Here is a 72,089-nt window from a genome sequence, read left to right on the forward strand (position 1 = left end):
CCCACCTGGAAATGCTTTCTCCTCTGCTCTCTATGAGCCTCCTCCACAAAGCTCAGTTCCAGTTTTGCTTGTCTATTTTCTCTGCCATTTCCTTTGTCCTTATTCGAGCTATAAAGGACTTCCCAGTCCCCTGCTCATCCAACATTTTATAATACCTCCCAAGCTTCATCCTCAAACTGGTGCTGTGCCTTAGAGCCCTAGCTCCTTGCAGGCAGCTGTTGCCATACTCCATGCCGGTTATCAGCCTCCTCCTAATTTTTATCCCTAACATTTTCATACACCAGCTGATCCCATACTTGTTCTCATACCAACAGGATCTTTTAACTTGGATAGCTCTTCTCCCACCCCAATGTTCATGCCTCTGGTGTATTTACAGACAACAAAGCTATGCCCTCTCCTCCTTAGTTTTGCTAGACTAAACAAACCAAACTCTCTTGAATGTGGGTGAGAAATACATTCCAGAGACCTGCTGAACCTGGGACACTGATGGGAACGGCTCCTGGGGGGTCTGTTGAGGCCCGGCAATGCTTTTACTTTAAGTTCCTGGGAGCAGGGTACCTGTTTGACTGCCAGAACAGTTTAAATTCCTCCATGCCCATCCCCGGATGATTTCTCTGCTGTCTCCTGCTGGACAGTTCCCCCACTCCTGCCATGCTCGTCCTCCTCCAGCCCCAGGCTCGCTCTCAGACCTCCGACCGCCGAGAATGCTGCATCTGCTTACCATCCTGCACTGGATTTTTGGATGGCAAAGCTGTTCATGGGCATAGAAGCTGCATTTCTGTCTAGTTCAGTATCGCATGGGCAGGCAGGCTGCAGAGCTGCCTCTCCCTCCCTCCCTCCCTCCCTCCCTTCCTTCCTTCCTTCCTTCCTTCCTTCCTTCCTTCCTTCCTTCCTTCCTTCCTTCCTTCCTTCCTTCCTTCCTTCCTTCCTTCCTTCCTTCCTTCCTTCCTTCCTTCCTTCCTTCCTTCCTTCCTTCCTTCCTTCCTTCCTTCCTTCCTTCCTTCCTTCCTTCCTTCCTTCCTTCCTTCCTTCCTTCCTTCCCTCTTCCCTCCTTCCAGTTGCTGTGGCCATGGTAAAGCCTGGCGCAGCCCGTGTTTCACCCTTTCTGCTTTCTGAAGGAAAAGAGCTCTGTCATCAGTGGTGCTGGCCATTCCCTTGCACTTAGGAATGTATTCAACCAGCACACAGCAAATGCCTGTTTTCTGGGGGGTGGTTGTGCTGTTCTCATATTTGATAAGGGCATATTGAACTGTGCCTAAGTTTATCTCTATGCAATACCTTCCAGACCGAAGGAGTTTTTATTTAAACATTTTGAAAAGATAAAGTCAAGGGACAGGGAAGAAAACAGATGTACACTATAGGTGTCTTTCCCTGGGCTCAGAATAGCAGTGCAGATGAAAGGTCTAATTTTCCTTTTGCTCAGCCTGGTCAAGTCACTTGCCTAGCGGGTTTTGCTTTGCAAAAGGCACGTTCCAGCTCTCACAAAGGAGCGCGGATCTGGCCGTCTGGGTTTGCAGCAGGGCAGGCGTGTGGTGGAGAGTGTTTCAGTGCATTGGGGTTTTTAACCAGTGAAAGGATTGCCATCAGATCTTTAGCTGAAATACACCTCACTTGGGGGACCACTGGGCTCTGTGTAAAGACGAGGTTCCGGTCAGCTGCAGCTGCAGTGCTGTGGGCTCGGGTGCAGAGACCTGCCCAGCCGATGGCTGTCAGGAGCACAGAGGAGCAGCTGTGGTCAGCTTTCTCTTTTTGTGATTTCCCCTTTCTCATTATGACTTCTTGGTCAGGCTGCATCCCAGACCTGCAAGGCTCCTGTAGCAGCCTGCGGGCAGCAGCACACAGAGCAACACATTCATATCATGAAACCATATGGAGTGCTGCAATGTAACAGCCTTCCTGAGGGCTCCGAGTGTGTGTGTGTGTGTCTCTGTGCATATACATATGCCAGTGTTTCAAAAGTGCTTTAAGAGCAGAATGAGTGAGAAGAGTTCGGTGGGGAGTAAAGAACGGGAAGGTAACAGTGCAAATATAATGAGTTTCAAATCTAGGACCACCTTACCTCATTTTAAGAAAGCCTTGTGATCAGTGTATTTCAGCTGAAGCTTAATAGGTATTTGCAAAGAGTTATACTTAATTTTGTATACCACATTGTTCCTACAGAGCACCAAAAACACTTTACAGAAAGACAGCAGGCTATTGAATCAGGTTTGAAGTCTGCAGCTGTATCCTTGAGGCACTCTTTTTGGAGACAACCTTGGCCTAGGCTATTTTAAAGTGGCATGAAACTTGGATTGGTAATTTCTCTTCCCTAGCACAGAAGAGCTTTCTATAATAGAAGTCGAGCTGTACCTGAGAGAGACAGAGCTCTGCCAGGCAGCTGATCTACAGCTGTAGGATCCCTCAGACTGTGATCCTTCCTCTGAAATCAAGAACTGGGCACTTAGCCTAAGACTGTCCCAAGCAAGTTCGTTCTCGCCCACAGCCCAGGAGTAATGAAGACAAAGCCATACATGACAGATATTTGTTGCCCAAGTGAAAAGCACAGAAATAACATGATGAACAGGCTGGTGAGAGGCCAGGAGAGAATTAGACACCCTACACTGTTACATGTGCTGGGGACTGACATCCCTGTTGGTCATCCAGCAGCTGGAATCCAGGTTTCATTTGTGAATCAGGCAGCTTTCAGCAGTTTATGAAGAAGACTGTTTTGCTCACTAGATCTTCAGAGCCGGAAGCCAGAGTCCTTTGCTGCAATGGATTCTGCAATATAAACTCAATGGGTTTCTGACACCTGCATTGTGCAAAACATGGCAGTTTCAGTTCACAATGGCTTGGGCAATCACTTTCCATTGCCTTGCTTTTATGCCTGCTTTGAGTTTTGCTTTCAGTTTAGGGTTCAGACTCACCCAAATCTTTGAGGTGAAATGAGCTCAATAGAAAGTAGCATGAAAGAAGACACTACCCGGATTTCCTCCAGCCTGGGCCTATGTTCTCTAGAAATGCACATGAAACTTTGAAATTGGAGGTTGATTCATGTTTTTAATAACATTGTAAACAAAAATATGAAGCAAAACATTTGCTACCTTCCAACCCATGGTACAGGAATTGATTGAATGCATCCGTGAAGATCTTCAAAGCATCTTGGCTCCTTCACTCTAAAGCTCCCTCTGAATCCTCTGCATGGGCAGTATGACTGCTGTGACTTTTCCTCCTGAGTTGGAGTTGTTTCCCAGTTTCTGCTTTCAGTTTTCAGTGTACCAGCAAATCATCTCTTCCAGTTGGAAGCAGATATCACCCTGATAGCCTGAGGGGTGAAGTCTGAATTGAAGTCATAATTCAGCTGCTGTGTGATTTCCTTTTCTTCAGTATTAGTTTTGAGTGGTCCAGCAAACCTCACATTTTCTTGCAAGCTTTCCACCTCTTATCTGCTGCAGACAACTTTGGAGATCTAGCTTGATAAGTTTATATTCTTGCCCTTCACATTTTCTCCCTAGCCTCTCAGCTGCCTCTGACATGCTGTTGCCTGTATGCTTCTTCATGGAGTCCAGGCTGGAGTTCCAGGCAGGAGCTCATGTGATCCAACGATGTTGTGTACCTGGCTTTAGCATTACTGCTTCTTGACACATTCTGCTTTCTAGAAGCATATTCATACCCTGTGATTGTTACGTATATCCCTGTATCACAACAATGGGTGCCTAGCGTGATACAGTGGATGGATGACCTGCTGTGCTGACTCTACAGTTTTAAATGGTCTTTAGTAACTTTCAAGATAATTAAAATCCCTTCTGTGCAACCTTTCCATGTTCTGGGTCATAGAGATTCAAACAGAAGCCCACACACACCCGGGGCAGATTTCTTGTTTTAATACCTTCTCAGCCCAGTGAGACAGTTCTTCTGTACTGACTCAGAAGGAAAAGCACACTCTATTGAATCAGCATCACCACTTCCTTCCTTTGCAGTTCTACCATTCACACATTTACCCTGCTCTTCTTGAGAGAACCAGCGAGAGAGGAAGAAAGGCTAAAGAAGAGGTGCAGCGAAAATGTAACAAAAGAGATAAAGGGTAAAACACACTGGAGGGGGAAGGCAACCTTAATCCTCTGCAGCTGGTATCTGATCACCATGCTCTTTAATAGACAACGTAGCTTGGCTGGAATGGGTGTCGCTGAGCTTAGCATCCTCCCAGGAGCTGATGAAATACACCATGTCACATTGCCAGGGCACGAACAGTGGCTGTGGGGGCTGCTGTGGAGGAAGGGTCTTTGACCCAAGCTAAAGAGAGCAGCTGCTCTTACTAGGCTATGCCATCTGATGACTCTTGCACCAAACACAGCCGCTTCAGGATGTTTGTCATGGCCAGTCACAACACCACTGTCATGAATAACTGATTTCCCTTCCCTGTTGCAAAATCCCTGAGCAGCAAGATCCATCCACCAGCTCAGTTCTGCTGGCAGGATAATTGAAAGTTTTCCTTTTTTTCAAGGCCCACCATATTGTCATAGAGTCATGGAATCATTCATGTTTGGCTCTGCTGGCTGAGGGAGAGGTGCAATCCCACATGCCAAGGTACAGTGCAGGGGTGACAGGAGGGCTGAGCTCTCCACCACAGAATGGAGGTGTTGGCTGGTGCATTTTGGTGGCTAAGGGTCCAACTCTGTTGCTTCCCACTGCTTGCAGCCGGGAAATGTGCACGGCTTCAGCTGTGCTGGGAAATGGGGCTCTGTACTTCCAGATGTGCTTAGCGATGGTTGGTACAGGTCAAGCCTCCATGTCCCTGGTGCAGTCATTCAATGCTGGATTTCATGCAGCCCAGTGGAGAATGGACAAGAAAACACCAGACAAGTCTACAAAGCTTCACAAACCCTTGTTGGGAGGTTGCACCTTGCCTGGGACTTTTACAGAAGAAAATGAGTTTAAAACTGTAGGAATGACTTGGGCAAATGTCACTGACTGTCTTCACTCAGCTGCAAACTGATGGCGCAGGCACACATGCAATGTCTGTTATTAGCATCACTGGCCAGGAACCGTGTCAAAAGAGACATGGAAAGAAACCATCCACCCATTTCTCAGGCTAATAGCAGTGGTTGGGATTTACAGTGGTGGGCACAGCTGGATTTCAAGCAGTTACTGTGGGCCAGTTCTCGAGCAAGGCAGCTCTCTGCTCACTGAACAGTCATGCTGGTTTGAGTCCCTGCATGACACGAACGCAAAAGCAGACAGAGGAGGGTTTGCTTTCAAGCTAGAGACACAGTAGCAGGATTTGATTTTTAGTTTTGTTAATTCTTTATTATTTTGGCACCATTGTGATTTTGTTTTTACTTTTTTTTTTTCCTTTTTGACTAGACCTCACAGAATCGTGTGAACCAGGGAGCTCAAAAGCTGAGTGAAATTTTTGCCGTGGGCTTTCAACATGTAAGATGTGTTCGTGTGTGTGAGTATACATGTCTTCATGTGCACAGATGAGTCATTCTTATGCTTGCTCGTGCTATTTCCGGGAGGGGGAAGTGAGGTGGTTTAATCCAAGGTAGGGGAATGCAACACACAGACCTCCTGGCATGGAGGGGTGGCATGCATGGAGGGGTTTCTGGTTCAGTGGAGGTGGCTGGAAGGGGAACCTGATGCTGTTTTCCTAGTGGAAGGGTGGGCAAAACAACTCTGTGCCCCCAGTGCCTCAGTTGGTCAGAAAGTGGCAGGCATGTCTCATCTCCGCTGCTTCACTTTCTGTACGTCTGTGGGCAGAGGCAAGACTCAGAGAGGAAACCGCAAGTGGTCTGGGCTGTCGGGTCTCAGCAAACAGCAGAATGGGCTCCAGGTGCAGCCTGTTTGATTTCCAAAGAACCTGCTGCATTGCTGTCTGTCCCTCTCCTGAGAAAACATCACCTCCTGCATGTTTGCCAGGACATGCTGCCTTCCTCTACCCCATTTCCCCTTTTCCTTCTACCACCTTCTTGATTAGAGACTGACCTTTTTTTGTCTCCTTGTTGTCCCTTTTTATTAAACCTATTTGATGGCTGGCAGATTTAGGGCTGACAAAAAGGTGCATGCCCAATAAAAACTGACCCAGATTGTCACCCATGATTTGTACTGAACTCAAATGGGACCATTCCTGAGGCTCTCAGTTGTTTAATTCGGTGTAAGATGAATTATTTTTAATCATCTCACTCCTTCTGGATCCTGGCTAGAGAGAGTACTGTCTATATTATCATATATTAAAATGGGACTGAGGTTGAAAATACACATCAGCAAAGCAAACTGTTCCCAGGGTAATTTATGGCTTATCCTGTAGCAGAGAACAGTGAAAATCCTCCAGGAGGGTGTATCCTGCAGAGAAGGTGAGCCTGAGTCTGAAGGATCAGAGTGCAGATAGGATTTGGATAAACTCTTCAGGTCAAGATCCACTGATGCAAGCACTGTGGGAATCAGAGGAGGGAAATCAGGCCAGGATCTGACCCATCTCCTACAGCTGGGAGGGAAAAGAGTGGTCCTGCCAGTAGAGCCGGGGGTGGTGTGCCCTACTTCAGGCACCCACGTTGCACCCCTGGTTTTGTCGCACAAGCTCTCTGTGTGTGATGGGTGCCTCTGTGCTTTCTGCCTGTGAGTAGATTTTGTGTCTCCATGTTGCATGTCACCAGTGGAGGCTGCCCTGGCTCTCTAGCTGCCCTCCTCTTGCCCCAGAGCATCACCACTGTTACGGCATGAGCTGTACTTGGAAATGTTTGCTCAGTGTTCAGGGTAGATGTACCTTGATCTAGTAGTGATCAGAGATGTCTTGCTAATGTAGTAAGCCATGACTATGACTTTTCTGGTCTTTGTGAGGGTGAAGGGGAGGTTAATGCACGTGAGTGTGATAAGGACACTTGTGGTAGATGTTCTGAACAGCCAGAGAGCTTGGGCTGATGCAACTGCACAAGAGCAGGTAGTTGTGGATGCACAGTGTTCCTGCTCTGAGCCTAGGGCCATGGTAAGAAATGCATATGGCTGTGCATAAGGCCTTTGTTAAAATGACCTCACCCATATGTATACATTTTAATCATGTTACTGAATGCCTGCTGTGTTTATTTTTAATACAGCTCGTGTTTTGATGTCACAATTGTGATGATGTGGATCTAATAGTGGTGACTCTTCATCTTAGGCCTCAAATCCAGAGCTGAAAGTGAAAAGACACTTTGCATTACTTTAAAATACAAAAGAGAATGTCCCTGGGCAAATTAGGCCTTCATTTCCATTCTAGACTGTAGTCAGCTGTCTGCTGCCTGGAGTCAACAGTGTACAAGTTCCCTGGAGGTCACGCAGGGTCGCTTCTCCTGCTGCCTCCTGCAGCCAACCGATAGGTGACAGAAAGGCAAACAGACCTTTGGGGGAAGGTTCACTTATACCCTGAACTTCAGTTTAACCTCGAGGTAAAACACAGTCTTTGCCAGCTCTGACTTTCATTTGAGGTAGTATTAATGCTCTCTTTCTTGCATTAAATAGCTCCAAAAAATTCCCCAAGAGGAAGGCATATACCCTAATACCCAGGTCTAGCAGGGTTTTCCGTCAGACATTGGTGTTATCTATTATGGTATCAGTACCCACCAGTTTTTCATGGAGGAGAGGTGTAAAGAGAAAAGGTGTAAACTGAAAAATGATTAGCAGAGTCATTGGCAGCCAGTCTGCGTGATGGAGCCTCAGGAAGACCAGGGATGTCTGACTTCAGCCTTGCTTTCTCTCCTTAAATTGCAGCGTTGTCGCTGGGGCTGCAGAGAGCTTGCAGTTTTGTAATGCACGACATGTGCTGGTGGTAGGCAGGCAAGCCAGCGAGCCGAAGGCAAACTGCCAGCCTTCTCTTCACTTTGAACGCCCTTGGCCGTCCTGAGACTCATTCCAAAACATTTAAATTGCTTAAGTGTGCAGCGATGTGTTTTAATTAATGCAGAAGAAGGGGGCAGTAAAATACAGGTCCCTTCAGTACTAATTTGGCCTTGTGGTTGAGACACAGGTGCTAGAAAGCCGGGAGTGCCTGGATCTGCCTCTGCCTCATTGCAGCATGAGCAGTGCCATAGTTCTCCTCAGCCTCAGCGGGGCTGACAGCGCTGAGCTACCTTCACCAGGTGCCTGGGACACAGGGTACCGCAGGAAAAGTGAGTGTAGCACACAGGTATTCATGACATCTCGGTGCTCTGTCTAGGAAACGAGCTCTGCAAAATAAATAGCAGGTTTATTATTAAACAGCAGGACCTGGAGACTGAAGCCTTTCTTCGGCATGCTTTGTGAAAAGTTTAATAAATGGCAGAGTTTCCTCCAAAGTCCTCTCTCCAGCGCAGGGCAAGCAACAGCATCATTCAAAGAGGTTGCAGCTCCCGTTGCGCAGGTGAGGAACTCATCTGTCACAGCTCTGTGGTTTGTCCAGGAAGTGTGGCATAGAATTAGGGCTTCACACACACTGTCTGGAGGCTCACACTTGTGATCTATCCAAAGACCACCTTTCATCAAAAAACCTCCCCCCAAACAACCTATACATAGTCCTGGAGAAGGGATATTTCTGGGTTCATTATTTTCCCTATGAGCACAATTTGGAAAAGCAAAGTGAAAAACTTTCTGGGTCGTAATTAATGTAAAAGAGATCAGACTTTTTTTAAATTTTCAATGATACTACCTGGATTATTTGGGATTACATGTTCATTTAAGTGCTCCAACTTCAAGATCCACATCCTAACCGTGATTGTTTAACAGGGGGGGAATATCTTGTCTTGACCATGTGAATATATTGTCCACTGCAATGCCAGCGACACTTTCTTCTGAAACATACTGGTATTTTAAACAGTGGATCAGCCTGCAAACTGGTGAGAAGATCTGGTATTAGGTGATCTGGCCAGCCAATGACCCTACTGTGTTTGGAAATAGAAGGTCAAATTCTCAGACAGGCTGCAGTGGACTAGGACATTTTTGTGAGAGATTTGCCTTTAGAAAGCCACCCTAACTGGATTTTCTAAGCTCCTCAGATACGCAGAATTTGAATGGCAGCTATGAATGGCTTTGATTTTGTAGAAGTTTTATTGGGGAAATATAACCAGCACCTGCAATTACTCAGCATGAGTCTTACCAGAATGGTCAGTTCCTTAATTCAATGAGCATTAGAAAAGTGATTCATTTCAAAGTGGAACTTCGTTATATTGCTGCAGAGAGAAGAAATGACAGAGAGGAACAAAGAGAATGAGGAAATAGTTGTTTTAGGCTGAAAACAGAGCAATATGTTCCTGGAAGTACACTTTCAGCCCCTATGCAGGCCTCTGTCAAGCAAAGGGAGGAATCCCTGTATACAGTTGGCTGGTCTTTTCTTAATGAGGTTGGCCTGGCCTCATCATTCTGGGCCAAAGCTCTGCAAGGCTGTTAGGTACTGCCTAACACCACATGCCAGGCTGCTCTGTACTCTAGGGCCATACAAGGAACATTTTCTATGCATTTCCTGTTCCATGAAAGCACTAAGAAGTTAAATGCTTGCATACAAATGTAATAATAATGATTAATGCATTCCTGCCTAGGTTCTGGACATTCTTCTGGCCTAGTCTGTCCTTCTTCAAGACTATATATCCTTTGCTCATGCTGATGGGTATTCGGTCCTGCAGTATGACTGAAGCCAGCAGGAGATGAAAGTATTGCACCTCTTGCAAGATGAAATTGCATTCTTGACCAAGAATATGCCTTCCAGAGTAATAAAAGCAATGTAACAAGTAAGCCTGTACATGGAAGATCCAGCAGAGAAATGAGAAAGCATTCATTGCCTGGGAAAAAGACCTGGCAAAGCTTATGGTGGTGAAACCAAATGGAAATCTTGCAAACTTTCACCTAGAATAAATAATCCGAATCAGCTGGAAGCGCTTTCCATCACACTGGTTCCCAGAAATGGCATTCCATCATTTTCTTAACATAAGGCTGCCAAAATCTGTAGCGACATACTAGAATCCTGCTGATTAGCCAAGCTCTTGGCACACTTGTATGGCCAGAGATTTTTATTTATTGTTGTTTTTCTGGTAAGAATTGCTGGTAGATTAAAAATGGGAAGCAGGCAACACAAATACATATTTATTTGGGTGGAGGAGACTTTGGCTTTAGGGTAGAATAATGTGTTGTGTTACGTGGCAGCTTTCTGTCGGAGGACCTCAGACATGAAACACCATTATTAACCTCCCAGTATTGTCTGTGGCAAATGAAACATGCTCCATTTCTCAGATGGTCAAAAGCTGGCCAGAGATATTAGGCACCGAATGCTCTCAGATCCCCTTGAGTCAAGCCTGACTTGCTTCTCCATGGTTCTGAGGACCCCACTCCATGTTTTAATATTAGCTTTTGAAAGATGCCTGTGGCATGTGCAATTAAGTAGGCACTCTGGTTGAGGAGTTAGTGCCACACTAGGGTCAGAGCTCAGGAGCTCTGGCTTCCTTGCTTTGCTACTTGTCAGGTTCTGTTTGGAAGCAGGGACACCATCCTTCGGTGTTTGCACTTCAGAATTATCCTGCTGTAAGAAAATCCTCTATTTCTTTTCTTCACAAATGTCATCTTTCATTTCACGTCTGTTCTTCAAGCACTGTCTAACCCATCTGTTTTGATGTCTGTCTAGTTCTTGCTTCTTGCTGCTCTTAATGCACACAAACTAGGCACTGGAGCACCTCTTTCACCCACCTCATCTTTACCAGTTCTCCCACAGTGCCTACTTCTTCTTTTCACCCTTCACTACCTAAGCCAGCATCCTCCTCTTGTTCAAGGCAGCCTTTGTACACACTTTCTTTTTCTGTGAAACTCTAGCAACATAAGAAGAATGAGCTTAGAAAAAATTAAATAGCAATGACAAGGTTTTCCTCTCTCTCAGCTCTTTCTTCAGTGTGGCTTCCTTTGGGAACCCTGTTCATGATTTCTTGCCATTTGTGACAGTATCCCAGGAACCAAGCTGCAACATAGTACATCTGGGGCTAAGTTTGAACAGGAAGCCAGATGCAGACAAGCGTACTGGAGTGGAGGGGAAGGAAACTGGGAAAGTTCAGACATAACTGGACATCCAGCAAGGCCTTGCAAGGCCAACTGGCAGCCCTATCTTCCAGGGGGCTGTCTGAAAGCAGAGATTTGTCTGAATCAGAAACTTCCATCCAAACACGCATGAACTTTGAGAAGGGTCAGGTCCAGATTGGTTCCAGCTGGACTCCAGACTCTGATAAGAGAGTTCCTCCCCTGGGCCTCGAGAGCATCTGTATACTCGGGCAGCCCATAGACTGACCTCTCCTTTCCAGGGTCTCCAGGATTTTTTACCCAGTTACTAGGTCATGAGCTTGCAGGAGGAGACCAACCCGCTTGGGATTGTTTGTTTCACTGTCCAGGGACATTTTTCTTTCTTCAGGGAGCTCTGCAAAGCAATTTTTCAGGACAGAGGAGATTCAGCATGACTCAATGGTGTTTAAGAAACAGGGGAGACAAATGAGGAGATCCTAGAGGTACTTCCTTTTTAAATAGCTCAGAGATTAGTAATGCTTTGCCATACCTGTAAATAGTTCACGCACAGACATGAATGCCAACAAGTGCTCTGGAAAGCTGCACCTCACTACCCCTTGTTTTCAAAGTGCATTTGTGATTTTTCAGCAACCACCTACTGAAGCCAAGAGAAAATAAAAAGATCCCTGACCTTTCACTGCTCTGATTTCCTAATAATTTGGACACCTTTAATCCTTGCCTCAATCTGGAGGGCATGGTTGTGTAACACAGCCACAGTCCAGGAAGGGCCTGGCACCAGAGAAATGCTGGACCTGGAACATCCTCCATGTGCAAAAAAAGCAGGAGCGGTGCAAAGAGGAAAGCATGTTCTGGTGCTCACAACAGCATTAACTGTATTTCTGCGGTGTTTGGGGAATCAGAATGCATAGAGGGTTTTTGCTTGTTGACAAAATGGCCATGAAGAGTGGTCAGACAAGTTGGGCAGTGAACGCATGCACATTAATATTTGCTGTCACTGAGGTTGCAAAACAAAGCAGACAGATCATTTCAGGACTTGGCCTCCTTATCTCCACCTACCACAGCCTATAAAGTTGCATAAGAAAACAGGACTTAATAGGAAGAAGTCTGAGTTGGAAACCTGAAGAGAAATGAAGCAGATGCAGCAACACTGAATGGCAAAGCTCCCCCAGAATGGGATTTTATGGTAATAGCAAAATAGTTCTGAACTTGTCTCAAACAGTGACTGCAGGTCCTACCCAACTTAGGCCAGAAAGAAGTTAAAATTAAGGAGGCTTCCTTTGTGGTTTGTTGTATGCTCTGTGATTATGGACATTCAAAAAGCTCATTCTACCAAAAGAGTCAAGGATGTGCACCCTACTGGAAAACTTCCTTGTTTCATGCATGTAATTCCAGTATGCAAAAACTTAATGACTGAGAAAAAGAGGAAGGTGTTCCTCTTGTGGTTTAGTGGTGACAAAAGGGTTAATCATCTCCCAATGCTCCCGACAGGGCCACACTAAATGCCATTTAAGTTCCAACATTCTCCTAGGCTGCAAGAGCAGTGGGACAACCCCTGCAGAAACAGGGTCCCCGCAGAAACCCAGTGTGCAGAGGAAGGGACAAAGTGGCTCCAAAGTGCTTTCGATCTGTTGGAAACCCTGACTTTCTTAAGAAAAAAAAAAAACCCAAAGATTTTTTTGTTTGGGAAACATGAGCATCTGTTTAGTGACTTCTCAATGCAGGGGACAAGCAACTCACTGGTGTCTTGCCAGGTAAGCAGCGAACAACATTAGGTCATTGCAAACAGTTCTCCTTGGGCTCCATCTGTCAGATAAGCACCGGATCACTGGCAAGATGTTTGTAGTGACAAACTCTCCTTTAGTTAAAAGAAACCAAATGTGAAGCTCGTTAAGAAGAGAACCTGAGATGCCCTCCCTAGACCAGCAGCAGCTGGTTTGCTGCCATCGATTAATCTCTCATTTGCCCAGGTCAAAATGAGCTGCATGAAGAAGAAATGTCTCTGTCATGACATGTCAGACCCGTGGAGCCAACTGAATCCCAAGTGCAGAATCTGTTAGGGGCCACAGGGGTGGTTCTGACTCCAAATTATCCACAGCTGATTATGTGTGAGTGACTGTATGCAGTTTAGCCATTCTCTGCAGCCTTCTCCAGGCTCAGCCTGCAGGAGACAAGCATGTGTTACAGTCTCACCTTTACCAGCTTTGGAGCAGGCCCTACTTAGTGGCCATTCAAATACAGTGCTGTCAAGGAAGAAGTGCTGCACCTAATAGTGGTGTAGATTAAGATGAGATTAAAAGAAAAGCTGTGGTTCAGAGGAATGGTGCCATGGAAAACATCAAGGAAGAAGAGATGGAATGTGCAGTCATTAGCAAATTGCTTTATTTATGGCTATTGAACAATGCTGTTTTGCCAAATCTTGAATGTAATGGGTGCCATGGATTTCTTCATTAAAATAATATTATTGAATTGTTATTTGTTGCAATTTTCAGTGCCTGTCCCCTCAGCTATTTTTACTTTTGCTCTGTGTATGATCCTGTAGAAACAGACCCATCTGTGGGGAGAAAGCATGTTTCTACTTATGCTTTTCAAATAGCATGGCTGATTTTCTCTGTGTTCACTCCTCTCCTCCATTTTGCTTTTGTGCCTCACCTTGCAGGCTGCAGAGCAGTGGCTACAGACCCTTTCCATGCCAATTATTAATGTTAAGCTGACAAGCTTTAAGCAAGGATTTTCAGGTATCTTTACAAAGCTCATGTTGGCTGCTAGGTGTTCCCAGAAGGCTGCAGATCCTGGAATCTTCCACTCTGGCAATGTGCCCAGCCCATTGCAACTGCGACCTTACCAAGATCTCAGTAGTGGGATTTTGCAGCTGTTCAGAGGTCTCCAGACACCATAGCAAATGGTTTCTGCTCTCCAAGTCAGCCAGTTGCTGCTTCAGATGACACATACCCCAACCCTTTCAAGGTTTTCCCACTGTTTCTTGTCAGATCCACCTTCTGAGTTGGTATCTTTTGAGATGGAGATGGAGCAATGAGTGGAGGTTGGCGATCGTGTCACTTTATAGTTTGCTAATGCTAAGGTTTTTGGCAGCTCATCTTCAAGAAAGGCACGTGGAGATGGCAGGATGGGGGAGAACTGAGATATCCAGAGCTGATGATCAGATCAGCAACTAGGTCTGCACATCGGCTGTATCATACAGAAATCACATCAGCCCTCTTCTCTCTAATGAAATCAGTTATGGGATGCTGTGTGGATCTAAATTGTATTCAAGTAGTTTTATGCTTCACAGGCTGCTGGATCACTGTGGTAGCTGTGCAAAGCTGACAGTGGCTGCAGAAGAACAGAAGCAGCTCACCCCTGAGCCTTGTTTCCTCAAACAGTGCTCTCCTCTAATGCACATTTGTGTGCTGGAGCACTCTAGAGCAACCCTAGAGCTCAGACTCTGGCTTCTCCAGTTGTATCAAGTCATCAAGATTCACAGGCTTTCTCTTTCTTCTGACCAGACATGGTCATAGTGAGAGCACCAGTCCTCCCTAAAGCAAGGTAGACATTGCTTTTCAGTGACACGTCCATCATCAATCCCTACAGGAAGTTTTTTCAGCTTTGAAGCTCGCAAGTACATCACATAAGGTACAACTCTGTGTTGTTGTTTTGCATAACACTTGCCAGCCTGTTTGAACGTAGCCCTGGGCTCTTTCAATTCTCCTTCAGGTCTCTTTGGCCTGGGGACAAATCACTCCTGAGAACTGCAGTATCAGCCTCGTGTGCTGCTCAGTTAAAGCAAGCAACTGCAGGGTGGTTACAGTCAGGTTCATTAGTGGGTTTCACATATTGCATGAAGCAAGACCAAGAGGTTTTCATTTGCTTGCTTTTCTTCTGTGCTCGCGCACACACACACCCCCCGCCTTAATTTGGAGCACTCAGGGAGTAATGTGGCTGCCAAAGCAAGCTGAAACAGGCAGCACTTGGGACAACCAGGGCAGGGGGGAGTGCTGCTAAACCTCAGCAGTTATGACACTGCCCTGACACCATCCCGCACCCATCCGTTTGTAGTCCTTTCTTTTGCTCCAAGACCTCATGAAATGAAGAGCACAAGGGTAGAGAAGGCTCTGTGGTGAAACCTCCCTTGTGCTCACCTCTCCTGCAGGGTTTAGAGGCTGTGTGGGGGCAACAGACTGTGTGGAGGCACTGGATGAGCACTCACCATGAGTGAATGGCATCTCGCAGCCACTGAGGTCCAGGGTGGCGGATGCTGAAAGGCCTGTCCTTTGTATTTTGGTGGTCCCTTCCTTCATTTTTTTCTGAGCAACGGACTCTTACCAGGAGCTGCTCCCCATGGCAGTGGAATCTAAACAATCCCTCTAATTAGCTTTCTGACTAAATCAGGTTAGTGGCTTCCCTCCCAACACACACACACACACCCTGGAGGGTTGGGTGCAGAGGTTTCGGGGGAGGGTAAGATGCTGCTCTGTCTATCAGAAACACTGTGAATAGCATTTACTCTGCTTTTGTGCAGCTGTTTTGTATTTTATGTCCCTTCCCGTGACTCTTCACCAGACCTTTCTGCAGATGGAAGGCACCTGGCTGAGGGCTCTCTAGACTGCCATCCACAGACCAGGAGAAGCACATGCACACACCTGCCTTCAGCTGAATGAAAATTAGACACATCCTCTATTGCCAAGAAGGTTTCTTCAGTACTACAATAACTAATATTTCCTTTAGATATGCAGGAGTGCTTCCAGATTGCCAAATGAAAATTACTGCCCGTAATCACTGCATTCAAAGTAGGGAAATATCCCTTTAAAGAAACCCATTGGCAATATAACTAAAGGCCCTAAGGCCAAGCTGATCTTCAACATAACTTTACTGAGTCAAGAGAAACACACCATGGATTAAGTTGGGCCTGATGGTGAAAACCACAGGCAAGTGAGAAAGATTCCCAGGATCAAGCTGACCTGAAAAATGTAGTAGTATTTTGCCCATAAAGGAATAATTTTCTTTATAATAACAGATAAAATGAAATGCTTGTCAGAATTATTACAAGCATATGGATAAAATGATCAACGTTGTATGAATTATTTCCTTCAGCAGCTATATTTCTGTCTCATTCTTTAGCTGCTCTTCTTTAATTCCAAAGCTTGTAGCCTTCCTACTGGCTCTTCTAGATTTACTACCTGTCCTTGGCTTGCTAGAGCCACAGACCATGTTTTTGGTGCTAATCCCAGGTTTTCCACTGAGTTTCTTTGGGATTTTGGTGAGTTTTTTCAGCCCAGTATCCTCCAACTCCATCTCTGCCAGTACATCAATACGTGAACTGATCACCAGGCAATGTTAAGGGTAAAATACCTGTTGTTATCTTCCTGGATTTGACCCTTGGTCTTCACCTTAATGGCTTTCAAGCATTACCAAGCAAGGATGCCAGTTAGCATGAAGAAAAAACTTTCTCGGAAGCAGTGCCTGCATATGGGACTTGATTCCTGAGAGAGGAGAATGAGTGACCACAGAATTAATCTCTTTCAAAGCTCTGTCTAAAACTCATTTGTTGTGTTTAAATTGTTCTCAGCAAGTCCTAAACACACACTTGGAAACAAAGAGTGGAAAACCCAATTGTAGTTGTTCACAAAAAACAAAAAAACCAAAACAGGATCAACTTGCCAGTGTGCTAAAAAGATCACTACCAACAAACCTCTATAAAATAATCAGGTAATTTCACTCACAGTATTGAAAAGACAAAGAAGAGAAAGGATAGAGGCTTTTTTTTTTTGGTTGTTTATTGGTTTGGGAGTGGTTACCAAGAACTACCAGGGTTTTTCATTTGCTTTCTCACCTTCTTGCACCTTCCAAGAGACAACAGGCCTTTTAAATTATATTTTTATTCCTCAGCTTTGCAGTTCTAGAATTCATGGCTGCAAGGGAGGGCTGGAGACTCCCTCCTGAGCCCCAGCACTTCAGGGATCCCCAATTATCACTCCCTCACCTCTGCATTTAACTTGTGTTTGGCAAAGCACAACTTGATCTCAATCAGACCTCCTAGGAGCCAGGGTGGATTTGACAGCATCAGGAAATGTGGATCCAATCCTGCCCCTGGAATTCATCCCAAAGGCTAAGCATCTTCACTGATAAAATACATGCTGCTTTCTTACTTGAAATTACCGGGCTGTAGTGTTTGTTGTGGGCCTTTCCTGTGGTTAAAGACTTTTTCCCTACCACCATTTCTTCCTGAAGGTGCTTACACATTATAATGACACCATCTCTTGGTTAATTTCTGGATGAATTTAGCAGGTTTAATTCTTCAGGACTCTCAACTCTTTTCTTATAATGCAGATACCAGCAAAGGGGAAAATATTTGTCTGGTTAAGACCATCTGCAGAATGAGAACTGGTCCATAATTTGGTCTGCAGCTTCTCTCTTCATCCATCCAGAGCCCCTATGAAGCCCTTTAGCTGCAATATTACACTTCAATATTACACTGCCCGACACACTCAGGTCGGGCTGCTTGTCCATTCTGACCTCAGCACCCATTCCTGACTCCCTGCTCTGCTTTCCAGGATAGGGGTTCTCCCTTTGTACTGTTAGGCTGCATCCCTGGCTCCTGAGCCTGCACGAGCCCAATGACCTGGATCTCTCCATGCTGCTGCCTCCACCTCTCTATTAGCCACTCTCCACCTGCCTGGTGTCATCTGCAGGTTTTGGCAGCAGTTGTTGTGGATCACCTTCCAGATGGTTGATAAAAGCACTGAAAAACAGTGGACGTCCTGTCAGTCCCCAAGGCTTTCCTTTGGGGACTTGCCTTGAGTGACTCCTCAGGGACTACTCATGTGAAAGACCTTTAATCTCACTGCTCCCCCAGACATGTACAGTGCTTGCTATTGATATCATATATTCTTATTTATTCTTATTTGTTAAGAAAATGTGCTAGGTCAACCACCTCAGCAAAATCTATACCACCTACAGAGTTGCTTTTCCCAACCAAACTTTTAACCTTTCCAAAGAACACAACTAGATTCATCTGAAAGGCCTGGTTTTCATTTGAAGAGGCTGAGCTGACTGCTGCAAATAATAGTTGCAGCTTTTAACTCCACATAGTTCAGTTCTCCAAGAACTTTTCCACTATGTTGTCCACAACTGGTTTCATCCTACTGTGTAGTGCAGTTTTTCTTTAAAACCTTGTCATGCCTTTGTGATTTTGAAAATGCTGTACCATGCTGGGATGTCTAGCATGGGGTGCCCAGTGCCTTCAGGAGACAAGAGCCTCTTCAGAAGGTCTCAGGGTAGAATCTCTGTTCTCCTGTCATCTGCCCTAAGTGGGCCACGTATTGGTCCAAAACTGGTAGAAGGGCTCTAGCGTAGTGCAGCTACTGTTTATGTGCAGAAGTGGGGGAGTCTGTGCTAGGAATAGCATGGGCATTTTTCTTACTCCTCCTTAAGTGTTTTCAGGCCTAGCCTCAGGTTGATTTTTTTTTTAAAGTCCATTTTTAGCCACTGTGTCTTAAAGGGAAAAAAAAAAAAGTCTACCGAGCTTATTTTTAAAGAAGAAACCACACACTTGAACATTCTGTCACAGTTTTTTGCTGCTCGATATCCCGCAGGATCCTTCCCATGGTGATACCTCTCACCTGCAGTTGTATAACAGCACTGGGGTGGTGGCTCTTCTGCTTTCTAGGCTGGAGCACAAAGAGTAAAAATCTCACAAACTGACCCAAGTCAGGAGCAGCCCACTCTGGAGTAACCCACCTGAACCTGCAAGTTGTTGCACTGTTTGGTTAGCTGGTTTTTGTGTTCACAGTGGGTGTGATGAAGGCTAGAGAAATGTATCTCACGCAGGTATCTGGCAGTGTTCAAACACCCGGACTTTCTCCCTGGCTCTGAATTGATTCTTGCTGCTAATTTTCCTTTCAGCTGTCCTGATAATGAGAGACTTGGAACTAGCAGCCTCTCTTCTTGAATTTCTAAGCATTTACTGAGCAGGGTTTAGTTAAGGGACCAGATAGAAATGTACACCAAAGACGATGGGATATGGTGGGTTTATGGTCAGAGCACAAGGCTCTGAATCAGGAAATGATTAGAATCAACTTTGAGAGATGGGTCCAACTCACAAAGCTCAGTTCTGCATCTGCTTCTGCACTGAGCTGTAACTGTCCTGAAGCTAGGCTGAAGTCTGTGGCCTGTGTGTAGCGATCACCTCGTCTTTCCTTGGATTTCCACAGAGCAAGTGCATATCAGAAGCATTACTGAGTGTGCCAGATTGCAAAGAGGGTTCAATGCAAAATTAACCAACCAAATAGCTTCCCAACAGTGAATGAGTTTGGACCCTGTGGACATCACCTTGCTTGCAGGTGTGGTGAGAACTTCCTCAGCTTGTCTCCAGAGAGGTGCTGTGCACACACAGCCTTAGCTTTTTCCTGAGCTGGAGGGCAGTAGCCGCAGAGCCGATGGTATCCCTCTTCCCTGAACTACCCATGTGCATCAAGCCAGAGCTATCTGTGAGGAACAATAACAAATTCCCTCCCCACTGAACAGCACCACAAAAGATGTGCAGTATCTGATTCCCAAATGGCAATGTTAAAAACAGAAGGCAACATGTCTGGGAAAGTACCTGAGGCATACCTGAACAATAGAAATAATAGAGATGTAAGGAGAAGATAGATAATTTCTTTTTATTTCTGACATATGCATGCCTTGTGATCACTCAAAAAACAAACAAACACCTTTTTTTTTTTTGTCAAGCAGGAAACAGCCTGACTGAATAGAAACACAGTCAGAGCGCTAGAGTGAAGTAGCTGAAATAGGTGAAAGGTTGGTAGCACAAGCAACGTGCCAGGCTTGTCTGCTCCTGATGTCTATGCTGTGTGTCACGTGAGCGTGTAAATCCTTGGAATCCCTCAACATTTATTCGGATACCAGCAGACTGAGTGCATATCTACCGTGCCAGTGACTTGGAGGATTATTCTTCAGGGCCAGGGTCCCCTAGCTATTCTGCTTGCAGGCTCAGGAGCATGAGGCTTGGGAGGGTTTTTTATGCATACATTTTATTTTAGGCCCTCTTAGGACAAGGTTTAAAAGGCCAACGTGAGGAAGAAGTAGCTGCTTTGTCTCACATGTTCCAGGAGCCAAACATCCTACAGAAACCACAGGCGGTGAATGTTTTCTGAGATACCTGTCTGAACATCAGTGAGATGGAGATATCACCCTGATGAGCAGCAGGCAGCTTCTTGCAAGCATACTGTCTTCTGTATCTTCAGTCTTGCCCCACCTGCATTTGTTCCTTCTTTGCCTGATGGCACATCTCCCCCACACAATGGCATGTAAAATCTAATCTCTACTGAAAGCTCTGCAGGGCAGGAACTCACACATTCAGATCCAAATAGGCTATTCACGCCTTTTTAATTTCACTGGATCAGAATAACAACAGCAAGGAAATAAAGTAACAGCCAAAGAATCAAAACAGTGCAGTGAAACAGGTCCCTTCCCTGTTTTACAAGTTACATCTACACCACCCTAATGGTAGTGGTAAGTCTTCTAGACACAACTGGCAAATCTTTTCTAGTTAGGCAGCCCAAAAAGCTCTTAGCCACCAAGAAGTGCCTGGTGATGTCTGCTATTCCTACAGCCATGTGGACTAGACCACCCCTGTAAAGCATCCCAGGGCTCAGAGGTGGCTGGAGAACCCCTGTGTGCCAGCTCAGGGTCTGGGAAGGGCAAGCCTGGGGTTGGTGCACTCCCACATGCATCTGCACCCTGGGCTGGCACTGTGCTGATCTCTGCAGCCATCAATCTTGCTGCCATCTGGATGACAGCTCTTGCAGAAGACCCATGCCATTACATAAGGCTGGGGCTGTTTACAACTTCCCGCCCAGCACACACCCGCCGTGTGTTGATCAGGATGGTTCACAGTCAGTTCTGGAGTAAACAAATGCAACTTCACCAGAAAACATGGGAGCCACACCTCTTTACTCCAGGTGTGAATTTTGGCCCACTATCTGTTTCTCCATAGTGATTAGTGACTGGTATTTAAGACAATTTCTTAACAGGAGATGGGATTGGCGGTTTCTCTCATTAGCTTGGTAATATTAATTAAGGTTATGTCAACGGACATGATGCCACAGCAGATGGGTGTTATCAGTGGCAACAGCCTTCCAGGGTTTGGGCTCACAGTCTACCTGCTGCGATGCACCAATTAGTGTCCTGCCCAAGGTGGAGACCTGCCTTTTCCCCGCACTGCTGATGAAAGCCAGCCCCACAGCAAATGCATTTTGAGGCAGGCTCCAGAAATCCCCTCAAAAGTCCCCATTCTCTCACAGATCCCTGTATCCCAGCTGACGAACCAGTTCAGAGCAGGGAACGAGGAACAAATGTGGAATTTCAGCAGGACGAAGCAGGGGCATGGGGGCTGTACCCTCTGCTATGCCCACCCTAAGAGCAGTGGTCACCATGGCATAGGTTAGATTTCCACCTAACACGGCTCTTATTCAGCTGACTCTGCATTTTTATCTGAGAAAATTAGCACGTTACCAAGAGATGTGGTGGATGCTGTGCCATGGCATTAACAGCAGGCTGGATAGCTGAGACCAAACAGGCTGGCAGAGTTGGAAGGAAAGGAATGATCATGATGTTCTCTCTGAATTTAAACCATGAGCATCGTAAGATCCATGAGCCTGTGAATTTTGAGGCTTCAGAAGAGAAGAACCAGTATGTTTAGCCTGTCTTGCTCACACGATACACTTTGATGTAGTAGGAAAGTGTGAAGACCTTTTAAAAACTTTCTGCTTTCTCCCCTTCTCCTCCAGGAGATGTATAGTTAAGTCAAACACAGCCTTGGGTCAAGTCCTTCCCTGGTTCTGTGCAGAAGTCCCAATATATCCCAAAGACTCAGAGCACTTTAAATATTTGTCAACAGTAGCATGTGTTGGCCAGAAAAGATTTTAGAAGTGGTCCTTCAAATGAATACAGTCTTAGTTGTTTTTCTCAGTTGTTTGAGGTCACTGTTCCCCTGCCCTTGTTAATAAAGATGGGATTAATGACTTTTGGCAAAGCTGCTGCCTGAAAGAGCCAATGCTTTAGGAAAAGCAAAACCAGTTTTCAGGTATTTTCTTTAAGGTTCATCTCAGAAGCACACAAATACATTTCAAAGCATTTACAAAACATACCGACACCCACTTCGCCCAGTCTCCACCCCCCTGCAGGCACATCGCCATTCATAGACTGCATAATTATATTCCATCTACCTGGAAAAAAGTTCTCACTGTGCCTTCAGATGGAAAGGTACCCCTCTGCACCACGTGAAGCATGGGTGCCAGCACAGAGCAGTTATCACAGGGCTTCCCAGCATGGCCGTGTTGCAGTAATGGCTTCATGGTTATTCTCCGCAGACCGAGCAGTACCCAAAAGAGAGGCTCCTGAGTCCCTCTTTAAATAAATCACAGTGATAGGGGAAAAAATAAAAATAAAATATATATATAAAAAAAAAGGAATTGTTTTCTCTGAGAGTGCTGGACTCATGTTTTGAAGCCTATTTCTGCAAGCAGGGAAACTTGGAAATCCCAGTGGTTAAAAGCAAGACAGCAGAAGCCAAGAGTCTCACAGGCAGGCCCAGGGTGCCACAGCAGGGCTCTGGGGGAAAGCATCAAAAATCAGGGGGTTTATGAGGAGTGCAGTAGCAAATATATACTTAAGCAGCGCTGCCTCTGCCGAGAGCTCACTTCTCACAGGCAGGCCCTGTTTCTCACAACAGCTTGATGTAGCTTAACTTTCCCAATCAGGTGGTTTAAGTCTTCATATTGTTTGGCTTAGCCCACGCCATGGGGGCTTGCACTGCTTTTGAGTGGGCCAGGAATTCTGTCTGAGAGAGGGTAAATCTTGCCTGGGGATATGGGTAGGGATAGGGATAGACATGGGAATAGGTATGCTAATGCCTGTGCAGATGCTGATACTGAAGCAGATGCAGAGACAAGTGCACTGGGCCAGCAATACTGCCTGAAGGCTTATGCATGGGGTATCAAATCCACACTGAATTAGCACCACAAGAGTTAAGACCAAAGCAGAGGTGTTGAATGTCTCAGCCCAGGAGTCGTCCATGCCAACCTTCATCATGCTGATGCTGAGCTCCGAGGCTGGGCCAGGTCTTGCTCTCAGCCTCCGCGGCAGCAGGATGGAGAGCTGGGAATGGCTCTTAGGTGCCCCAGTCCAGGCATGGGAACATCATGTGCCTTGCACTGTGCTTCATGGGGCTGCTTTTGCAAGGGGACAGTATGAAGCTTTGCACATGGAAGAGGTGGCCGTGCTGTGAAACGTGCTGCTCTCCCGGCACACAGCACTTGGCAGAATTGGTGTTTTTCCAGCTGCAGGGAAGTGTACTGGGGAGATCCAGTTTGAATGAACCTCTGACATTTTATAATCTGGTGGAAAGAAAGGAGTGAGGGCTCCAGTGTGAGCTTGTCTCCAAAGCTGAAGCAAATCCCTTAAATTAGGAAGGCTAAGAGCTTATAAAGAAATTCCCATGACTGTGTGCTTTCCCTGCAGGCACCAAGGTGGCTTAAAGCACTGCTAAAACTCCAGGCAAGCAAGAGATGTTTTCTGCATGTGCTTGCCACTGGGTTTCTAGATTGGCCCAGTCCAAGCAGATAGTGAATTAGCAGCACATACAATAAGATCCCAAACCAAGTGCTGAAGTTTCCCCAAAATTGCTGTGGGTGTCTAATTATAACCTGTGTCCTGCCTCCTCCCTGTTCTGCGAGTAGGAAGGAGCTGAGCTTTCTTGTTACTCTAGCTGCCTGCCCCGTTACCAGGTCAAGATTGCTGATGGGATAAGGGCTTTCCATTTGTTTGTAGTACTGATGTCCTACTTGGCAACACGTGCCTCATTCCTTCAACCCTACAAAATGAAGAGCCCCGAGCAAAGTAGGTTTGCAGCTGGCTTAGCAACATGGCTGCTCTGCATTCCTGTAAATTTCCAGGTTCAAGTGCAGTTTGCTTTCCTTTGTTGCCAAGCCAAGTGGACATCTTAGCCCCCTCATCCCACTGCTGAGCCTCTGGGAAGGCTGATGGGACCAGAGAGAAGCAGCAGCTCTGGAGGCAGGCATGGGGCCACAGCAAGAGTGATTCAGTGATGCAGATGAAGGCAACCAAGAGCTGCACCATCCACCCATCTTCAGGCTTCCAAAGCAAAAAAAAGGCTTGTTCTTGAGGTCTGAGGTGAAGAGGTAAGTACAGGTATAGATCCAAGTCCCCAGGGCTAGTCTGATTTATTTGGCAGTCCAGTCAGTCAATACTTTCAACCTTGGATGTGACAACTCCTTTCTTTTTAGCATGTGGCTCATTCTTGGGTTCCCATTACTTTATTCCACATGGGGTTGGTGTTTCTTCATTGTTTTCTCCTGTGCATGATTGACATGAGCAGGAAGGAAATGTGGAAACTATACAAACTGTTCTCTGTGCTGAGGGAAGGTGCCTCATATTCTTCTGAACCTGACCCCATTGTTTGCTGCTGCGCCCGCAGGCACGTTCTCTGCTGTGCGTTGGAAGGACCAGGGCATCCTTGCCCAGGTTCGGCAACAGTCACCAAGCTAGAGTAAAGGGCTGGCCTCATTCCCACTTGAGCCTGCAAGAGTTTCACCCATGAATTAGTTGGGGAAGGAATCAGGCCCAGAGCTATGTTATGTAAGTAGAAAGATTTGATTTCAGGCAGGTGGATATCAAGTTGTTCTGAATTTTTCCCTGGATTTCATTAGTGAGGTGATTTGTGTTACAAGGAAAACTTCTTCTGAAGCTGTCATTATTTACCTGAAATGCATCTGCACTTTGAAGTAGGCTCTGGAAACACAAGCAGAATGAAATTGCCTGTAAAGCAGAGGTGGAGTGGCTTTTTCTGAGGTTTGAAACTATTGGGTTCCCTCTACACTGGAATGCAAAATTAATGCCCTAAATTTAAACACTCACTAGGCTTTTTTTTGCATTCATGACTTGAGAATGAATTCAGTCGTAAAAAGAAATGCAACTGACACATTTGGCATGCAAAACAACCATTGTTTTTGCTAGGGGGTTTCATGTGCACATGTGTATATGTTTATATGTAAAACAACTTCAGAGCCTTCATTGAAGACTTGCATGGTGGAAACATTGGCTTTGGCTGCCCAGGAGAAGTTAGAAGTTGTGGTCCTCAGTCCCCTTGTGGATTATCATGCCCTAAAGATCCACCTGACGGTATCCGGTTACAAAGACTTAACATCCTACAAGAAAATTGCAGTCCCAAAACATTAAAAGAAATAAGTTAACAACTAAATAATTTTCAGTCTGGTAATGCGTGAGCTCAGACACAATGTGCAGCTTTGTGCACACACCTTGTTTTGCTGCACTGCTTTCTTTCCAAATGAATGGCGTGATAAAAGTAGCAGCAGCAGCTTAGTGCAGAGAGCCTAAAAAAAGGTGTTTGTTTCCATCACAGTGCTTAGCTCATTGTTCCTGCTACTCGTCCTGTTGACTGCCTGCTCAGGAAGGCCATGTTCCTGGCAGCCAGGAGCTCCCGCCCGCTCCCTGCTGCTCTGCTGCCAGGTTCCTAAATTCACATTTTTTATCTCCAGTGTTCCCTTCTCTCACTTTGTTGAAAGAGGTGGTTTTTTACTTCTCTCACTGGGATGCCACGGGGACTCTTCAAGCCTTTGAAAACTGCTTATAGTTCCTCAGATGGCAACAGAGAATTGCACACTGATATAACTGGCAGGAGAAACAGGGATGCTGACTTGCCAGCTCTCACAAATTGGCTTTCCTAAGCTATGCAATAAATTACAACACCCTACATCTTCTGGCTACTGGAGGGTTAACTGAAATTCCCTTGTATGCTGTAGCTGAATGAAAATGCCAGCAAGCTCTGGTATGATAATATTTATATCTGAATGGTTTGGGGCAGTCTTGGGATGAATGGGATGTCACAGAGATGGATGTTTGCTTTCCACTTCACTATTTTTCCTTTGTGCAGCTCTTTTTCCCAGAGAAGCGACATACAGGAGGAAGCCCCTCTGAGTCCGGGGTGCTGCCACGTATCCAGGCAGGGTCCCTGTATACCTCTCCTGCCTCCTGCGGTCAGAGGGCAAGGGCTCATATCGAAGGGCAGGAGATGAGTCAGTCTCCATGCTTGGCTTCTGTTCCATGTGTCTTCATGAAAGCAAGCATTGAATTACAAGGCCTAATTTATTTATTTATTTTGAAATTTGCCCACCAGATCTGGAACTGAAACCATCAATTCCTTTCACTGAAGACCTCGTTCTCAACTCAAATCAGCAACAACTACCTTAGCATCAGGTTTCTACCCACTGAATCAGCTGTCCTGGCTCCTGTGGGAATGAAGGTACTTGTTTTGCGATGTGGGAGAGCTTTTTTTTATTCAGAAAACAAGGTGAGAAGCTTCCCTAGATACTCACTACACATCTTCATGGCCCTTCTTGGGGACATATTAGCTGCGCAATCACGTACTGAGGTGGAAAAGGGGAGGGCTGACTGTGGGAAACATGGGGAAATCCACCCGAAAATGAGATTTCCCATGCTGAGCCACACCATCTGATCAGCAAATGACTCCCATGGTCTCCAACCATGTCAATTTGAGATCTACTTCCCAGATCATGGGCCCATGTTACTGTTCATTTTCATAACCCCATATCACATCAGCTGCATTGAGAGCATCAGGAAAAGATGGGCACCACAGGACAATGGCCATGGGAAGGAGCTCTGCTGCATAGTGGTCTTGCTGTGTTGTGTCAAACAGGGACGGTGCTGTCCCAAGCTCGGGAAACTCAAATTCTCAGTATCTGTTCTCATATCTTTCAGAGTTGAGACAAAGTCCACTGAGATCAATGGAGTTTTCACACTGGTGACCATGAGTTTTGGATTCAGTTTCCTGAGATGAAAGTGTTAGGAACAAGCAGGAAATTATCCACTAGGAAATCTGTTTCAATCATCCCCTTTTATGGCAGATGCTTTGGAAATGATTATGTGCTGTGTAAAGAAATATGGCCTTCTGAATTTTTCAAGCAAATTCTGAGTGAACCCAAAATCTTTTATACTGTTCAGGCTGTGCAAAGAGTCTTAATGCACACAGAAACTAATTTACAACCAATTTAATTCGCCTTTGTTCTGCCAGAACCATAGAAAGCATAAAAGCCTGGGTCTACTTTGCTTTTCATATTCGTGTGTTAGTCAAAAGCGTGTTTGTCTTTAACTACTGCAGTTAGAGTGATAGAGTGAGCATTAGAGTGATAGGCAGAGAGAGTGAATCCCTAGGGTGGGTGTAAGCAATGGCTTTATTCAAGTATAATTTATTGCCCTTCTCATAAAGCAATAAGCTCCACATGTATAAACACCTCTATAGCATTACAATTCCAAGCATAGTAGGGAAGTTTCCTGCTTTCCCAGACACAGATTTACAATAAATGTTGAGGCCGAAATCAGAAAGTATCTCCTTGCTCCATACTGTGGGATGAGTTCAGAAGAAAGTAGTGGGACAGATGATTCAACTTTGACAAAAATCTCATTTTTGATGGCCTTGACAAACTTTCCTTACCTTCTGTTTGCTGCAATTTCATGTTATTCGCCACACAGCTTGAAAGGTTTCCAACTGACATCGGTGGGCTTGAGATTATCTTCAACTGCCTCAGAGGGTCATTTAACACAGAGTCTTCTCATCCCCACCACCAGCTCAACCTCTGGAAGTGCCAAGCAAATCCTTAGTAAAAATAAGTTGTTGAATATAGATTGATCCCAGCCACTCTAAGAGCTCACGTGCTTACGTACCTACAAAGCTCTTAAAAAGAGCAGTTCTGATGGATATTCCTTTTCTATTCACAAGGATGTTCCCTCTGATTTTTTTTTTAATTTTTTCAGTTTTGGGCTGATTTTTTGTCTCCCTGATTTAAATTGCAACCCACTTGGAAAAAGGAATCTTGACTCTTTTCCCTAAAAGCACTAAATCTACCTGGGCTTTGTAAAAATCATAGTATCAGAGACAGCCATGAATTTGCTTATCTTTTCCTTGCAGGGGAGGGCTGAAGAGTAGCTGTTAAAGTTGTCTTTGATCACTCCATGCTGGAGATCACCTAGGTTTAATTAAAAAGCCAAGGTTTCAGTCTGTCTGTACAGGACGACAATCGAAAGTCCATCCACAAGTTCTCCACACCAAGCTGTAAGCAGCTGTAAGCAGCAACACACTTGGTACTCACCTCAGGCAATTTCCCATGCCTTTGCAAAGAGAGAAGTCCAAACTCTCCCTGCTAATGGGGCAATGCAGGGTGACAGCTGACCTGTTTGCAGCCCAGTTTACCAGGAGGTCCAGGAGCTTTTCTGGGTGCTTTCAGCCACATCTAATTCCCAGTGATGGGATAGAATGTGAATGGCATGGGAGTAACCATGGGCTCCAGCCTCGTCTCTGCCTGGCTTTGCAGGCGTACCTCTGCAAAAAAGCAGTTGTAAAAAGCCAAGTACATCGGCTAGGACCAAGCAAGGACGGGTGCAAAGCAAAGGGAGACCACAGTTTGCTTTCTCCCAACAGAAGGAGGGCTCTATTTCGCTTTCCCACAGCCCTCACAGTTTCACCGCCCACATGGCTGTTTCAGGACAGCCTCCCCAGCCTATGTGAATCTCAGGAAGGGCAGTTAAAATGAAGCTCTTGTTCCCCACTGCAGCATTGCCAGGCTTAGGACAACACTGAGCTCATTGCTGTCGAAAGACTTCTGTATTACTGACATATGGACTGGTCACCAAAATCAACCTCCCTGTTTTCCCTTAGCTTGAGCATGCATTTGTGGCTGGCTTCAGACAAGAGATATCTGGCACATAGTTAGAGTTAGGTGCCTGCTCCAGTTCCCAATCAAGAAACAGATATTCACCATGTGAACCATGGTGCTAATCAGTCAAAACAGCTCAAAATAAAACCGCTGTCTACTAACAGTGAGAGGGATTAGTTTGGTATAAATTACTTGGCAAATAATCCCACACCTTAGGTACATTTCAGAAAATCGTGACCTATTTCTGGATGACTTATCACTCCCACATGTGGCAAAATTCCTCCAATAAATCAGTTGTGATGAATGATTTCAATGTTGCTATTATTATTATTATTATTATTATTATTACAACCTGCTTTTGCCACCATAAATGTTCTGAGACAAGATGAAAGTACTGAAACTTCTAATGCCTCTCTGCAGAGTTGCTATTGTAGGAATAGAAAAGAGAAGAATGGATCAGTTTTTAGTAAAACCCATGGTTTATGTAAAGCATCTGATTCAAAACCTATTTTCTATGTAGCCTTTTCTTGTGGACTGAAATAGTAGGCTGCATTCAAACTAGACTTTGAGCTCAGTGAAAAGAAAACGCTGATGAAAATCACGACTCAAACACCCTTGCATCATTTAATTCTATTTGTTTTATTGGTGAGATACAATCTGGGCCCCATTCCACCACTGCAAGAAGAAACTTGGTGGAGGGCAGAACGCCAGCCTTAGGCTGAAACAGCCACTGGACCACAGTCCAACCCAATAGGTGGAATTTGGACCAGACCAAAGTCCATGAGGACTTTGCATTAGCATACACAGGGCCAGATTTTACCTTAACGTCCACTTCAAGTGCAGCCCTGCAGAAATACATTTCTGTTCCTAAAACAGGCGCCTGTTGCAGAGTTCAAGTTGTCCCAGGGAGAGCCCCTCTTTCCTCATTGCATCCACCCCAAGTGATGGAAAGCAGACATGCACTGAGTTTTGGGCAAAATCCATGCCCCACTTCTCTGCGCGTGAATGGTGGGGTTCCCCTCTCTTTGAACCACCCGTGCAGAATTCATGACATCTTTCTTGGCTGCTCCAGGGGTTTGTGTTTCACTTGCATGACTTTTGGGTCTTGGTATCTCTGCAGGAACTGCAGCTTCTGAAAAACATTTCAAACATTCCTGCCTGGGAGGCTTTTGTTTAACAGGCCATCATCATTTGGAGAAATGAAGCTACGAGGCAAACTCTATGTGCAGCAACTGTGTATGCGTGCTTGTGCCCACAGAGCTGTAGTGGCACAAGCAGACATCTCTGCAGAAATCACTGTCCCACTCTCATTTCTACGATCTCTAAGTAGCTTCCCATTTTCTATGTATGAAAAATTATTTATAGGTATTGGAGAAATGGTGACACAAACTCTACCTAAAATACCTTGCAGAAGAAAAGAGACAAAGTTCCTTGTTACAGCTGCTGGACAAACACCATTATTTGATCTGGCTCTGTTCCTCACGTGAGCAGTGCCATGGTACTGGAGGCACTCAGTTCAAGGGAAGGCTGTCACCATGCTAAACCATGGAGCAGTGGTGGTGAGATATTGCATCTTAGGAGAAAGGAGCCTGGCACTAAGCAGTCACAGCAAAAAGACACCTCTGAAAAAAAGCTGAAGCCAACACCTGAGAAGCTACACAATAGTCATAAAAGATGCTCAGCCTGCAATGCCTGGTGGAATATGGATCAGTGTAATTGTTTCTTTGCTGCTGAAGTATATAAAAAAAGCAACACAAAGACTCTAAGCATTGTATTACCACTGCACACTTCAGTGGCTACAGCTAACAGATTATCTTTATTTCCATTCTGACAGCACCAAGCAAGCTGATTTATTTTCTGTGCTGTCTTAAATATCAGAGAAGATATGCATAACCTAGAGTCTGAGGCATGGGATACAGCAGATGAGCTAAATGCATGCTTAACCAAAGCCTACTATTGATTCACTTTGACTTACCTGAGTGTTTGCTAAGTAAGTGAAGCTCTTCAGAGCATTTGTGAGCCAGCATTCACCAAGGGTCTTTGCATGTGGTAGCAGTGATTTGTTGACGTGGCTCAGATAAGCCACAATTGCACTGATCATTTCCTACTCCCCTTTCTTGAACTCTTTTGTCGTACACCTAGCAAATATTGCTCCCAATCAAGAAATGTGTGTGATTAGCAGATTTAGAGAGAAGATTGGTTTCATATTATTTGCCTTTTGGTTGCGAAGGTCCATGGAGGACATGTTTTCAAACTTTCTCTTCAACCACAAGATTTAAAAACTTACTTTTCTTTTTTTTCTTTTTTTTTAGTTAAAGAAAAGCTGAGATTCTCATGTAATCACCTGCCTCCAGCACTGGGGCTTAAAATACAGGGCCAAATATGGTGTGAAGTGGAAACAATGAATGATCAGCTTTTCTCACATGAGTAGTCCCTTTGAAGGTTAAATGTCTATACTCATGAACAAAGCTACATGTATATTTAAGATTTTCTGAACCAGAACATGAAAAAAAAATATAAAACTTAACTTACTCTAGAACTACAAACCCTGTATAAACTTCTTATTTCATAGTTGGGGGAAATAGCCCTTTTTTCCTGAACTAAACATATTTTGAATCTTTTTTTCCTTTCTTTTGTAAAAATGCCTACTTGGATACAGATGTCTTGTAAGACCTACTGTTTTAAGTCCTTCCTTATATATTTCAGTAAATATTACGAAAGCTTAAGGCAATAACAGAAGTTTATGACTTTTTAAAAGAGCTTGTTCCTTTTCCTCCCACATTATGTTGTTTTTTCTTCTTAAAAAAGTCACATAACCTACATCTTTATCTGCTCCAGTCTGAAGGTTTCTATTTATAGTTTTTGGTTATGAATGTTTTTTCCTATGAAAAGGTCAGACCTCGCACATATACAATGGCGGAAAGCCCTGCTTATTAAAAAGCAGGCAGATGGATTTGTTAAAGAGAAGTCATTTCATAATGCAGCTGCTGTGAAAGGCGGCTGCTTTAGCAGAAACATCCTCATGCTGCTTTATGAGAAAAACAGGTAAAGGAGTTCTGTTTAGTGGCTAAGTAATTTTTCCTTTCCCAGCCTCCATCCTCACATACAAGGCACATTCTTTACTTCTATTTATGTGCTTTGTCCTACACCCAGACAGACAGACAGACACACGCGTATGCACCACCATACACATACACACACACTTGCACTCGCTTGTCCCATTTTTCCCACCCCCATTGCCGTGGAGAGTCTGGAGGAAGCGATGGTACCATTTCAGCATCTCCTGCACTGACCAGCCACTTCCAGACTGCTACCCAGGGATCAGCTGCCACCAGCCACTCTCAGCTTCTCTTGACCAAAGTGGATTGCAAGTGCCTTAGGCCAGCACTGGAGATTTGGAGTAGCTTGGGAGGTGGGTCCCAGCCCTGGGCCTGGGGTCTTCAGGCCAGAACCCCACTTGGCTGAGGCAGCTTCTGCTTAGGGTGACCTGGGGAGGAGCGGGTGTTGGCTGATAGATGTCCTCCACAAGCACCCAGAGGAGCTGCACTGCCCAGCACAGGGTGCTGCTTTGGAGGATGGGATTGCTCAGGATTTCAGACCTTGGCAACAGGATAACAGCTGCCTGCAACCTCCCGCATGATGAACAACCAGCAGAGACCTCTTTTATTTGATGATGGTAAAAGGATATCTTAGCTGCTTTCTTCTAGCCCTGAGTGAGGAGCTTTGATTAGCTGAACAAAAACCACTTCATCCCAAAAGGTTTTTTCTCCCTCCTTCCTTTCTGAAGCACCCTAAGCACTCCCCACACCTGCAGCACCCTGGAGTTCTGGAAACAGTGCGCATAGCCTTACATTTCCTAAACACCTGTGTTATTATGGAAGCCCTCTCACGTGTTTTATGAAATCATATGCAACCCCCCCAACTTTTTAAAATTAAACTTTGAAAGTAGCCGCTTATCTCTAATTTCTGTCTACTTTGTACAAAATGGACCGCATGCTCTGACCGATCTCTTCTGATTTCAAGGAGCAGCCTGTGCAGGAAGGGACGGGGTCGCTGCTGAGTGCATAGGGTGTTCTCCCCCCCCCAGCCTCCAAGGGCACATCCTTCTCAGTCTTTAATTTCCAGGGGACCATTGTGGCATGTTCACTCTGAAGGGCTTTGTCTGCACCAGCTCCTGCTCAGCAGCATCCCCAAACAAGTTGTCCCCGGGGTTTTAAACTCAGGGGGTCTACCTGTGTGGGAAAAAATTTGCCTTGTTAGCGTTTCCACCACTGCTACTGCCATGTCACTCCCATGAGGAAAAAAGAGGATGGATTCACTGAAAACCTTCTCTTTCTCCACAGTGGGCTTGGCCCTGCACCTCTGGGCTTATGCATCAGTTGCTTCTGCTACCATGAAGTAGTGCTCTGGGTGCCTCCTCCACAGTGCCCTCCCATGGGGTGCCAGCCCTGCTCTCAGTCTCACTAGCTGCATGTGAACTGACAGTGTCAGGGTGGCCAGGACTTCCCTGACAGACACAGCCAGGTAGGCAATTGGTCTCATCAGCCCTGGTCAGCACCGCTGGCCTCTCTGGGGACGGTCGCATGTGGAGGCAGCTCCACACACCCTTCACATCTGTTCCTAGATTCATCTCTGCAAATGGCTCCATAGTCAAGATTTAGATGTTCCTCCATGTGCTCATCCCAAATACCTTGGTGGGGGGAATGGGCTATAGCAGAGCTGAGCTCCAGGGCTAGCATACTAAGTGCAGCAAAACTCTCATTGCTATATGCAAGCAGAGCTAAGCAAACCTCCTGATTGAATGCCATCTCACCTAAGCTTTCAGAAGCAAAACCCAACAACCTTACCCAATGCCAGTCAAGTTCTTGATGGAGAGAGAGATATGGCAGCTTCCACTTACCTGCAGCACAGTATTATCAGCAGATTATCACCTGCCAGTTTGCCACCTGCTTGCACCGACAGGGAGAAAACACAAATCTTCTGTAGCAACAAAACTCGTGGGATTGAGAGCTTAGGTGGTGTGCGGATATTTTGCCCCAGGTTAGTCTCACCCATTTTGAAATCTTATCCAACATCAGATGGGATCCCGTAACAATCATCAGTGCAGCTGTAAGAAAGGCACTGGAGATTGGCAGAATATGCACAAGGAAAGTTGATCTAGTCCAAGAGTCAAAGTGAGCCTGGAATTTGGAATCATGGAATGAAACATGAGCTTCCATGATGGACCGTGTGAGTGTTGCATTTATTTCTTTATCTGCAGTGAAATCAATAAAAAGGTTTAGTAAGACAAGAGTGGAAAAACAAGAAGAAACAGTCTTTCCAGCTGACCTGCTGTGCCACTGTCTTGACAGTTGTTTCAGAGATGAGCTTCTGATAGCCATTCAACCCAGTGCAACCTGGCTTTATCTTACCTCACATGCCCTGTCCCACTCCCAACTCCCAGGCTACTGCAGAAGCATTAATTACTGCCTTTGCAAAAGAAAGCATCTAATTGCACCACAGGGCTTGATGTATATGAAAGAGGATACATTAAATTACAAGCCACTGTTCCGCTAAGCTGCAATGTCTGTATATGCACTAGGATGCAAGTTACTCTGGCAAGAAAAGGCATGTTACAGATTCGTAAAGTACTGGGCACATTAGTCAACATGGCCATTAAAACTGATATTACAGTTGTGGAGGCAGACATTAAAATGCTCATATCTTTTATGGTAACCATATTAATATGGGAGGAAATCAATTTATGATGAACTTGATGGTGGCCAGGATTGAGATGGTCAAGCTCTCCCTCTCTGCAACACCAAATAAGAGGCAGTTTTGCAGCCCAGCTTTGCTGTGCCTGGCAAGAAGGGTCTCAAATCTTCCCTTGCTCTGAGCATCCTTGGGGACCTGATCCCCACCAGATGTCTTTCAGCATCATCTAGATTTCCCTGGCTTTGTGTCCCTAGACCTGTCTGAGGATTAAGATGCTGTGTCCCACTGAGATGCTGGGGAAAAGTGCCCAAGTCTGCTGGAGAAAGGGCCGTGCACTGGAGAGGCTGGGAGACACCAGGAGGTGTGTAGTCCAGCAGCACCATACACCTGCCTGCCCAGATGTGAGTCTTCAAGCCAGGGGAAAGTGAAATAGCTCTGCCCACACCACTGAGTTGCAGGGGGCTGGGGAGCGAGGAGAGCTTAGTAATACCAAGAATAAAGAAGTCTGCCTTAGTCAGATATTTTTAATGATCGCTCCCCACACAGCGCAGGAAGTGAAACCGAGGTCCCAGTTGAGCTTCCCCCCCACACTCCCCTTTGGCAGGTCCCACTGTGCCAGTGCGTGGCAGTGGGCAAGACATCATGCTTTCAGTTAGCATGGTTGGGATGCTGCGAGCTGGGCTCTCACACTGGCACCCACCACCCTCCATAGCCCCACATGGCCCCCTCTGCTCCCATCCATTTGTGCTGCCCACGATGGGGCTGTCTGGGCACGGCTGGGTTATGGGAGAAGGACCAAGATTAGATTTTTGACCTGCCATCATATAATCTAAGATGATCTGTTCCTAGCCCTGTTTCCAGCCCAAATGGGTGAGCCTCCCAGTGACCAAATGTCCACATCCTTAGGGGACTGTGTGGCCAAGCTGGTCCTTGGCAATTGCAGTTCCTTGAGAATCTGTGGCAGCACTGATACTATTGAAGTCTGTCCCTCCTTTGATGTTCTAATACTGAATAAATGTGGCAAGCAGATTAGAGGGGCATCATCCAATCCCTATGTGAATGCAGCCCTTTCTGAAGCAGAGTACAGGTGCAGTGTGATATTGCACTGCAGGGACACCAAGCAGCTCAGAGCAGACTCTGAAACAAGAGGAGGGTGGAAAGCAGGAAACATTTGCTGCCTGCCAAGGCTCCCAGGTGCCAAAGCAGTCCCAGTGCTCAAGCTTTTACCAGCAGAGTTGCAGATCTGCAGTTTCTATGGGAAACAACCATCCTCCTGCCTACTGGGGCAGAGCACAGGCTTTATCGTGCCCTGTTCTGTGATTCAGCTTGCAGTTGCTGGGGGTTGGTGTCCCAAAAGTTGCATAAAGAGGTTGTGGCTTGGTCACTTTGGGTGCTCTGGATGGGAGGTTTCTGCAAGAAACCTAGGAATAGTGACATCCCAGCGTGGGAAAGCCCAGCTTGCAGGACCAAGATGAGCCAAAGAGGAAGGTGTGAAATTACTGCTGCTTTGAGTAGCTGTGAGTGAAGACTATGGGACAGATCCTGACCTCAGAATCCCAGGAAGCCCCTTGAAAAGTGAAATCACTTGAATATGACTGCTGTGGTGAGGAGGATGTTACACTGCAAGCTCTTCTCCAGCTGCTTCTTGACACCTGTTCCCATGGCAGTTGTAGGAAGGGAATGTCTTCACCTCCCATCCCTGTGCTAGACCCTCAGACAGATGTCCCCAGCCTCCCAGGTGAGACTGTAAGGGATGCCACTGCCACACTTTTTTCAGAAAAGCCTCAGAAAATTGTTCAGTGCTACTGTTCCTGAGCAGTTTCAGGTGGTCAGAGTACACTTCTACTGTGTACAAAACATCTGGGCAGAAGAGAGAGCTGGCAAGCAGATTAGACCTTCGGTACATTCCCTCTACCAAGGACAGCTCGAGGGAAGTGACCAAATAGTAGCGCAGTCCTTCCTCCTGTTTGTTAGGCTGATCTGCATGGCATGATCAAAGGTCTCTTTATTACTGTTCTCTACTTCAATTAAAACATCCTACAGATTGTGCTTGGCAGACTCTCAACAGCATCCAGAACTAAAACCTGTTAACAGGATACAATTGCCTAGGTTTAGGGCTTGAAGTAAGCCAGAGGAGTAGGGAGCATTTGCCAGCTGCACTGTGCTAAGTCCTATGGTCTGCCCATTTTAATTTTGGCTGTTAATTGCTCTGCTGAAGCACCCACAGGTCCCAAGTGACAACCAGAAGCCAGTGGTCAAAAATGCACATGCCTGGAGCAATGGGAAGCCCAGCTTCAGAGAGCTGCATGGCCCACTTGCACCTGGGCTGTCCCCAGGACCAAGGAAGGGTGGCAGGGGGAGGGTGGTGGCCTGCGCCAGTGGACTTTCATCAAGCCAGCATGGTGGGCTTGAAGACACGGTGCCCTCCTACCAGACAAGCCTTGCTCAGCGTTACCTAAAGCCCGCTGGGCATTTCACACACTCTGGCAGGGTTGCTTGAGCTAAGTGGGAATTCAGTCCTTGCAGGAGGTGTTTGTGATATGTCAGCTATTTTCCAATGATCACCCCATCCCTTACCTGCCTCAGAGAGCAGTGCTTTGAAGAAGAACTTTCACCAGCAGCAAAGCAACTGAGCAACATTTCTCTGGGGTGCAAAGGAGGAATTAGAAATAAACAAAGGATGCAGTTGCCTCATACACTAAGGAACAGCATCTGAAGTGATGGAAAGAGGTCTGTATTCATGAGTCCCTGAGTGACAATTCAGCTCAATAATACCCAGAAAAGAGATATTTCAGAGCCTGTAAGGAAGGGGAGAGGGAAAGGGGTCATAGTCCAATTCCCACATTACTTGGCTTATGGGGAAAGCATTCATCCTAGGGTCCGTGGACCCCTTTGTCAGGTCTTGGGTGGACCATGACCCCTTTGCTAAGTGAAGTCCTGGATAGGGAGATGGAGGCAGGCTGCAACATATTGCTGGAAATGTGTGAGCACTGCCACGGGAGAATAAGAGATGAGGTGAGCAAGGGGTGCTCCGCAAAACTCTGCTCCTGGTGGATCAGCACTGGCTTGCAGCAATGCAAGGGGTGGAGAGCAAAAGAAACAAGTAGAGTGAAATGACCAGTCTGATTTCCTCATGCAAGCTGAAAGAAATACAAAGTGTGAACCAGCCCATGATGAAAATAAGGAATGATTCACATTAGTCTGGAGATTGTAGGATCCAGCAATTTTTATTTCCAGCTCAGCTGTAATGGCAAGTGAGTTTGACTTTTACAACTCATTCACTTTTAATGACCTATGGCTGTCATTAACGATTGAGCTAAGGACACATCTTTTAGGTAGAAAATCTTTATGTTGACAGGGGGTCTTTCTAATTGCTTCCTGGTGTTGTGTTTTTTTGGTTTAGTTATTTTCATTTCTGAACATATACATTTTCCTTACTGTTTCTGACACCTGTCAGCAAAAAGCACAACCTTGTGTATCTGCTGCAATCCCTGACCAGTGCACAGGGAAATGGCCCTGCATGCCATGTGGGAACTATGCCAGCAATTCCGAAGATCAAGCAGGGAAAACAGATAATGCAAATAAATCATAGGCACAATGGAGGACTCTCCCTGTAGGGACTGGTGGCCTTAACCTCATCCAGACCAACAAGAGTCAAAGGTTAACACAGGTGTCACTTGAAAGGTAATTTTCTATTGATTTGCAAGTAGGTCCCTGGCCTACTGACCTTTGTACTACAGGAAATAGGAGTTCCCCTGGAGCAACATATATGCAGGCAAATGTATTATTTACTTTGGTAGTCCCTCTAGAATTTATAGGCCCAGGCAGGACCAATATAGATAAGCTAAAGAATGTGGTAGCCCTTGTAAAGATTTCTGCCTCACGCTTAAATATTTGGGCAGCAAAATAGCAACCTTGATCATAATTTGACAGAAGAAAACCACAAGGGCGCTGTCCAATTTCTACATCCTCTTACAAGCAATAAAAACCACCTATAAATAATTTTCACACAGATGCCTCAGGAGCTCCTTGCAACGGTCAGCTCAAGACTGACTGGACATGATTCATCTTGTGCAGGGGTGTAAATCCGTTCCCGTTTGCAGAGGTGTTCCTGGTGTGCACAGCGGGAGGGGCTGGATGAACTGGATTCAGGAGCATGCAGCAGCATGGTGCTGCTGGTGGGGGCCATGTTTTAGGATAGCCTCATGAAGTACCTCCAAAAGCTCAGCTATGAGCACCAGTTCCTGGCTAGACAGGTTCTTGAGTCTGGTGCCACGAAGCAACAGCAAATCTTCTGTGGCTTGGCCATGGGTTGGGAGCTGTGTATTTGGAAATTTTCCTCCTGTAGGAGGAAATTAGGGATTTTTTTTAACGAACAACTGAAAACCTCAAAAGGCTGAGCATAGAAAGATGGCTGTAGTTCTCCCTGGGGATTGTAGTTACATCTCACTCTCCCTCTGCTTGTGCTGCTGTGGATATCCATGACTTGCAGCTGATCAGAGAGGAGATAGCATGCACATGGAGCCCCCCTCCTGGGAAGCGTGAAAGGGTGTAGGGCTTTCAACCTACACTCAAAAAGAGCTTGAAGCAGATTTCCCAGCTCAGAGAGATTTACAATTACAAATAAAAAGTGAATGTTTCCAGTGGCTGGAAGGACAAGAAGGAAAGTGACGGAGAAACAGGGAGTATACCTTTCTTTTGGCCACATGCAACAGGAATAGAAGTGTCATCTGCACATCCTGAGCTCACATCTCTTACCTCCAGCCAGGCAAGGCAATTAAGCACATCAGGATTTACCACACTTCCCAGAGCTATGCCCAGCACCCCTTCGACTCCAATCCCTGGTGCACCCACACTGCCCTGGGTACTCCATGTGCTTGTCTAGGCTGTCCCCTCCCCTAGTGCCCCATGCAATGGAAGGGGCCACCATACAGGAACTGGATTTGGGGTTGTACATGGTGAATGGTAAAGGAGGTGGGACTTGTCCTCCACAGGGTTTCATAGCACCGGGGAGGTGTCGAAGCTTGCAGAGCTATTGCTGTCATTCCCCAGCTCCTCTGGGTACTGCTGAGAGCAAGGCTTAGGGGTGGGGATGCTGCAGAAGCCTCCATGGCCTATTGGGATGCATCTGGATCAGGGCTCAATGGGTCTGCCAGCTCCAGGGGAATCCAACTCTCATCCTCCCACAGAAAGACTCTCAGACATTTCGTTTCGGCTCTGCTTCCCACACCCCACCCCAGCCCAATTCTCATTCCTGGTTCCTCTCCTTTTCCTTCCCACTCCCAGGGCCTTGATCTCCCTGCCAAACCAGGTCTCCTCCAGCAGGCTGCTAGTTGTCATCTTCTGCCCGACACAGCCTCCTGCCAGTGATGCATCCAGGCCTGCCTGCCTCAAAATTTGGGGCACAGAACCTGGCAATTGCACCTTGACCCACCCAACCTGGGTGTCTATTGCAGCCTGGGGACACCTTGCCCAGGTATGACTCAAGCTGTTCATTACCTGCCAGGCTGCCAGGCAGGCAGGGCATTATATATACCCTGTGTATATATTATATATATATACCCTGTGTTCTGGGCTGGCTTCCCAGGAGACCCAATTTCACACAAGGATTTTGGGGATGGTTTTGGCACATGCTGGTGGTGGTTGCAGCTTCAACCCAGCCAGGCCTTTCCCTACCCACTGGGAAAGCCAAACATAGCAGCCTGGTGTTCCCATCTCCCTTTTGCAATGCACCACTTTCCTACCACTACCACGCACACCTCTGCTCTGCAGAGCAAGTCGTCTTTTGATCTTGCTTTTGGTAGAAAACAGGCCACAGCTGAGGCACCTTCATGCTCGCTTGCATCTCAATGGTGTCATCCCAAAGGTGCCAAACCATGTCTATGATGCTAGAAGATGGATCTCCAGTGGATCAGGAGAGACAGGCGTTCAGTGGCTGTGTGACCCAGCAAAACTGGTTTTGATGGGTTCATCCCCTTTGCCTCCCATCCAGGGATGTGGGTTATGCAGCAGCCCACCTGCCAGCCACTGCTGCTCACCTGGTACAAAACCCAGCTTTAAACAGCCTGTGAACCACAGGCAGCCCACAAGCCACAAATTGCCCAGCCCTGGAGGTGTTATCCCACCTGCAAGCCTGAAATGCTATGGCACTAGATTTGGGGAGCCAGGGAACCTGCAAGAAAGCTGTTGAGGGAATGCTGTGCTCCCTGACACCTTCCCCACTCCTGTTGCTCCTGTTGCTGCCAGGATTCTTTCCCCCCTTATTCAGCAGCTCCTATGACCTGTCTATTTCTCTGATCCATAGGTCATGAGGGAAACTGCTCACTATTCAGTCCTTGGTCATCCTGGTGTCCGCAGGAACAGCAGGGCCGGTTGATGGATGAAAAAGGGGAAAATGAAACTCCTGTGTGGGGCTGAGACAGCATCCACAGTCAGGCTGCAGTGCTGTCTGCAACCCTGTGGTAGGATTCCCCAACCTTCTGCCAAGAAGTACAGGTGTGACACAAACTTGATTTTAGAGTAAGAAACATAGATGGAGGGTTTAACCATACTCTGCTTTTCCAGACCTGCCCAGCTCCTGCAGATAACCGAAATGAATCCAGGGGTGAGCAGCATTGGACTCTGCTGAGCTTTTCTCCCCTGGATGTGCAGTACCTGATCCATATGCTGCTGCTGTTCCTTGGTTGGAAATGTTATTTTCTCGCTGAAAGAAATCTCTGGTTAAAGCTATTTTTGGATGAGGAGAGAGGAAAAGAAAGCCTACAGAATAAGCAAGTTTAAATAAAGCTGTCGCCAAAGGTGACTCTTCTTTGACTCTGTCAGCCACAGCTGGTCAGTGCCACTGCAGAGAGAGTGGCACAGCTAAAGCCAATGATTGAAAGAAGTGCAAAAACGCGTTGGGAAGGCAGTGATCATTCCCACCAGCAGTCTTGATGATCTGCTACAGCCGGACCCTGCCCAACTCTGCAGGACGGGAAGGCATTGACTGCTCTCAAAATGTGGTCTCCACCTGTATTCACACGAACAGTCTTCCCAGCCTTCCTTTTGTAATGCTGTCACCTTTTCACTGATACAGTGGACACTTGTGTCAGCTTCTCTACAAAGGGCAAATGAGGTTTCAAGTGCAAAACCAGGATATCTTTTAATAGGCCAGGTCAGCAGCAGATGGGTAAGGTAAGAGAAAATTCACAGCATAGCCCTCCCTGAGAGAAACCCTTTTAAAAAAAATTAGCTTGCAGCCTTTGACCCCTTTTATATGCACAAACCCAGGCTACGAATCAGAGGGATGCTGCTGGGTGGTGTTGAAGGCTGATGGCTGCTCCTCCCTATGCAAACTCCCCAAGATGCTGCTGAGGAATGGAGGAGCAGTTGGTTATTATTTTTAGCCCCCTGTTCACGTGGTCTGAGGATCAGATGCACATTCCCAGATGCTCATTCCACAAATGCTGAGATCCCTCCAGCCCTCGCTGCGTGATTGCACAGAGTTGCACAGCGTTGGCACAGCGCATTGCAGTGCTGGGGGTAACAGCAGGGGCTGGCGATGCAGATCCTGCCCATCCCACAGACCCACATGTACACGTGCATGTACATGCCACCTGCTTCATTCAAGGAAGCCTCCAGTGAACAAGGCTTTCTAGGAAACTCGAATAAATAGGCAGGAGGAAATCAAACTGAATCAACCCATCAGGGCACATGGGCTGCTGAGCAGCCTGCGTCCCCCATGGACACAAGTTCCCTGGCAAGGCGAAGGGCTGTGCTTCCAGGGGAGAAGCCAGGCGGAGGCAGCGAGAGCAGGAGGCAGGGCTTGACCACGGGAGGAGCAGGGTGTTAGGAGGGTGATGCGGACCCTCACTGCCTGGCATCCAAAATGTCAAACAAAAGTCTGAAGCCCTCACCTTCCACTCAGGCAACATTTCTGGGCAAAGAAAAGAGATGCCCAGGGTAACCCAAGCCCAGGGAAGTCCTGCTGGGAGGTGATGTGGTATGGGAGCTGAATAACACCAGCCCTGCCAAGCTATGGGTGGTAAAAAAAGATCCAGCGGCCACATTCTGAGGGCAAACAAATGCAGATCAGGCATAAGGTGTGTTTCTATCAGGAGGCTTAATTAACCACTGGCACAGCCTTGGAGGGCCATGACGGCTTCTCTGTTACTGGCAAGGGTCCTGTTTGCATTTGGATGTCTCTCTAGGCACACTGTTCTTGCTCAAGCACAGATATTGATCTAGTGGCAGAACTGATAGGGGAAGGGCCCAAGGCCTGAGCTCCCCAGGAAATCAGCAGCAGTGGAGCATTCGTGCTGGTGTCAGTTTTGGCACCAGTGGAGATTTGGGCTGGCACCAAAACCAAGAAGAGACAAAGCCTTGCAGATAAGACCCAGAATACCAAAACACCTCCGGCCTCAGTGGTGGATGTCAAGTGAAAGCTGCGCTAAGGTGCAAGGCCCATGGGGATATGAGGAAGGCATGTCCCTGCTCTGCTGTAGGGCTGTTCCTGTGAAGGCTCTGCTCGTTTGCTCCTGGTGGCACTGCGGACAGCAAGTGATGTCTTGGGTGCCCAAGGCCAGACATGAGCATGCCTTCCCTTGACTGAAGGCTGCAAGCAGTCTCCAGACCATCCCATCCACCTCTTTCCTTTTACAGGTCATGGCAGCCATGCCCTTTGGGAGAGGTTTGGGGTGGGGTGTGGGCTCAGGAGGACTGAGCAAGCTACTGGGGTTGCCCCTGGCTTGCGTGCCTGAAGAAAACTGGTTACCTCGCTTAGGGAAAACTGCGTTTTGTTTCAAGGACTTTTCTCCTGGCTTCTGTCCCCTAGACCCATTTCTGACTGGTAGAGAGCTATGGAGTGAGTCACTTTTCTTCATGTCTCAGTTTCCCTGACTGCAAACTAGCTGATAGGCTGAGTCTGTTCACATTCATTCAGTTATAGTGCCCCTGAGGGAGGAGGAGAGGAGCTCTCTGAAGCAAACCCGGAGCTCTAATGCCTACAACTTCAGAGGGGCGAAGCCTCACAGCTCTTGATATCACACTTGTTACCAGCACAGTCATCTTGAGAGAGTTGTTGTGATACCCAGAGAGGCTTCTAGCCCATGGACACCGAGCAACTGTGACCACAGCATGCTACTTCAAGCTGTGCATCTACCTCAAGCTCTGCTTCTTCCCAGGGTGCTCAATGCATCCGACTCCCAGTGCTGGCTGGAGCAATCGCCTTTGGGGCAGAATCCCAGGAGTGCTGAGCATACTTCAGCAGCTCTGCATACCCATGCTTGAAGGGAAAGGGGAAGAAGGGAAAAAGAGTTGACCTTCAAGTTTCTGGCATCCCAAATCATCTCTGGGGAGCAGGCAAACCTCTCCAGATGCAGCAGGATCTCTGCATGTATAGGTGATCCCTGTAATAACCCTCTTCAGGGCATGGCATTCTTCCAATATAAAAAATTGGACGTACTCAGACCAGTAAGCAGAGGAAATGTTTGCTGTTTTTATTAATAACCTTAAGAGATCTGTGCCTTCTGCTCTTTAGCAGTAAACTGTCAGCCCCACATGGAGAAGATTTGCTAATGATCCCTGCACTTTCCACAAGGCACATTTAAAATACACTGAATCATTTGTATTCCCTTTTCTGTTCCGCTTAAGATCAGTGATTTGCGAATTACTGTAGCAACCCAACCATGGGCTCTCCCCATCTGCAGGTCAGGAGCACTGTCCTCTGCTAAAAAGGATGAAGAGGGGATCAGGCCTTTCTGACTAATCTCCTGCACAGCAAACAAGAACTACAAATATTGTGAAATAATCTCAGGAAAAAATCTGATTACTGTTCCAGCCCTTACAAAGCATTTCCCTGTGTCCGCTGCTGCCCTTTAAACTCCAACCAGTTAAAGCAGGACATGCTTTCCTAACTGACCATACAATTGATTTCCTCTTTGTTTGTTATTGTGTCTGGTATCCTTCTCTCTGTAAAACCTGTGTAGCCATAGACAAACACAAAAATACACACCCATACATAGAGATCTGTCCATGGCAGATCCCATCTCTCTCTTCTAGGGGAAGTGTGGTCAGTGACTGTTATGTTAGCCTGCGGCTGGGACAGCCGGCTTCAAGCCTGGACTCTGTCCCAGAACTGCGGGTTGCATCTCTTCTGTGCTCTGTGCCTCAGTTTCTCTGACTTGAACTGAGAAGGAATGATTTGGATCTCCTTCACAAGGTGCTTTCAGATCTAGAGACAAGAAGAACTGTGTTGTGGCCGTGGTATCAGAGCCTCCCAATCCCATCATTATTTTGTATTACTTTGATGCCCTTGAAATCAAAATATCACACAGTGATTTCATTAGTTTTCAGAGAGGATATCAGCAATCTTTCTCAAGTGTGTGCATGCATCAGGTGAGGGGCTGAGGGTGGTGGAGGTTACCTGAGATGAGTATTAATGACTAACAGCTTCAAGCTCCAACACCAGAAGTGAGAACATCTAAATCTAGATTGGGGCACTTAATTAAACCTTTATTAAACTTCCTTCAACACATGGGCAAAATTCTCCCTTGCTTTATGAAGCCATGAATAAAAAAAAGAAAAAAACCAACAAAGTGTTGCCCTTTCACACTTAGGAGCATGTTACTTCTACTTTACTTCAGCGTAAGTTAGTATTAAAGGAGCAAGAGGAGGCAGTGTCCAAATCCCTCTGTCCCTATTTCACTGCCCATGGCAGCAAAATTTAATCATGCAAACAGTGGTGTTTTGGTGTATCAAAGTCCTGATGCAATCAGTGTCTTTGCTGATTTACAGGACCAGGGCTGTAGACTGGTCATTTTTGGCTAATTGTTTTAAGGAGAGCAGTTTGCTTTGCATTATCAGAAGTCCTCCCAGCTCTGATCAAGAATGGCTGGACCCTGCTGCCAGCCAAGGTGGAACCCAGCCCAGCCAGGACTTATGTTCCCCAGCATTTTGATCCTGTGGCTTTTGTAATAGATATATAAACCTTCATTTGGCATGGCCCAGGCAGCTGGTCCTCTTGTCTTTTGTTGCCATGGCCCTGATGCAGATAACTCACAGAAATAACAATGTTAAAAATCCCTAGCATCATTAAGCAGCTATAATAATTAATCCTTAGTACTTAGCCCTAGCTTTTACACTTCCAAGATACATGATGACTTTCCCTGACTGTTCACTCACCCTGCTTCTCCTTGGAGAAAACTGTACATCATATGCTGTGTTATAGAGGGAATGAAGGATAACACGTCCATGGGCATCCATGCATTTCAGTGCACCAGATGGGAGTACGGTATTATGGTTTAAACAGTTTGCTGCCCTTGAGTGGCAGTCACAGTGTTCCCTGTTTCACAGAGCTCTGGAAAGCCACCAGAACAGCAGGAAGACTGCAACCAGGTCTTGCAAGTATGGGCAGATTAGCCAACAGGACTCCTCTGGAGATCTAACCATGCTTGGTATGATTTCTCTGTTTATTTTTGTTTTTAATTGTGCCAGGAGTGGAAGACTGGAAGATTCTGGACCTGTGGTAGGATAGTGTCCAAGTTGTGATGTCTAGACTGTGCTTGGTGCTTCAGGAGAGAACAAACCTCCTCAGAGGCAGGCCACAGAGCTGGTTGCATGCTATCAGTCACACTGCTGGGCAGAAAGAGAGCAGGGATAGACCCATAGGACCTAGTCCTGCACCCTAGTGCCATGTTCACAGCAGTCTGAAATACATGTCTAAAAACAGCACAAGTCTTAAAGTGTGTGCTCAGCTCTAAGCACAGGAGCAACCTACTGCAAAACAATGGTGACTTCAGGACTCTCATCTTTGCTTAAAGGTCAGAGCATGCTTAAATGCCTCAGTAGCTTAAGACCTTAGCACTCTCATGAGGGCAAATTGAGAGCAGTTGTCCTTTCTAGCAAAGCAAACCCTGGAGAACTGGATTCTCCTTTCCCTTCTGGCCAGTCCCTTGGCTGGTTTAAACTGGACGTGCTCTGAATTTATGCTGGGGCAAGTGGAACAGGACCCAAGCACTTTTCTTCACATCAGAGAAATGGTTGGGCAAGTGGGGCTGGGCCAAACTGGAATACAGCCTGCACCCCCAGCAGGGCTGCTATACCACCCTTGGCTAAGAGATGTTGGCAGCATCTTGTGCGCTCTGATGCTGCAGGGAAGACACAAAACAATCCTCATCTCCCAAGAGACCACAGCAACTAGAGGCCTCTAGAGACCTGTAGGTCAAAAGCTGGGGAGCCAGGCAGCATGCAGATGCAACCAGGGGATGACCAACACTTGCCCACCACCACCACCCGCAGTGTGTCCCTTGGCTGCGCCATGGTGTCCACCACAGACACCCTGCCTTCCTCCCTCCCTGCCCCCAAGAGGTATTTTGAGAGCCTGTTTTGATCTCCTTTGCATGTCAGTTATGCTATTTCTGAGCATATTTATTTTTATTGTTTTCCGGTGGTGAGCTTGTAGCCTTGTACTCTCACCTTGATCTTTTCCACTTCCTCTCACTTTCATGCCTCTTTCTTTCCCTGACGGGCTGACGCGTCGGGTGCCTTTGTCATACTTAGTGGATGCGTCCCACCACATTGCAAGATCTGGCCACCCCCAGAGGAGACTCCTCAGGGCAATGAGAGTGCAGAGTCAGCCCTGGGAACTGGAGGCGTCTGTGTGGGTGCCCTCCTCCCTAGCTGGACGCCTTACCTGTTTCCAACCACCGCCAGCCAGTTGCTGTCACATGGAGAAAGAAGTGTTGACTCATTAATTATCACGATGTAGGTTATGGTCAGGCAGATGAGTAAAACATCTTCCAAATGGTGTCACACCATGGAAACAAAGGGTTTGCCCTTTAATCACCCAATTCCACGAGTGGTAAAACAACCTGGGCACTGCTGGAAGGGGCTGTTGGATAACAATGTCAGCTCCCTGCTGAGGAAACTTAGCTCCCACCTGGGAAGCTTGACTTCTATTTAGTTTTGGTTACTCAAAACAGTCATTCTTCATCCAAAAATGGAGGGTATCTTGGGGGAACAACAGTATTTGGCAGCTGAGAAGAGAGAAAGAGAAGGATGTGTCTTGGACTTTTTTTGGAAAAACCTTCCACTCTTCACCATCATTTTTATTTTAGTCAAAGTATAATTTCCCTCCACAAACCATAGAATCACAGAATGGTTTGGTTTGGAAGGGACCTTAAAGATCATCTAGTCCCATCCCCGCTGCCACAGGCAGGGACACCTTCCACTAGAACAGTTTGCTCAAAGCCCTGTCCAACCTGGCCTTGAACACTGCCAAGGTTGGGGCATACACAGCTTCACTGGGCAACCTATTCCAGTGTCTTTCTGGGCTGCAAGCGCACACTACCAGGTAATGTTGAGCTTCTTATCAATACCCCCAAGTCCTTCTTCTCAGGGCTGCTCTCAATCCATTCTCCACCTTATTGTGTTTGCATTCCTCAGCCCCTCACCTGACCCAGGTGTAGGACCTTGCACTTGGCCTTGTTGAACTTCATAAGGTTCGCATTGGCCCACCTCTCCAGCCTGTCAAGGTCCCTCTGGATCCCATCCTTTCTCTCCAGCTTGTCGACCGCACCACACAGCTTGGTGTTGTCACCAAACTTGCTGAAGGTGCTCGATCCCACTGTTCATGTCGCCGACAAAGATGTTAAACACTGCCGGTCCCAATACCAACCCCTGAGGAACACCACTTGTCACTGGCCTCCATTTGGACATTGAGCTGTTGACTGCAGCTCGTTGAGTGCAACCATCCAGCCAATTCCTTATTCACGAAATGGCCCATCCATCAAATCCACGTCTCTCCAGTTTAGAGACAAGCACGTCATGCAGGACAGTGTCAAATGCTTTGCACAAGTTCAGATAGATGATGTCAGTCATTCTTCCCTAATCTACCAATGTCGTGGCTCCATCAAAGAAGGCCACCAAATTCATCAGGCATGATTTGCACTTAGTGAAGCCATGCTGGCTTGCCACCAATGACCTACTTATTTTCCATGTGCCTTAGCATAGTTTCCAGGAGGATCTGCTCCATAATCTTGCTGGGCACCAAGGCGAGACTGACCTGCCTGTATTCTTAGGTCCTCTTTTTTTCCCTTATTAAAAAGAGGGTTATGTTTCCCCTTTTCCAGTCAGTGGAAACTTCACTGGACTGCCATGATTTTTCAAATCTGATGGATAGTGACTTAACCACTTCATTTGCCAGTTCCCTCAGGACCCACAGATGCAACTCATCAGGTCCCAAGGATTGTGCACCTTCAGGTTCCTTAGATGTTCTCAAACCTGAACCTCCTTCAACAAAACTTTTTTTTTTAAGCCAGACTTTTAAATACAAAAGACCCTGCACCTAAACAGGTGTTGCTGCCAGATCTGTTGTAATTTGAGTCTATGTTCAACCCTTGTGGAAGAAATACACAACTGTGAACCATCACAGCCAGTGGAGCTCTGCTTTAGCAGGGTTTTACTGAAGCAATTCCAGCAGTGAGATACAGACAATCTGACACACAGACAGGATCAGCATTTGTCTTTCTGCAGAGATGGGGTAAAAAAACAAGCGAAAAAAACCCAAGGGGCATGACTCCAGGGCAAAAGCCCTTGGCCAGCTGAAGTTCAGCAAGCAAGCTGTGACGCAGGTGAATGCTGCACACCTCTGGCAGATCCAGCTTGGATGCATGATAATGAAAGCCCTTGGATTCAGTGCAACAGAGAGAGTTGCAATAACAATGATTTATTTATCATTAATATTGTACAATCAGGTGGTTGGTGAGGGTTTTCTCTCCAGATAGGCACTTGCCTTCCCATGGAGCAGCTGGGATCAGCCATGTGGGGAGACGAACAAGCAGCATGCGTGCCTTGAGTATCTGAGTCAGCCTGTTCAGCCTTGGGCTCCTCTGAATAGCCAGCAGCTCCCCACAGAAGGGCAGCATTAAGACCACCCCTGCATGCTCTTCCTTGTACTCTTGCTAGCTGAGCACTCCATCTTTCTTCTCTCCATTTCCTTCCTTCCTTCCTTCCTTCCTTCCTTCCTTCCTTTCTTCCTTCCTTCCTTCCTCCCTCCCTTCCATCCTATATGCACTTAGTGGGCTTGATCCTCAGCTGGTCTAAGTCAGTGTGTGACCAGCAAAATCCCCCTGGGCACATGCTGGGCAGGCCACTAGCCTTTGGCTCTAGCCCAAACACAGGGCAGCTGATCAGTTAATAGTCAGGTGGCAAGTCCCCAGTCACTTCAGTTAGGGTCAGCAGTCTAAAGGGTCAACTGGGGATCAGTTATTTATCTTTCCCAAGGCTCAGTTTCTCATTTATAGCTGCAGGGAAAAGCAAGGACACCTGCAGCAGGGAAAAGCAATGATAAAAGCATGGAAGCATCCCATGGTAATGGTAGTCATATGAATGCTGAAGCTAGATAGTAGGAAGTAAGGGAGGTTTGGTTTTACTCAGGTGTAGTTTGGACTGTCTGACCAGCAAATCTCATACCTCCTTTAAAAAGACTATCAGCTTTAAAAGGTGTATCAGAGTATCACCTTTCTGGGGACCTCTCTTCTCACTGTCTCCTGAGGCAGCCTTCTCCCCTGCTATCCATGTGCTAATTAACCTCATTCCCTTACTCAGCCTGTGCTAGCTCTGCAGAGTTCATCAGGCTTGAAGCCATATGCCAGGAAGAGCCCATAACAGGATTTTTAAAAAAAGAAGATGACAATATCTGCTTCAAAGGCAAATCTTGCTCTGTTTCCTGGACAGCCCGCTCCCCAGGGCTGGGTTTGGCTGTCAGTTTGCAAGTGTGATAAAACAGACAGGAAATTCAGGGTCTGGCTCCAGTGCACAGGCACTGCCCTTCAGAGGTACCCAATCTTGCTTCAACACTGCTGACACACAGCCTGGGAGCAGGACAGCCCCACTCATCTCCTGCATGGCCTGAGTTAATAGTGCCGTGAGGAAAAAAGGTCTGTCCCCTCCAGCAAGGATTGTGCTGTCACAGATGCCCCACTGCAGGTACCTGAGAGAATGTGCACAGCGTTGCTCTGGACAAAGCACAGCATGGTGCAGATGTGCCCATTGGTGGCAAAACAAAGCAATTCCTTTCCTCTCCTCTCACCTGCCTCTGTCACCTTTGTTTTGCAGCTCGCTCTAGCTTTTCATGTGCAGCCTATGTCCGAGGTTTAGCAATTCATGCCTGGCGCAGCCTTTCCCTGCTTGCCCCAGACCTCATTATTGCATCCAATAGAAACACCTCCTGGCCCCTTGCTGCTTTTGCCTCCGCTTCCCTGGCAGCCCCTGACCCAAGAAGAAAGTCCCAGGCCAGGTTTGTGCTGCCCTGCCCAAGCCCATGCACTACCCTGCTTTGTGTTTCTGGTGCTGTGATTTCTGCTGAATGCAGCTGCTCTGAACCTCCTTCCCACTCACAGCCTCCGTCTGCCCCTTCGTTCTTCTTGATTTTAGTGCTAACATCCCCCATAATTTCAGTAGCTTTCCTCCTCTTCTGCTAGCGTCAACTGCACAACCACAAATTCACTTTCCAGCCCTGCTCAGCCTTATTCTCACTTTTTTCCGGCTGTGTGCTCTGTCCAGTGCTGCCTCTTCTCCTGGACAGAGCCAGGGACAAGCCCTAAACCATGTTCCAGCCACCGTAGTTCCATGTAGCTCATCCCAACCATGGGCAGCAGGATGTGTAGAGAGCCCAGGAGGGGTGGGGAAGTGGGGACACAGTCCAGAGGGGCTGAGTAGGGGACCTTATCCCGTTCCCTCCACCCCACGCAAGCTAATCAGCCTCTTGCTTTTCCAAGTGCGATATTCCCACACGGAGTGAGAGAGATTTCAGGAAATTTCTGCTCCTCTCAAAATCATTTCTGATTTTTCTAGTAAAAGCGTCTGCCAGCCTCCTGTAGCCAAGTTCCTTTTTCTTTTTTTTAATACATATACGATTCAAGCTGTGTTGGCTCCACTCCTGAAGTCTGGCAGGTGCTCAGTGACATATGTTCTGTGATAAATGTTTATTACATAAGTTCATTCAAGCTAACATGGATTTTGAGATATAGTCAGCTCTCATTATACAGCTTGTCTTCAAAGCTCAGTGTCCAGATTATGCCTTTTCTTGTAGGGATGTCTCCCAGGGTTTGTTTGCTCCTTCCCTGATTTAGCCAACTCTTGATTGGTTCATCAAGGTAGTTAACGAACCGCTCAGACCAACTCAGGGGAGAGGAGGAAAAGGAGCAATTAGAACTTCATCTTGTTCCAGCTCATTATTTTAATCACTGTGTATCATATTTGGTGCAAACATCTCTCTACAAACATTAAAACTTCAGAGCTGTCATTGCTCAGAAACAAAGGGTCTGATTTCACTGATCCCCAGGCATTGGTCTTCCCTTAGAGGTGAATTGCATCAGGTTGTTATCACTGTGTCTCACTGGAGGAGCTGCTCCTGATTCCTGCTGTTTCAGGACTATGCGTACAATTCATGCTGTCCAACATCTCCAAGTATGTTCATTTTCAACCAGGCTGTTCTAAAAACTTCTTATTACAGTTTAATCTTGTTTTAATACATTCCAGTCACTTTCTGGGCTTTTCTTTGATGGATGAAATTACAAGTGCTGCAACATGAAACCCTGAGGGTCCTGTGCACGTCCAGCAGAACACTGCTATCAAATTTCTCCTTTTAATGTCCATCAGATAGAAGAGCATCAGGATAAACACTTCATTGCTTTGGACCAGGAGTTTGGGCATGGCAGAAGCCAGGGTTGCCTTTGGGCTGCCTCCCATGTCCCCAGGCCTGAGCCTCTCTCTGGGCTTCACAGAGTCTCAAGCTCATTTTGCTCACCAGGTTTTGGCAAGGTTCACAGGATACATGTGTACATGTGTCCAGGAACAGTATGATGAGCCATTTTGGGGGAAAAACCTTAGCCCGGGCTGTAAAAGTTTTGTGTGGGGCACAGATCTCCATGTTTAGTCTTAGGAATTGGGCTGATCCTGCATGTTATCACTCTCGATGTGACAAATGCTTGTGCAAATCGGATGATTCACATACATTTTGCAAAGGTCTCGTGACTCTGGGCTCTCTGGTGAGTCCAACCTTGTTGAGGCAGGGATGGGTTTTGGAGTCTACAGCAGCAGGAATGTGACATTTTCTCATAGGATTCCCTTAATCCCATGAATTGGGGGGCAAAAATGTTGGGACTGTCTATAGGAAGGTAAAAGCGCAGTGTAATGCAAGATGGACCCTCTCCAGTGGGGCTTTCAGAGCTCAGAGAAGGGGAAAGCAGACTGTGTGTTTTACACTTGGTGAGTTAGGGCCAGCAGTTACAATAATCTTTTCCTAGTCAACACATGTGTCTTTTCTGGCAAATTCTGAAGCAAATGCATGGTGGGCTGGCTGATGCTAGTGCCTGCACCTCTCTGGGAATGCAATCCATGCGTTCGTTAGTCTCCTATCTTACATTTGCTGTTTGAGCAATCTTAGTTAGAAACAAACCAAACTCTGAAGATGCAGCAGATTTGCAGATGGGAGGGTTTACAGTTAAGGGGCAGCACTGGGCGTGAGATGTGGTTAGAGTTATAATGTATGCCTGGGTTATTATGGTTGAAGTGGCATGGTTTTTTTAATACAGCTGCATAAGATAGTATGTCAAGCCTTCGCTGAATGCACCAGTTTTAGCAAGACGTGTGCACATTATTCAAAGAATCTAAGGTTAAACCTGTTGAGCTGTAAATCTCAGTGACTGGCATGTACTGCAATTCCAGGGTGTCCTGAAGCATGCCTGGGAAAAGGAAAAATGTGGAGGATGTCACCCTTAGAGTGCCTGGGATCAGAAATGCAGACTGGCAAAGATCAGCTGTGTCTGCTCAAGCTTTGGCTTGGACTGATTGTAATCAGCCTCATGTTTTGGAGGTGTGGAAAGGGTAAAATCTGGTGGACAGAAGAAAGAGGATGAAAAAAACGAGCACTTAAGGGGAAAGCACTGTCACGAAAGACCCCAGACTTGTCTTAGGTTTCTCTCGTATCTTTGGGAATGAATTGGGTGTCCTTGCTGCTAAATAATGCATAGTGGAGAGCACACAGGAAACATCTCTTGCACAAAGAGGAGGAACACAACCAGAACAGCAATTAACATGCTTTTTTAATGGTCATAGGTCAAAACTCCCTGTCCATATCTCTTGGAGAGAGCACGACTGCAATGGGCAGTCATCTCAAATAGACATGGTCAAAGCAAGGGGGCAGGAGCTGTGCCCTGCATCATCCTTTTTGGAGAATTCCCTCAGGAAGGGCTGTGGAAAACAAAATTTATCTGGGTTAAATCCCAGCTGGAAGATACTGGCTGAGCTGGAGAGGCAACTTGGCACAGTCAGTCCCAGAGGCTCCTTGGGATCAGGGTTTCTGTGCTGGGTCTGGGGCATTCTGGAAGCAGAGATGGAAGCAGCAGGCAGTGATGAAATGGGAGAGGACCCTCTTTGGAGACTGGATGGTTTTGCATAATCTGGGATTGAATAAGAGCACTGGAAATGATAAACCAGCACCCCAGAAAAGACTGGGTGATTAACCTGTCTCTCCTATAAACTTCTCCTGCCAGGCTGCAGTCCTCTTTCCTGTAACTTGTGTCCAGCCCCTAGAGAAGTCAGGAAGCACCTGAAGTGGCATTTTCATAAACTGCAAGGTTTTTGAGACAGGGACCATCCTTTGGTGCCTTGTGCTGGCAACCTTCAGAGCCAGGCTTCCTGGCTGGGGCACACCTGCAAGGCAAACCTTAACAAATGGGTGCCCATCTCAGCCACTCGGAGATGAAGCATCTTGTCTCTGGCTGGGCAGATGACTCAGACCTGGAGCAAATTAGACTTAGCTTGGGTGGAAGTGTGATGTGGGTGTCTAGCCATCACTTGTGGGGAGGGTAATTCACATTGTTGTAGCGCCATTAAGAATGACGCAGCCATCCTCCACTGCAGAGAATTTGTCCCAGACCTTTTTAGTCAGCTACTTTTGGCAATTTGGTTTCCCTCTGCACTAAAGACATACATATTACAAGTGCCTTAGATGCCCGTGTGACCCATATACAGGTGGAGGTGGTGGATTTTCATGCACTGACATCCAGTCCCTCTGAGCAATGCCCCTATCACCAAGCTGCTTTTGCAGCATCCTTACCACAAAAAGAGCTGCCACTGTGCTGAAATTAGAGCTAAGATCACTCTTCTGAGAATCAATTTGCCTGACAACCCTGATCCTCAGGGGGGATGGCATTGGTATGACTATCCACTCCAAAACTGACAATCATCAGTCAGTTTGTTGCTGAGGACTCCCTGATCTGCAGCTGTTTGAGTACTCTCCACCCTGGGATGGGTCACTTAAATAATCTGGGATTTTGGGAAGCCTAGTCTAAACTGTTTATGAGGGACAGTGAAGAGTAAGACTCAGAAAGATACCACTGGAATTGTGTGTGTCTTCAGGGCTTGAAGAGACATTCACCTGCAAAGCGCTTCAGTGCTTCGTGATCTTAGGTTAAGTTCACAAACCTTCATGTACTGTAAATGAAAAGCATGAGGCTGACTTGGTTGGTTTGGTTTTCCAGAGGAGCCAGGATTCAGGCTTTCTTGTTGAATGGACAGCTATGTTCTCTTTCAGGCATGAAGCAACCTCTTCACCCCTTCTGTTGTCTCTCCCATAAACAGGTTTGGTAAATACCTGGTTGAGCTGCACAGCCTCAGGGTTAAGCTTTCCAAAGGCAACAACTCTTCATTGTGGAGCCTCCATTTCTGGAATGCTTGGGCAGAGCTCTCAGGAGCAGCCTCTCCATTGGGGAGCACTGAGCACCAGACCTGTGACTGCCACATTCTTCAAAGATTCTTCCAGAGAGATGCCGCAGACACGGAGACTCTAAAAGGTCTGGTCACTCCTGAAAACTCTGGCCTGCCTGTAGTGTGATTTTGCTCTCTCGCAGACCTTTGCTTTTGCTCATTCAAGCCACACCTTCCAGTCCATCATTTGTTCAGCTCTTCACTATATTCTGCTCTCATGCACCTTCGCTCTGCTAACTTTCCCATTCAAGATGTGGATGCAGGAATCAGTCAAGATACTGGTTGTGGTGGATTAGATATTAAGTCATCTGCATTTCCTACCACTGCCAATTACTAGTGTTGCAGCAAAAGACAGGGCATGCACACTGACTGTGGCTGCTGCTACTGATGGGAAAACCAGAAAGGAGCATGCCTTCCATCACAGCATTCACCACTTGTACCAACCACAATCTGCATGCTGTCAGGTTCTTTTGTGCACATCTCCTTCATCACAGTGATACGGAGGCTTGTACTGACCACCCTGGATCCCACCACTGCACTGCTGCTGCCCATAAAAACTGTTTGGGGCTTGACCAAAGGAAAAACACCCTCCTTGGGAAGAGTTGATATGCAGGGAAGTGGTTTTGTCAAGAGCTGCTTGCTCAAGCACGTGGAGATAACTGCTCAGGGTCAGCCACGGATAATGAGCCTTGAGATGACAAATGGCAGTCCTTGGCTGTACTATAAGGGGTGTATGTTCCCAGCATCCTCTCTGTGAATTATTGCAATGGCAGCACTCACTTCCCTTCTCTGGGAAAGAAACAAGAGCAAAGCAAGCAAGAACTAGCAGCAGATGGTCCCTCCTGTGCCCAGATCGTTCCAGCCAAAACAAATCTACATCCCCAGCTGAAGGGAAGGGTACAGGAATAGAACAGGAGTGTGACTCAGATCCAGTGACTCAGACAGCAAGGCGAGGGGAGAGAGGGAGGGGGAGAGGCAGAACCTGGCGCAAGAGCCTCTTACGGATGACAGTGATTATTGCTATTATTCCAGCGAGTGCTTGCGGGCACTGACAACTCTCACTCACGCTCCTGTTCTCTTTTTTTGGATTGTTTTTTTCTTTTTTTGCCATGTCTCTCTCTTTCTCCCTCTTCCCTCTTGTGGCAAAGCTATCAGCAACCCCCTCTGCATCTTTATCTGTTTGCGAGCTGACAAATAGCAGGCCAAACACTTGTGTGCCAGCTATCAGATAGGCTCAGCTGTTTGCATGCCAGCAGAAAATGCCACATGCCCGTCCTCCATCCGTCAGGGCAGCAGTGTGTGAGGTTCCAGGCACGGCCCTCAGCTCGCCTCTCCCTTCCCATCCCCAGCCTGCGGGCCCATGGCTCTTTTGCCTTGTGCCTCCCCACAACACTGGTTTAGTTGAATGAGGATGATATTTGCCCAACCTTAACGAGTCAGATTTTGACTAATGAGCTGAAGTGCTGAACTGTTGGTGTTATTCTGTCAGAGCCGCCAGGCAGGTCAGATTAGCTACTGCCACTTACTCATGCCTAAGATGTTTTTGTGGCCCTTTGGTTTGCCACAGGAGGATGGATTCACATCTTGATACCCCTTGGATGCTATGAAAGGCTTTGCAAAGCTCCTGAAAAGCACTATCACTGGAAAAACTAGGCCATTGGGTGAGATCATGCATTAAGCACTAGGGGCTGGCTGAACAATCTGTCCCAGAAACCAGATTAGTGCTGTGCTGTGCTCTGGCCCTTGGCACAAGCACAGGTGGGACGAAGGGCCCAGATCCTGCCTGACCATGTCAGAGGAAAATTCCCCTGCAGAGAAGAACATCCTGCCTTGCTGGGTGCCCTAGTCCTGGGCACGGGGTGACTGGGCAGAAGGCAGAAGGTCTTATGGAAGCCTGGACTCTGCTATGCACCAGCAGCAATTCTGTTTCTCAATCTCCATCCCAGTTCATATCTTAATGTCTTCCCCATCCACCACTAGGCAGAATTTGGAGGCTTCTGATTTGTGTCAGACCCAAAACTGCTCCACACTAACCCCACCAAACGGGATCTATCCCATGGCAATATGTTTCATAAGCACTGCCATCGTATGTTGATGCCCCTTCAGCAAAGACACTAGTGAGGAAATATGGTTTGTACATGCACCTCGTGTGGTGCGATAGTGTCGACTGGGACTTTTGGAAAAGCCTGAGCAGCTGGGAAGCATTGGCCTCATTGACTTCCAGCTAAATGAGGTGCCCTAAACTGAATAGACTGTGACTATAGCAAGTTTCACATACACAATTTGTGTTTCATGGGTGACAAGCACCAGAATACCTCTACTTTATGATGCAGAGGTATTTGAATATCCCAGTTGCTCTCCTGAAGTGGGTCCCATAACTAGCATAGTGCCTGTGGACCCACCAGAGCTGACTGGGGACTTACAGCTTACTCACCATGAATGCAGACACGGGCACCAGAGACCAAAACCAAAGGCTCCTAAGGGACAGAGTCAAAGCACAGACATGAGCATGTGGAGGCCCACGCACCGCTTACCAGCCAGTGAGGGGTTCAAGAAAGTCCAATGGTCACTGGCCCAACCAACACATCTGGGCTAGAGGGGACAAGACCCAAAACTGGAGGGCCCACTTGGCTTGGAGGATTTTCTTTTTAGGGTAGCAGTGATGGAGGGCAGAGACTGTCAGAGCTTGGGTTTTTTGCTGACGGTCTTCAGCCCAAGGTATTTGAAGGGAAGAGATAGGTTGATTTTATATATAAAAATACATAGATGTTGTTACATAAACTGTATAGATATTTTTAACTTTGATACCCACTTTGGGTTCCATTTAACTGAACAGGATACAGGAGGTAAAACATTCTTCATGGCTACATGAACAACTTCCCCCTTTTTTGCATGTGTTGGTGTGGCCTTGACCCATTATAAACCATAGCAGTACTATATTTTCACATGTATAATGTGCTGGTTAAAAAAAAAAAAAAAGTGATTCAGCAGTAATGCAAACTGTGTGCACGTGTGAGTAACTCAAGGGGAACTTTAACGTAAAGCCCCTTCTCCCCGGTTACTGCCCCAGCCCTTCTATGGGCATGAAAATACAGCATGTTTTCTTCCCTTTTTGTTCTTGACCACCCTGTATAATGCTGTGCAAGATGAACTACCTAAATGATGCAGAAGGAAGGACAGATCACAGTCATCAGGGTCAGCCTATCTATCTACTGCTGTCCATGTTGGGAGAGGAGTGAACCTTCCTTTCCCAGCCCAAGCCGATGCCTTGGAGGCATAACCTTTACAAGTACATATACTAATGCATGATCTGATGCTGTATCTGCCACACTGTTGTTATACCCAGAGGCTGTTTCTGGGGGAAAGTTTGCATGACCTAGATACAATCTTGTGGTTCCAGCAGGGAAGATAGTGTCTGAAGTCAAGACATTCAGGTGGGAATCAGGAGTTATTCTACACCAAGTTCTGGCCATGCTTCCTATGTACATTCACTAAACAGGGGTGCTAACTAGGGTGACATAGGACGCTGAGCACATCAACAAGGCATTTCTATATGCAGAGTGGATTGGTACCAGAGACTGAGAGGATTTAGGTGAGGGGGAATCATTAGACTATGTAATCTGACCCAGAGAGTGCAGACCGATTGCTTTTACCTTGCTACCTCTTCCCAGTGCTCAGTGACTTGCGCTCACCTAAAGCATCTCTTCCAGAAAGAGATGCTTCTTACCTTTCAGAAAGGTGTCTAGTCAGGATCTGAAGATAACAAGAGAAGGAGCAGCTGCCCCTCCCTTTGGTCATTTGTTCCAGTGGTTAATCACCTCTTTGTTAAGCACGTGTGCCTTTCAGCTAATTTGAATTTGTCTGGTTTCAGCTTCTAGCCAGTGGCGGTTTGTGTTTGTGCTGTTCTCTACTATATTAAAAAGCCTTGTCTCACTCACTATTTTCCTCTGATGAAATTACTTATGTGCTGAACTTGAGACACGCTTTGATTTTCTCCTCCTTCCCTCTTTGCGTGCATGAAACAGATCGAACAATTTCAGTATTTCCCTTTAAGGCATTTTCTCTACTCCTTAATTCATTTCTGGGCTCTTCCCTGCCCTCACTTTAACGACCTTTTGAATATTAAAATGTGAGCCCCAGGCCTGGATGTGTTATCTTGTCCACTTTAGTCTCAATGTTTTATACGGAGGAAAATTCACCTCCCTGATCCTTCTTACTACCGTCCCTATGTGCTTATTCCCAGGCAGCCCTTGCCCCCATTTGTCAGCATGCCAGAGAGGTGTTCAAACTGAAACACTCACCCGCAATGACCTCCAGCCCTTGTTCAGAGCAATGCTACATGCGGCCAGTCCTGCTTGTAAGGGACAACCCACACCACTCCTCCCTCCAAGTACCTCAGAGCATTGGCTGTAGGAACAGTTATCAAGTGAGCCCTGCTTACCCAATGTGGCTCACCCAGTGTGGCTGCCTCATCAACCACCTTGCCATCAAAGCTGGGTCATCCATGCCCTTCATCAGTGGCCATTTCACTTTATTTTCCAGATCACTGATAAAAAGCATAGGATAAGGCAGGGCTGAGTCCCAACCCTGCTTGGAATGTGTTGTTCTGTGATGAGTCCTCACTGACAACAACATTTTGAGATCTGTCAGTTATCCAGCTCTCAATCTGTCTCACATATCCTATGGTTCATACTATTCTGTGCTATTTTTTAAGCAGGATGTCATGATTTTAGCTCAATCCCCTTGTAGAAAATCTAAGTATAGCATATCTGCGTAGTTACCTTTATCAGGCAACTTTGTAATCTCCTCAAAGAACTAAATCAGGTTTGTTAAGTGCTATTTTCTCTACAACAACATTGAATCATGTTCTCAGAAGAGATGAATGCTAAGAGGCTATTAAATATATTATTTTATTATTTTTTTTTTTTATTGCTGCTGTTGTGGTGGCTGTTGTTAGATATATAGTCATCTTTTGTCCTCGCCTAATTGGGAAGATTGATCCTATATTGTTGGTCTCTTAGATGTACCTTACCTTCCAGTAGAGTAACCTAGCAAGATCACAAAGTTTCCTAGTTTACCTGAAATGCATGGGATGGCAATGGTTTGGTGAATGCTGTGCAGAACAGTTGGTTATTGCATTGGAGAGCGTGGTTCAAAGAGTCTGGTTGTTACGTAGTATTGGCTAGACCGTGGCTGCTGTTGCAGGGGTAAATCCCTGCAGGCCATCTTTTGGCCATGTACCACTAACCATGCTTGCCTGAAATACCAGCTCCAACACAGAAGGATAGGAAAGGGCTCTGTCCCTCCCTGCTCCTTCCATCTTCCTCCAGTCTGCCAGTACCTGATCAGGGAGGATAGGAGGACTGTTTTATGACAAAGGTCTGGAGAAGCAAAGAAGAAGGTATGTTCTCAGGTGTTGAACACTGTCTTTCCCGCAGAGCTGCCTGAGGATAGCTATGTTCAAGTCCCTCAAGTCAGCTCAGCTTTGTCATGGAACTTTTGGGTCTATAGTCTCACTGATGGAGCAAGCATCCCGCAGGTTTCTAACACTGCTCTAAGCTGACCTGCTTGGTAAATTTTCCCCAGTGAGCGTTGCAAAAGATTGTCTCTTCTTCCTGGCTACAAGGGTACACTGCAGGGAGACACTGGAAGATTGTACAGCACCTGCATGGAGCTAGTCCACTTCTGTGTGGGATGTGGCCATGTTAGCAGCTGAAGAGCTGAGCTCCTGCTTTTCTTTATGTGCTCTCCTGACTCAGCCAATCCACGTTAGAAGCGCAGCTGCACTCAAAAGAAGAATATTTTATAAAAAGAGTTCAAACTGGCTTTTCTGCTGTGTTAAGGTTTCAGCTACCATCTCTGAAGCACATGCTTCCTTCCTGATGGCTATGTCAAATGGTTTTGCAAAAGACTTTTGCTAAGTCTTATAAACACACTGTGGACAGGAGGCCCAGGTACACGGCTTCTGATAGCCCCCTTTTCTTCTTCAGAAATACAGTCCTCACTACTTCCTCTGTCTTTGCATGATTATTAACAATAAAACATGTCTGAGGAATGGACAGAATTAATCAATTAGAAGAGAAACACCCCAGCCCATGCTTTCTGAACACCCCAGTATGTTACTGGCCTTGGAGTCATGGGGGACTGGGAGGTCAGATGCTGTTTTACTTGACCTTTGAGTCTTGCCCAGGAAGATGGGAGCTCTCATGATTTATGTCACAGTAACCAAGCTCTAAAAAATATGCCATGTTTCCACTGCAATTTTCTTTCTCAGATGTGCCAGCTGCTCTTTTTCACACTTTTACTGCACATTTACAAGAGTGAGAAGGAATGCACAGACATACACGCACACACACACAGCTGCAGGCGTAAGACCAGCCTGGCCTTAGCCCACACAGTGCTTTCAAGCCCAGAGATGTATTTAGTTAGAGAAGGAGAAAGGAAAAACAAAATTAAAAAAGAAAAATTGTTGCTGTAACTACGCCTGGATTCCAAAACACCAGCACCAGGTTTTCCTAATATTTCTGCCGACATTTTCATCAGAGATACAACTGCCACAGCACTCACATAATACCTTAGCCTTCATTTGATCATGATTCTATTCTAATTTCATTTTCTCTTACTTAAAACAGAGCTAAAGTCTCATGTGCTCCCAGAGCTGCAATGGTTGAAGTCCATGCTTGTGAAAAGTATCCAAGGCTACTTATACCAGTTTAACATAATTTAGTCAGAGGGCTGCAAAAGGTTGTATGTATGTGCTCTGCCAGCTTAGTTTAATTTGAATACATGAAGAACAGGCTTAAACCACCCTCACTTTAATGGATTGTAAATAAGACTGAAAATTTGTGTACAAAGAAAGCCTAATTTGATGATGATGTAGTTTTTGGAAGGGCAGACCTTTCTTGCTATTTTAAGGGACGAGACAAGTTTTAATTTGTGATAGTTTTTATTCTTCTGAAATATTCCTTTCTTGATGAGTATGTTAATTTATCAGATGCTGGGGACTTGAATAAGAAAACCAGGGCCAAATTCCCACCTGATGAAAACAACAAAACAGGATTTTCTCTGGTGGGTATTCCTGAAGTGTTCAGAGTCGTCTTCTACTGGCTTTCCTGGGCCATGATAATACACACTACTGCGAGTATTTCCCTTACTGAAAACTGCCCAGCTATATCACAGGTGCCTTAGACAAGTAGTGACGGGAGTGAGAAATGCAAGTCAAGCAGCTAGCTCATTCATCTTTCTCAACTTAGAAAAAAGAGAATGGGGACTACCACTCGGTGTTTCTGCACAGTTTCACTCTCCGGTTCTCATGAGGTAGAAAATAGCTTCAAATTCTTTAGAGGAAGTCAAGCTAACAATTTCAAGCAGATTTCTTAAAAAACAAAGAAAAAAACCCAAAACAAAACAGCAATGTTGAAATGTTTACCTTAGTGATTTTGTAAAAAACCTTTACTTAATTAAACCTAAATTTGGGACCTACACCAACCTGATGGTTTCCTTTAATTAAAACCTCATCCACAGCTCAACTTAGAAAAAAACCCATGATTACAACAAAATCAAACTTCAGAAAACAAATGAGATGACATCTGTTCTTCAGGCAAGGCTCCTTTGTCCTGAATTCTAGAGAGCTGGTTATTTAAGGAGAGACTCATGTGAAAAAGTAAGATTAAACAGAAGCAGCAAAACACCCTGATGCAAGCATGAGGGTGTTGAAATTGCTCTGCTCTTCTCCCCAAAGACATTTCAGATCCTATTTCTTGAACACTGTTTATGTCAAAAGCGCTCACATTCTGATTTCCTCTACAGCCAGTTCGCTGCTCTCTGCAGTCTCTAAAAGCATCATCAAGCATTTCCTCATTAGATAATATCATCACACACCCTAATGATTAGGCTCAATGAGTCACCTTCCTTTTTGGAGCACTGTATTCAATCCAAAATTGTGTATCCTCTCTCCCTTGAAGAGAACTCCCTTCACATACAGATGTCTCAGGAGACCAGCCCAGCTGCAGCAATAAGTTCATTAGCCAGCCCATTGTGGCAGCTACTTAAGCCCTTTTGTGTGATACAGGAGACAATAAGACTGGTGTTACGGTTAGGGGTGTTGTATGCTGGGAGCATACTTCAGAAAGTGGAGCCCTTACCTCAGAGAACTCTGCCCTTTAAAAAGCAAGAAGCCAGCTAAGCAGTTAGAGAAAGGCTTTGGCGATCAAGAGGATGACAAGCAATCAGTGTAATTGTGGGGGTTTGGGATGAGTAGGGAGGAGGGACCAAACACACCAAGCATATGGGGAAGGAGAAGAAAGAAGAAACACTGAATGGAGACAATGAAAATTTTGCAGGCAATAAAGCAGAGGCTATTAGAAGAGGAAAAGGGATGGGTCCCTCCTGTTTGGTTAAAAAGGCCTTTTCCTGTCATCTTGCCTGCAGAACAGGTTTTTTTATTTATCTCCTTTTCTTCATTCAGGCTGTATTAGCAGTAATTATAACAATAATGTCATCTCTATTGCCATATGCATTATTTGCATTCCCATAAAGCCTACGAACTGTAGGCAGGGGCCAGGGAGAGAGCCCTTCTCTGGAGGCTGTGGCTAGTGGAGGGGACCAACAGGGCAGGGCAACATCCCATGGCCCCCTGCGCAAGCAGCCGGCTTAGCTGGGATTGCAGCCAGGCAGGGAAAGCCTGTTGCTCTCACAAAAGTTTTCATCAAAGGGCTTTCCTGCCCCTCCCCTCCAGCAGTAGTGCATGGTGGACTCTTCAGGACTTTTGCTGGTTTTGTTTATTTTTATAAACATTGCAAAAAGCAGATACTTCCTCTGAGAGATGGCTGTTTGCATCCCGTCCCTCACAGATATTTATAGGGCTCCCCTCTGTGCAACATCTGAATGCCTTGTGTTTTTAACTGGATTTATCCTCATATTTATCCCTCCCATGCAGGGAGTTGTGTGCAGGCACGCAGGGCTGAAAGTGAGGCAACGAAGTCTAAAACTTCAATCTAGAAGCAGCCTATTCAGGTGACATTTAACCTTAGCCGTGCCTCAGTCCAAAGTTTTGACGACTTCCAACTCTCCAGGCACCCACATTTCTTCTTCGGCCCCTGCACCAAACACAGCAACTCATGCTTGGTAGCACTGAACGGCACAGCCTACACCTCCAGCATCCAGAAACTAGGAGGAGAAACGCCTTAATGCCCAGTGGGACACTTTCTAGAAGATGTTTTCCGAACACATGTAAGACTCACTGCTGTACTTTTAGGGATGAGTTTTCCATGTTCCTTCTCTCACCCAACCCACTTACAGGATGTGCCACCACGTGGGAACACATCCCCACTGCCAAGCTATAGGTTGTCTGGGCTTGACTCCCTGGCTTTCCTAGTGAAATGGTGACTCACTTCATCCTCCTGGTTAATGAACTCATGTACATTACCTTCCAGTACCAACTGGTGTATTTCTTCTACGCATAGACAAGGATGGAGAAGCATTTCCATTTACTGTCATTTACAGTAAACTGTGATTGGCAGTAAACTGTGTCCACTCCTGCTTTCTCCTTCTGTTCAACCACTGTTTGTTTATTCTTCAAGATGCCATCTGTTTGGATCCCATTTCAGAGGCTCCCACATGTTTCCTAGAAAGCCCCAGCTCCATCCCTGAGCTCCAGGGCCCACTGAATTAGGTGCCTCCTCTCCCTTCTGCACCTGGTACCCAGAAACCCTCCACCAACACAGGGAGTTTCATAGCAGAGGATGGAGATGCTGGAGCAGCAGCCCTGTATCACAAGTACGTGTTCACAAACCAGCTCTCCTCTCCAGCATCCTGGAGAACAAAGAGGGGTTGGAAAGGCCTCTAAGTTGGAAGTCTGAGTGCTGGTCACAGACAGAAGGGCTCTATACCCTCGATACCTGCTTTACCAGCCATTCAAAGTGAGCTTTGAATGAAGGGTTACTACAACCATTTGCTGCAAGCTCTTGATGAGGACAGTAGCTTGCTTATACTCCTCCTGTCTTTCTGCCCCTGGGGAAAGGGGACCTTCTTAAGCTGCCTTCCTCATGCTGCTGAGGACTTGTGGTCCACCTGGCTCTTTGGGCCCAGGATATTTCTCCCTAAGAAGGATATTTGTCTTCCACTCCCCCCTTTCTCAAACACCACTTAGGTTTCATTGCTCTCATCATCAAAGAAGGACCTCTTAAATGCTGTCCCAGTAAGTCCTGCTCAATAGAGGAGGTTTGGTGCCTCACAAACTGGGGAGAAGGTACAGCTTCTCTGTTTTCTATCTGTTCTGCCTTGATAATTTGTTGCTCCCAGTCATCCACCTCCTCCTAGGTCTTCTCTGGAGGAGGTACTCTTGTTTCCCTGTCATTGTTTCACAGACACACGCTCAGCGATTTCCCAATGGTAATATGTGGCAACAATGAATCCCCAGTGCACGGAAATGCACATGAAATTGTGTTAGTCACACGCAATTAGGCAACGCACAGTCACCACGCAATCAGGGGAAGCCTAGTGCAGATTATGGAGGCACAGAGGTTTTTGGTGAACCGTGTTGTCACCCCGAAATGCTAATATATGAGAAATGAAGCATTTTCCCTGAAAGGGGTTGTACTGGGCAAATTTTTCAATTTGAATTGTATTTTAAAGGTTGGAAATTGCCCTTTTATCATTTCTGAAAGGCAAAATTCATTCAAAATTACTTTTGATTTCACAATTTAAGCTAATGAGGTTTTTTTTTACATCGCTGAACACAAAACATTTCAAAGTTGTCAAAATGAAGCTGTGTTGATTGCCCCCATTGAGGTTTTTTTCCACACTTTGTAAAAATGCTCATCAGCACCTGTATTCGCATTTAAGGAAAATATTTAAACATCGAAAACATTTGCAGGACAGCGCAATCATGAGTTGCTCAGCTCTAACGCAACAGCAATTTCACCACCCCCTTGTTACAGGATTGTGATATGCAGTCTTGTCTTCTTGACATCTTCCAGAGGAGTATTTCTTTCCATAGGAGAGGTACCTGGCTATGCAAGTATTTACAAGCTTGTAAATCCACACCAGACTTTTCAGAGCACTTGGTAGATCATGAAGGTCTGCTGAGATGGAGGAAATTAATGTGGTTTGATTTGCCTGACTTGGATGGGGTCTCAGTGGGGCTCAAATGGTATTGACTATGGAAAGGGAGACCTTTGCATGGTTTACAGCCTCCAGCTGAGATTTCAAGCATTGATTTGAGGTTGCAATCAGTATACTACCCATCATTATAATTCCATTATAACAACTGGAGACATGTTCAGTAGCTCAACATGTTTCCCATATGTGGAATGTTTGCACGCACTGTAGGTGCTGCTGGCCAGGATGCTCCCTGAGACATGGGACCTCTCCCATGGGGTGCTGGGAATGCAGCCATACATGCTTCGGGGGGAGCATCCCTAAACTTCCTGCATGTCATCTTGCTAACCTCCATCAAACCCTCTCGTTGGAAAAATTGTGGTCAAGGTGCATTCAAACAACTGGTTATCACACTAACCAATGTCACCTTTGCGTTTCTCTGGATTATCCCCTCTGTTTGCGCACCTTGCCCTTTGGACTATGCCTACAGTAAGCTCTGGGGCATGCAAATCTTTCTATCCTGTGTTACTGCGTCTCACATAGTAAAGATCCTGGCCCAGAAGTGGCATCCTCAGTGCTACAGTAATATAAACGCTTTAGTATAAGACATTTCCCTCAAAATACCTACTGCACTGAGAGTTCTGCTGATCAAGAAACATCTGAAATTCCAACTGGTGCTTTATGAAGTGGACTTACAGCATTCAGCAGCCAGGGAAGCCCCTGCTGCCTGTGTGAAGCCAGAAGATTGAACAGGCTGTGTGTTACCCAATGTATCTGGCAACCATAGCAAGGCCACCCTGCAGCAGAGCCTGTGACGTCTCCCTGGGCACTGCTAAGGTATCCAGCACCACTGCACTGCATGGTCCATGGATGTGCTGTGCACTTTCAGGAGCTGTTTGAGTTGGGAGCAGCAGCATTAATTAGAGAGCAGCAAAAGGTGGTAGCTGGGATCATCCTTGTAGGTCGTGCTTGCTTTTGAGCTTCAACCGGTAAAGAGTGCTTTAGCAGTCTCAAGGGTTTTGCTGGTGGGATGTGTTGGAAACACTATTGGGTAAACTTTGATAGCATGTGCCTTTCAGTTACCACAGGTCAAGAGGCTCTTGAGGGGTGTCTGACCTTCATGTAAGTGGTCAGTGCAAGGAACCAACACAGAGACTAACTTGCTCAGTCTGGGAACAGATGTCATGGATTCTGGATCCTGGCCTTTGTCCTATTTAAGCCATCAGGTTTTCTCCTTTGTTGTACGGAACAATTTATAACCTACCAAGAGACGTGTGTGATGCTAGGAGTGTCGATTAAAAAAATCTTGCATACTACAGGTGAAACCGAATCCACCATGCTTACAAACCAAGGTAATCCCAAGTGCAGTGAAGGACTGAAGGACTGTGATTTTCCTAAGACAAATCTCATGCGCCCAGGCTTCACAGGGTGGGTGTGATGACTAGAAAAGGAGTCTGCAATGTCATAACAGCTATTGAGAATATGACAATTAAAAATTTGTTTTTAATTATCTCGCATTCAGTATTTTACAGTAGGAACAACAGAGATCATGAAACAGGAAATGCAGAGTAAAAGCCCACTAACCACAAGCTTTTCCCAGCAAGAATAAAAAAAATTTAAAACCCCAACAGCATCAAGCTCCAAAATATCCGACACATGTTCTCTTTCGAAATACTTTTGTTCCAAACTCGAGAGGCAGGACTGCTCACATGCCCAGCTGGCAGCAGCTCTCCTCTGCTGAAGCAAGAGTAGTATCAGTCATCTGATTCCCACCTTAGATAATACACAGCTTTGCGTGGCCATAGCACAACCAGACAGGGGAAAGCTTTACTGAAGCTTTACTGAAACGCACTTGTCACAGCAATGCCTTAATGTTGGTTCACCACCACGTTTCCAAAAGGTAAAGATACATACACACATGTGGAGATACTTGTGCTTGGGTGCATGTCTTGGAGAGACCAGTCCTTGTACCTTGGCTCAGAGAGATCTCCAAATGGGGCCCAGATGCTACTGGCATGAAGAACAACTCCACAAGACAGTCTGGACAGCTATCATGCCCCAATATCCCTGGTACTCAGGGGCTGAAGGGCACAGTCATGACCCATTCTTGGTAGAGCTGAAAAGCACAAAAAATGTTTGCGGTTTTGCTGTTCCCCAGAGACCTGTACCCTTGCTCAGACAGTCTCCCACATCACTGCCAAGCCCACAGATTGATTGGGTTACAATCTGGTTAACCATAATTCTCCAAGCATTATGGTTAACAAAGCTGACCTGATCAAGATGAAATGAAGGATGAAATGAAGCTATTCTTCTTTCTTTCTTTTCTTCTCTTTCTTTTTTTTTTTTCTCTCTTTTTCTTTTATAACCTGCCAAGAGACATGTATGATGCTAACCAGGTGTGTCGATTAAAAAAATCTTGCATACTACAGGTGAAACCAAACCCACCGTGCTTACAAACCAAGGTAATCCCAAGTGCAGTGAAGGACTATTTTTCTTTTATTTTTTCTTCTTCTCTGTCTTGTTCTGCCACCACAGAGAAAATGTGGTTGCTGGGTCCCATGGTTACCTCTCGCCACCCTCTGAAGCAGCTGTAGAGGACAGTGCTTAGATGGCATGGAGGAACATCAGGAATTAAAGTCCAGACACCACGTGGTCTCACAGGCTTCAGATGCTGGTTCTTCAGTGGTCCTTAAGAACCCTTAAAGTAGGTGTGAGTTTGTGAACCTGCTCTGTTTCCACATTTCTAAGAGTCCTTGTTTGTCTTTCTTTCAGTGGTTTGCAGTGCATAGCATGAGTGCTAAAGGGAAGAACCAGAAGCACTTTTTAGAGATTTGAATTTTACTTGTAAAAAAGCAGCAGCCTGCTGTTTTGTAGGCTCTGCATAGAAGTATCCCACCTCACTCTAGACATGGTTATTAAATAGGAAAACATTCCTCAAGAGTAAAGAGAAACACTCTTTTTCTCACTCCCATTAGCATCCAGAGCTCAAGGAAATCTTTCTCCCAATAAAAGAGTAAGAGTTGGGTTTTTTCCCTAAAGCTACCTGTGATGTGATGTGCCATCTCTTTTTCTCTCACATAAACGCTGAAACAGCAGCATCTGTACCTGTTGATGTATCCTCAACAAGTATATGACACTCCAGCCAGCATAATTACCTTTCTACTCTACCTCTCAGATACCTGTCCATAAGACAGGAACTAAGCACTTCCCAGGTCCATCAGCGCTGCACAGGCAGATGCTGCTCAACTTCTGGAGCTCTTCTCATCTCCTTTTTCAAGTGGAGGAGATTTTACTTTGGAATGATTTGCATAGGGAAGGTTTGCATGGAAAGGATTTACATCTCAAGGTTTTTTCTCTCCCTGTGAGCTCTCACTTCTCTTTAAATATGACAAGGAAGCTCTGTAAATTGCCATAGTATGGATAAACCCACTCTCCTGAAAAACTTGTTTTTCCATTGACCTTTTCAATTCATTGAGCTTTTATGTGACTTGGATGCTTTCTTTAGCTAAATATTTATATAGTAAACATTCAGTGTATGGATTGTTGTTAAGACTGCAAGCGCTGCGGGACAGAGGGTGGTTCCCTATTGTGCACCTTGCACAGCCAAAGTTAACACAATGCACAGCTATAGCAGCAACATTCTTATGGTTTTTAGAGGCACAGACTGCGACTGATTTTCTCAGGCACAATGGAGCTGTTATCATCAGTTGCTATGAGAAAGTAGTTTCTAAATTCACCTTTTCTCCAAAGTCTGAGGAGAATGGAGGGGGTGTTGAATTCTATCACAACAATATTAGAAAGAAGATGAGTCAAATGTGCCACAGGGGTGTCCATCAAAGAGTAGAGATAAAAATAATGAATTCCAGCAGCAAACTGTGCCTGGCAGACACAATGAAATAATGCTGCTTGAAGGGAGCAAGGGGAAGTGTCACTGCGCTCAGGGTGGTAGAACTGCCTCTGTGAGTGCCACAAGAGTGAAGTTGTCTTCGCCGCCACGCTGCAGACTTTCTGTCTGACGCTGGGTGAGTCACTGGCGTGTGGCTCATTGCAGAAGTGCGAGTGCCTGACTGCTGTGGAAATCGATGCAGGTCCAGTGCTCAAAAATACTTAAGGATCTGAGCATCTTCTCCCCTGTGACGTACAGATAATATTTCCTCTGTTCCTTTTTACGGTAAGGTCTTTGAGGAATGAAGTGAGTTGTGCTCAAGGCTGCAGCTTCAAGTCCTGAGCTCTGGGGAGACTCTTCACTGTTATTTTGTCACAATAACAGGGGAAGGCCAAAATTCAGTCTGCTGTTTATGGGCAAGGGACAGCCTTTTGACACTGCAGCCCCAGCACAAACTCCTCTTGCTTGAGCAGAGCGGCAGGTAAAAGCCTTCATGGGTCTGGACGATGCACAGCAGAACACAACTTGGCACACTGACGTAGCCTTACCTCTGCATTAGCACTGAGGGAAGGTGGCTTTGCTACACTCCACTATATTCAAACAGGATTGCCAAACTCTCAGTGGGGCAGCATTTGTGTTTCCCTGTTGCAGATTGACAGGAAGAACCACACCATCTGGGAAATCCTACCACTGGTGCATCGTCAGTGTCTGCAGGCATGCTATGTGGCAAAGGACTCAACTGCCCACCCTAGAAGAAGCTGTCTATACTGTGAAATGAATTCTTTAGCAAGAAACAAAGCTTCCTTTCCTGTGACCCCAGACTTACGAGTCAGCACTTCACTCGTCAATAATTTAGAGCAAAAACCAAGAAGGTTATGTGGGATGGAGGGAAAGCAAAGAGGAGACATTGCCCACAACACTAAGTTAAATATATTCCCTTTCTCTGCTTTCCAGGGCTCCAAGAAATTTTCTTTGTTCTGGTACAGTCTTTTGTGTGTAGCAACTCCAGGCCTAGAAATTTATGTTTAGCCTCAAGGTTGATGAAAGCAAAACTATTTTACAGCTAGGGAAACTAGACACAAATGGCTGAAATGACTTGGCTATGTCTTTAATTCCCTGTACCGGCTATATCATGATCCTACCCAAAAGCACCGTGTATGCACTCTCTCCTTAGGAGATGCAGGAATTCAAGTAAGGGTATAAATCCCATTTGTGCAATAAGCCTAAAGGCTTTCATTTACGCACCCTTTGGTAATGCGTGCTCAGCTCTAGACTGTAATTGAAAATTGCTTTGAGCCACAAGTAAAATCCATGCAATCCACAACCTCGGTATCTAACAGTGCTGGTGAACCCTGGCTGAAGTCATGGAGGCTAATGTGGCTTTTTCTAAGTGACAAAGTGATCTCTCGCTGCCTAATGTCTTTTCCAGCCTCCATGGGCCATTTGGCTTCTGCAATGATGTTGTGAGGTGGTGACAAAGGATTCAGGAAGTTCTTATAAGGAGGATACTGTGACGAGGAAGCAAACAAAACGAGCTGTTAATGAAAGACAAAAAAACCCACTGAAATCACTCAGAAGACATGGGGAGTTTTCTGGTGAGTAATACCAACATTTTAGGAGCAGAAAAATGAGTCATTCCTACTCCACATAAACTCCTCTCATCCTGCTGTGATTTACAAACTAGCAAAGTCCTGTGGAGTCACTTACTGAGGGTTGGACTAAATGTCACTTCTCCTGTAGGGAAGACAAACTTTCAGCATTTGCCCCAGGCACCTGTGTCCTAAGACCTCCCAAAGAAGGCTGTGCTGATGGGAAAAGTCATTAGGGTCCTAAGGGAGAATGTGAAATGCCTGTAGGCTATGCTCAGTGAGAAGACCATCTACCTTGTCTTCTCACCACCCAGCTGGCAT

The sequence above is a fragment of the Strigops habroptila genome, chromosome 8 (assembly GCF_004027225.2).
Source record: "Strigops habroptila isolate Jane chromosome 8, bStrHab1.2.pri, whole genome shotgun sequence".
NCBI classification, from domain to species: domain Eukaryota; kingdom Metazoa; phylum Chordata; class Aves; order Psittaciformes; family Psittacidae; genus Strigops; species Strigops habroptila.